A 72,089-nucleotide genomic window follows, 5' to 3' on the forward strand; every position below is an offset into this window, starting at 1 on the left:
AAATAAGGTGAGTCTGCCAGTCCAATAGTGTGAAGTCGCAGTCGTGTGGCATATTTTTTGTTGGCGATCTGATACCACTTCGAACGCACCATTGTAGTGCATCGTTTTCCACACTCTTGGCCAATGAACCATAGGGTACTTGTTTTCCACCACGTTATGGGGAACAGCTCGCAGAAGGTTGGTATAAAAATCTTTCGCCTTTGGTGGACGTTTTGCGGAGAGCTTCGAGCTGACATAGCTGTAATCAAGAATGAAGGTCGACACATGGGAGAGCTTAGGTACGACATGCGCAACCGACACCGGCGGGACGTTAGAGACTGGCATTAGAACCTGCAGTAAACGACCCGCGAGAGAGGTATGTAGACTTTTCCATCGTTTCCTCATGTGGCTCATGTAAAGGGCAGCTGCTCTCGCCCTGACGTTGACCAATCCCAGCCCCCCTTTGTGCACTGGGAGGGTAAGAGTGTCGTATCGTACTTCAAATATATGACCTGCGGAAACGTAGTAACTGAAGGCCGCCTGAAACCGGCAACCTATCTGCAGTGGTAGTGGGAGGACCTGCGCCACGTGGTTGAGCTTTGGTGCTACGTAGAGGTTCAGGTATTCAACACGTTGTAGCTGACTCAAGTCCCGGTGCAGGTTCTGTTGCACCATTGCGCGTATTGTCTGTAATAACCATCGGTAGTTTGCTGCAGCTGTTTTACGTACATCTTTCTTGAATGTGGTTCCCAAAAATCACAGATCAAGAACTGGTGGGAGGGGAGCGAGAGCTTCCGGTCCGAGACCACGCCCAATATCCAACGCCGCCGACTTGTTGATGTTCAGAAGACTGCCTGCGGCCTGTCCGTATCGCTCAATCCAAGTTAGTACGCTTTAAACTTCGTTACTGGAACGGACCAGCAGTAGCAGGTCGTCTGCGTATGTCCTATTGCGAAAGGTGACGTCCCGCAGCGTCATTCCAGATAGGCGGTGGTTAAGGCCCCCTAGGAATGGCTCGAGTGCGATTGCATAAAGGTAGGTACAAAGGGGACAACCCTGTCGTAGGGACCTCTTAATGGGTACTGGTCCTACGGTCCTTCCATTGACCTGGACGTGTAAGCTGGCTGCGGTCCAAAGACGCCGTAGGGTATCGGTGAGACCAGGGAGGAATTACATACGGTCAATGAGTCGTAGGAGGAAGTAGTGGTGCACTCTATCAAAGGCGCCGTAGAAATCGATGGAGGCGATCGCCGCTCTCAGACGGCAGGAAGAGGCGATCGCTATTAAGTCCCTGCAGTCACCGGTGGCCGTGTGTATGTTGGCTTCTCCCCCCTGCGACGTCTGCTCTGAAGTGAGAATCATCGGCAAAGTCGTCTTAATACGGCTCGCCATAATCCTGGCGAAAATCCTGTAATCGGCGTTCAGCATTGTAAGCGGCCGATAGTTGTTAATCGATCACCCTCCACATGGCTTGTGTACCGGTATGAGAAGTCCATCTATAAACGCTGGCGGCACAACACAGTCTGGAGACATAAGTTCGCGGAACATTATAACCCAGCGAGGCATCATGATGTCACGGAATATCCTGTAGAATTCGATGGGCAAGCCATTAGGTCCAGGCGTCTTTGACTTCTTCGAGTGAGATTTCCTCTGTTAGTGCATTCACGGTAGCCTCGTCGATAGTACGTGTTACCTGCTGTAACACTTCAGTAGTGGCCTCGTCATCGATGGCTGTTTCCTGGTAAAGATGACGAAAATGATCCTCCACCGCCTTTACTATGGTTGCTTGGGTCGTACATAAGCGACCGTCTTGTGTACTGCGTTGTGTGATTAAGTGTTGGCGTTGTCGGCCCTTATCCACCACAACGTGGTGCATAGTGGGTTAGTCTGCAACCGTTCGGTCGTGCCGTTGAGAGCGGACTACTGCACCCTCTATTCGGCGCTTCGTCAATGATAGTATGTGGGCCTTGATTCTGCTTTGGTCATGTTGTCTCTCCGGGGAAGGGGGTAAGGCGTCGAGGTCCCTGAGTGTCGCGTAGTAAAAATCGAGGGTCTGTCGATGCCACGCAGTCACGTCCTTGCCATATCATAAGTGTCCTACGGATTGCTGGTTTGGCACGGAGGAGCCACCACTCCAGGGTCGAGGTGTATCGTGGGTGGCGGCGTTCACAGTCAGTCCACGTTGCTGCAACTTGCCGACGGCAATCCAGGTCCTGGAGATATGTTGAGCTTCCAAAAGCCATTGCTGCGCCAGACTTGTTGGGGGCGTAGGTGTTTAGTGCAGATATAGGCACTATGATCGGAATAGGCCTGAGGCCATAGTTTGGCGGCCACCACACCTTGTGTGAGATCTTGTGACACATATATGCGATCAAGTCGGCTGGCCGAATGACTGGTAAGATGAGTGTGGCCAGAGCGGTTACCGTGGAGTTATTCCCACGTGTCGCACAAATGAAGTTCTTGGATCATCGCACCCAGTTCCGGACAGGGCATGTAATGTGGAATTTGGTCTTTGGGGTGAAGTACGTAATTAAAATCGCCGGCGAAGATGCTGTGGTCGTATCGTCCCAGGAAAAGGGGAGCGACATCCGTGGAGTAGAATCTGGCGCTGTCGTAACGTCTTGTGGTACCCGACGGCGCGTAAACATTAAAAAATCGGGCGTTGTGCGCCGTAAATGCTATCCCTCGCGCAGAGGGAAGATACGTGGCGTCGGTAACTTGAATACCATCACGCACTCATATTGCTACTCCGGTGTCTGCAGGGCTACCGGGCGTTACATATGTGGCGTAACCATAAAAGTTCAGGAGTGCAGTCCTTTTCACTTCTTGTAGGAAAGCAAAGTCAACTCCCATGGCTCGTACAGTTTCTTTCAAAAGTTGGATCTTGACAGGAGAACTTATCATGTTCATATTCATTGTCGCCAGGCGGTAAGCATGGCAACGCGTTGTTTGGGCGAGTTGTTTGACGCTGGAGAAAAGCGAACGTCGGAAGTGATGTCACCCCCCGCCGAACGCGGTCCTCCTTGTGCTGCTTATGCTGCACGGTCCGGCGGCGCCTTAGCTGGCCGCGGATCGGGATCTTGTGTCTCGACGTTCTCGCCCCACGAAGCGGGCTCGGATGTCTGTTCATGTTCCATAGCCTAGGAATGTTTGATAGTAAGGGACCGGGCGACTTCGCTGCCTGCACTGGTACCTTTCTGCTGCTCACTGGTTATGTCAATGGGCTGATAGTCGAAAGCTGCATGTTTTTCTGTCTGTTCTGCAAGGTTGGAGTCAGTGGAAACAGCCTCAGCTTCACGGTTGGCTTCTTGAGTGGTCAGTTGTTCTTCCCAGGCCGAATGCGCTGTTTCTGTACATGGCCTTCATTGTCAGAAGACGGCACTGACTCACGCCCCGCCGGGACAAACGCTTCGATCGGTACAATAAGGGAATCAATTGCCGTCTTGCTGTCGTCAATGTCTGTCGCGTTTGGTAGCTCCAGTGTCGTAGTACTATTTTTCACCACTGGCCAGGTCGGCGGATCATCCAGGTTTTTGTCCGTGGAAAGTGATTCCTGTTCCGCCGAATCGGTCGGCTGTGTCTGTTTTGTGGAAAAAGACGTGAGCGCCACTGCGTAAGTCACGGGGAGAATATTCGTCGCTGAAGGTGCAACGTCCTTCGGTGGTAGTTGTGTGATCTGACGCTGGAGGCACTCGGAACGAAGGTGACCTTCCTTGCCGCATCCGGAACACGTCTTCAGCTGGCCGTCATAAATAACTATGGCCCGGCACCCTCCTATCTGTAGATATGATGGCACGTGTCGTTGAGATCAATGCGCTCTTCGCATACTCCACTGAGTACTGGATACGTCTTAAACTGGGTCCATTTTTCAGCCAGGTGTTCGTGTACCGTGCAGTAGGGGCGGAGCGCCGCTACAACATCTGCCGCCGGGATTTCAAATGGAAGTTCGAATATCCCTATACTCCGCAGTCCCATTGCGGCATCACACCCTCGACGTTGCCAACATTTCCGTGTTCGTGGCAGAAGCGGAGTTCCTGTTTCATCTCACGAAGCATCTTGTCGCAGGTAGTTTCGTTTGTGAGCTTTAAATAGACTGTGCTACTGAAGATCGAAAAGTGAATGGCGACCATGTCGGCAGCCGGGATCTTGGCTTCCTCTTTTAAAAAGCTTTCGAGCGCCTTTAGTCGGGTACAGTCGTTCCAAAATGTGAATTTCAAGGTTGATGTTATGTATTGCTTTGCCATGGTCTTGTAGCGCTACAGCGTCGCGCTAGTGTCGGCCGAAGAAAGTAAACAAGGCGCGCGGGCCCTCGCTGACGGCCGAGAGCACACACCGCACGTCTGCTTCGCTCGGCTGAGAGAGCCGCACTGTTGAACATATCGGATTTGCAGATGACGTAATGACAATAATAATAATAATAATAATAATAATATCGTGTGGCCGATACGGGAAACCATCCACCATATGGGTGGTACCGATGAAATCAGATACTTGCGGTGAACCAAATACTAACACAATCCTGAACGGCTACTCAGTCCGTTGAACCCCAAATCTAGACACGTCTGAGTGAAAATCACTGCTATTCTGGTCACCGTCTGTTAGCTCAATGAGCTCGGCTGAAAATATTTGTTTCCGAAGGCTTTAACACCCTCTGGTCCTGTCCGGTCCTCGTATCACCCAAGCCAAACCATAGAAATACAAGCAAACATGAACTGTGCAAACAAAGTCAACTTTACCACAGGTGGTACACGACCCGCCTGTCGACATGCGGCAGCTGCATTTTTGGATTCTGGTGGAGTCCAGGTTAGCACGGCAGAGAATATCGAAGATCTCTGGTAAATTTTCCTACAAGCAGAAAACATGCATTTTAAAAGTAAAAATAGATACATTTTCGTGTAGAAAGAATCGCCTTGACGGTTGACGAGAGGGACAAAAGCTTGAGGTAGGACTTCCCTATCAATACAAGTGCCCGAGAGACAGCTTTCAAAAGTTCCATACATCATTATGTCCTTCTTGAAATAAACATTTTAGCGCCTGACCGCGGACCTGCGTGACTGCGTTGGTTTCCGTGCGCGGGAATACAGTTCATCAGGAAATAGTATAAGCCAAGGTATGATTTGTTCCTGGATCAGTCGTAGACAATACGACGAAATTTATCGTAACAAGCGGAACATGCACGGGAATACTGTTCATCCGGAAACAGCAGAAGCCTAGGTTTGATATGTTCCTGGGTCAGTTGTAGAAAATACGAAAACATTTGGCGCATCAAGGGCAATACGTCTTCTGCCGTACCTCATCTCAGAGTGTACTCATCCGTATCCGGTACTCCGCAGTCTGCACATTGAGCCGAGTTCACCATATTTATCTTGTGGAGGCCTGATCGGGTGATATGTTTACCGTTTTAAATTTACCATGTTGATCGGACGTCTATATCCTGTGTAACCACTTGCATCGTCCGCCACATCACCTTCCTATTAACATGAGGGTTTTTCCTGCCCTATGTTTGGTGGCGTCTCTGTTTTTAGGGTGCGATATATAACCCGCGCTGTCACCTGTTTCTTCTGTGGTACTGCGATACGGAAAGAACTGTGTTCCATGTAAAAGTGCGCGAAGTAGTGGAAAGCTGAGGAGTATGACTTGCGTCATCAGGAAGGACGGAGCTAAGGACTGCAGCATCAAAACCGTTGACCTCTACAAGTGGTGCCGCCACAGTTTGATGTCTGAACTGAGAAACATGGTCACCGCTCTGTCGTGGACATGGACTAGGCAAAGACCTCCTCTCCCTGGGGGGAAGGGTCGGCGACTCATAACTTAGGAGACTGCCTGTACTGATGCCGCTGATATACGTCCAGCCATCAGTAATGGTATTGCAAGGAACGCGCTATGTGTGGAAGGTGCTATGGGAGATGAACATTGACGAAGTGCCTCTCTTGAATAACATCGAGGGTCCGCAGACGGAGGTTGGAGATCTGGACCCGAATTCGTTGTAATAAGTGGCGATAATTAAGGGCAGCAGTACGCCATATGTCGATGTGAATCTCTGCTCCCAAACATTTGATAGTAGCACTAAGCTGTAGGGCGTCGACACACACACTGGGGTCAACCCGTCTCCTATGTCCCTTAGGACCGATTTGGTGACGTTGAGACAGCTGCCTGAAGCCACACCGTATGTGGCAGTTCATTCTAGTGCTCTGGTTACATCGTCGCGATTGCGGAGGACGAATGTCAGGTCGTGTATTGGTGAATTCCTAACGGACCAAACTGCTGAGCTCGTTGGTCCCTAGACTTACTCACAACGCAAACTGACTTAAACTAACCTATGCTGCGAACAACACACATACCCGTGGGAGGACTCGAACCATCGGTGGGAGAGACGGCGCAATGACATGGTGTCACTTCGCCCTTCAACCAGATTTCCTGCAAATTCAGTACAGCAAAATGTAACGTCACTTGAGGTGAGTCCGATGAGGCGTTGAGGACGCCATAGAGGAGCAGTTCCAATGCCAGAGCATAGAGTAAGGTCGACAGGGGGCAGCCCTGACGCACCGATCTGAATAACGGGAGGGACTGGGTGAGACGCCCGTTACCTTGGAGGTCGCCCCTCGTAGGAGGCGTATCACGACATCTGTGAATTGCTGTGGACGTCAGGTACACGTCATCAACTCGATCGAGAACGTGGCTAAAATCCAGTGATGCCATCCCATGCAATCGACACAGTGTTGTGTGGATGTTATCGATACTCCCTAGGGAAATTTGAGATGATGTGTGGCAGGATCGGTCGTATACCGTTTGCTAATAGTCTGGTGAAATCTTCATTGGCGATAATGACGTATTCGAGTGCCGCATTTCCGTTTGTGAACCGGTATAATCATTCCTTCTGCGAAGGCGGTGTGGATGTTATCGATACCCCCTAGGGAAATCTGAGATGATGTATGACAGGATCGGTCGTATATCGTTTGCTAATAGTCTGGTGAAATCTTCATTGGCGATAATGACGTATTCGTGTGCCGCATTTCCGTTTGTGAACCGGTATAATCATTCCTTCTGCGAAGGCGGTAGGGAGCGGCACAGCGGGGGACGTAAGCTCCCGACAGATGTCTGTCAACTTGGGAGCCAGTAAATATAGAAAATTTCTATAAAAGTGCACAGAAGGTCAGGGCCGGGAGTCATTTGTCGCTCCTTTACCTATGGCGTCAATAACTTCGACTTCCATAACGTTATTCAATAATTCAGTTTGTAATTCCTGTGGTACAGTTCCATAAACAAATCGTGAGATTCTTGTGACTGTCGTCGAAACATTGAGCAGAATAAAGTCGTGCTTAATGGTCGAAGAAGGCTGCACCAATTGAGCCATGCTGCGGCTCCCGTTGGCGCTGTTTGTAGGTTTCCGCTCTTTGTTGCAGGCCAGACGTTATAGTTAAGCTGGCAGGGGTGCGGTTGATTGTCTTTTTCTCGTTTTGACTGGCGCCAGTCGGTTCCGCAAGCGTTGTCTATCCGCTAGTGGCAGCAGCGGCGGTTATCGACGCGTGGTAAGTGTTACCCTATCTTTGGGGCGACGTCGTCGTTTTTCCGGGTAGTGTGAGTGATCCAGTTCGGTTGGGGACTCGGGAGGAGCCAGGTCCGCGCAGTGCTAGAACACTCCGGGACCGCTGCCAGCACGCAGGGACTGCCGGATGGAAGGGCTGTGGTCACGAGGGTACACGACCTCGCCGTAAACAGGATCCAGCAAGCTTTGAGATGAGTGCATTTCGGTCCAAGTAAACAAAGCTCCACAATTGTAATACCTCGCGATTCTCCAGTGACTTGAGTTCGTGTGGCTGCCCGTATTATTACCGAGGCGAAGAGCAGCGGGTGGACTGCCTGGAGAAGGCGTATCTAATTTGCTTTCCTCGACTTCTTATTACTACATACTGCGTTAAACATCTTATGATTTGTTAAGTTGAACCAGCGGTAATTTTTCTTGGCTGGTGGCCGCTAACGTCCCAGTTACCTGCCCTGGCGGTTAGTGGATGTAACAGCAGTGTACGTTTCCTCTGCTTGCCGCTGCTGTCCGGTAAGGCGTGTAGATTTGACAGCTCTCTTGATTGTAGGACGATTGGTGGTTCTTCTCCTCTGGTGGTAGTGGTTAATTTCTCGTCCCGGGGACGTAGTTCAGGCCGCTGGTTCCGGCTCTGGCATATCGTTCCGTCGTTTAATTCGGTTTATCGGACGTCAGGTAGTTTCAGCAAGATTTCCATTAGTCATTCGTTAGACTGCCACTAGTCTGAGTTACCATCTTGTGAAGTGAATGCATCTCTTGGCTGCCTATCTCATCGCACGCGAAAGTGTTTGTTGCCGGACCTTCTCAGAGGTCGATTCCTGGAGGACCGTCTGGATCAGTTGCTTGTTTTTTAATTAACTTTTGCTATTTTACTTGCTGTTTTAAGTAGGTTTCAATTGTTTTATATTATTGCCGTTCCTGGCATGTAAGGCCATGATTGTGGTCATTTGCTTTAAAATTCTAATTTGGTATTGGTATTTTAGCGGTAAGCCTTAAAACCTTATTTACTAGCATTCCTCGCGTCTGATGCCATCTGCTGTGACTTGTAAGTAGCAGCGAGTTTTAAACGATTCTTGATGTATTGCCATTCCTGGCATGCAAGGCCTTCTGCCCAGATCACTGTGGCTTCTTTTTAAAACATAAGCTGTAGTATCTAAATTTAGTGGTGATTTGCTAAATTGTAACTCACTGAAAACCCTATTATTTAGACTGTTGTTTATTCCTTCATTAATAACGTGTGGCATTTTCTGTTTATTATTAAGTCTGGAAGAACTGGTTTAAAATAAATGATGTGTAATTGTAGAAAGCAACCAATAGTAACTGATTACTCCCCCGCCCACATTCGTAACCGAATCCTGCCTTCCCTTGTCTACCACCATGTCTCACCGAAATCGCTTTTTGTGGTATGGCGACAACCTTCCGCAGTGCCTGTATCATCCTGCATCAGCGCCCGTTTTCGCAGTCCACGTTCTCCAATGACGTGGGACATGGTCGGTCGTTCCGTTGCGAGTCTGTCCCGTGTTCGCGCTCGAACGATTGTCCCTTCGAGGTGTCGGTGCATAGGGGCTACGATCTGTGCCTTCGCACGCTGTAATGCCATGTGTCGCTCCTGTGTGGGTGGCAGGGTGATACATTCGTGAAGACGATGAAACAAATGTCAAGTGTCTGCCACCTCCAAACAGCGGTCTCACGACCACACGTAGTGAAACTTCCCCATAGGCTCGACTTGGCGCAGTTTAACCACCAACTGACAGATGTAGGATATGTCGGGAGGTTGCGGACGCACGAACTCCACGTGTCCTCGACAGCGAGTGAAGCGAGATGAGCAAGCTTTAACTCCCAGGGATGTCGGCTGCGCCACACCCATTGGCCAAGAAAGGTTACGGCCCATACATAGGCCTCGTGATCAGAAAAGGGTCCTGGCCACACCTCCGCTTCACTCACTGGGGCTGCGAGTGAAGGGGAAACAGAAATCCTATCAATACGACTAGATGAATGACTCGGGAAATGAGTGAATCCTTGTCGATTTCCTTGGAAATGTTTCCATGTATTGTAGCAGCTGGAGATGGCTGATGGGTGTCACAAATGGTTCAAATGGCTCGGAACACTATGGGACTTAACATCTATGGTTATCAGTCCCCTAGAACCTCGAACTACTTAAACGTAACTAACCTAAGGACAACACACAACTTCCAGCCATCACGAGGCAGAGAAAATCCCTGACCCCGCCGGGAATCGAACCCGGGAACCCGGGCGCGGGAAGCGAGAACGCTACCGCAAGACCACGAGATGGGGGTGGGTGTCACAAGTTCGGATCACGATGAATGGCATGGCCTCTGATCTTTAGATGCTTTAAATCCCCCCTTAATACCAAGTCATCGTACCTGCCCAGAAAAAGCTGTGCTACTCCTTCCGCGAAGAAGAGCAATCGGTCGAGACTGCGATTCGTTCCGGGAGGGGCCTACGCACTGATAAACTGAACGCCTAGCACCGTTACGGTCATTCCTCTATTGTAGGGGAGATATCCGCCTCGAGGTCCTCCCTGAGGATGACTGTGACTCCACTGTTAGTTGGTAAAGCCTGGGATACGTGAGCCGTTTAACCATACATTCACGGCAAATCGTCGACGAAGACTTCTTGCTTCTTGAAGAAGGACGATTTCAACGTCTGCTCCATTGAGTATGTCTTGGAGCAGCAAGAACTTCGTACCTGTCTGATTGGTGTTAACGTTAATGTCCGCTAAGCGACATGTCTGTGTATCGTCTCCTGCAATGGGCACCGTCGTCAGCGTCGGCGTAAATGTTTTGGCCTGTAACTGCAGGCCGCGTCCGCGCGTCGTCTGCTGCTACTCGGGAGGGGCCGAGGTGTGGGAGAAGAGACCCCCCTCCTCATCCTCCACAGTGCACCCACAGTCGTCTAGAATGTCTTCCGTTCACGGTCCGTAAGTTAATCGTTGCTGCAGTCGGACGCTTGCGAGCTGAGTGACCGAGGGTGAACTCGGAGTGGTTTCTGGTTGTGTAGCAGTGGAGGGTCCAGTGCTTGCGATCTGTTTGCCCGAGAGAGCGGAAAGGGGTGTGTCGACAACAGCGAAAGAAACAGGTGACGGCGATCCTGTGTCATATATTTTGACCCGTCTCGCCAGCCGTCCAGTCGTCAGTTTGCAGAAGACGTCCACAGGAGGCTTTCATCTGTGTCCGACTTCACTCTTTATGTTTCCTCGGTGAACTCTGTTTGCGGACGTGAATTTCTGTGTGCGAAAGAATGTGTGGTTCCCGCAACGCATCCCCCTCAGGGAGAAATGCAGAGGTCGGCACACCAGTAGTGTAGAGTCCCAATCTTTCGTTTAAATCTTCATGTGGAGTCGCTGGGTGGCTTTCTGCAAACTCTGTGGACTCTGTAATTGTGTCGGTGAACCCAGGAATTTCGACGAGTGTGCGTTCTAAAGCTCCATGTCTTCCATGTGGTCGTTGTCTGCCAAGTCGGTCGACCGCATCACCCCTGCATAACTGAGGGGGAGCGCCGTTACTGTAGGAAGGGGTGCCGTGTAACCCGAAGTTGAATATATGCCGAGCGTACATGGCCCACCTGGCCGCAACCAGAATAAGTACGAGGCTGTCCATTGTACATTACGATTGCTCGACATCCACCTATTACTAAGTGGGATGGCAACTGTTTCTTTAATTTTGTTTTGACCTAGCGGACGCCGTTGAGGACCTGGTACATCTCGAAGGTCCACACCTCAGAGAAGCTCTTTCGCAGATGAGCTTCTGTGAAGTTTGGAAGGTAGGCGATGAGGTACTGGCGGAACTTTAAGGTGTGAGGGCGGGTCGTGAGTGGTGTCTAGGTAACTCAAATCGTAGAGCATGTGCCCGCGAAAGGCAAAGGTCCCGGGTTCAAGTCTCGGTTCGCCACAGAGTTTTAATCTGCCAGGAAGTTTCACAAAATTGGACTACTACGGCACTTTTTATACCCACGCGGACGACACAGGTACTTACTTACTGCCGAAGATAGTGGCCAAAGCATATTTTAATCGACGCTCCACGAAACATATGAAAACGTTTGGCGATATTCTAAACTTACAGAGTGACTTTGCAGAACTCGTTCTGTAGAACTCGCACTTTCAGACCGTCGTATGAAAAGAGAATGTAACATTCTGGTGATTTCATTGGATACACAATTTTCCTTACAGGCATATTCTTCATTGTTCTGTGAAGCTCCTTGTATTGATAACCATACGGATGTACCTTAGCGCACAGGATGCTTAAACTTTCTCATGTTGGCTTTAACGCAATGATACATCAGGCATATTTCAGAACCCTACCATATTCCAAAGGATAAAATGGCACGGCTTCTTCGTTTCTCCATCAAAGTCCAGGGAAGTAGCCAAACAGTGTAACTGTAGCATGACCACGGAAAGTAATTAGTAGAATGGAGCAGATCTCATCCACTTGAGCTTTGATGAGCAAAAGCCGACCTTAATTAACTGAAACGCTGAAAGGAGAACCGTGTCTGGAGAAATAAACAGAGAAACGTTGCAACTGAGAAAGGCCACTAGCCACTGAAAGACGTCTCTCTCTACCGAAAATGGCACAAACAGGGACACATGATCTGTATGATACTTCAAACTACATTAACGTACGGTACGAGGGAAGGAAAATGAAAAGTCTTCGTACGATGGGTAGTTTTTTGTCAAATATAAACCTACCATAGGAACAATTACAGCTCTGCGCGTAGCAGTGGAGGTACGAATTAAAAAGTAAAATTACTGATGGAGTGTACTATCTACAATTTTTTTCTTTAATTTATACGTCGGCCTTCCGTCTGGTATGATGCTAACCTCAAGGTATTCCATTCCTGTGCTAACTTCACCTCTTCATCACGGAATAGTACGTACGTGCTTAATTATTTGCTGGATGTATTCCAGTCTCTGTCTTTGTCTACAATCATTACCATCCACAGCTCCCCCTAGCAGCATGGAAGTTATTCCCTGATGACTTAACTGACTGCTACAATCCTGTCCCTGCTTCTTGACAGAATTTTTCGCATATTCCTTTCCTCACCTCGTAATTCCTTACCTTACAAGTCCACAGGAATGGGGGAAAGAAATACAGTAGAAGAAGAATGGGTAGCTTTGAGAGATGAAGTAGTGAAGGCAGCAGAGGATCAAGTAGGTAAAAAGACGAAGGCTAGTAGAAACCCTTGGGTAACAGAAGAAATATTGAATTTAATTGATGAAAGGAGAAAATATAATAATGCGGTAAATAAAGCAGGCAAAAAGGAATACAGGCGTCTCAAAAATGAGATCGACAGGCAGTGACAAATGGCTAAGCAGGGATAGCTAGAGGACAAATGTAAGGATGTAGAGGCTTATCTCACTAGAGGTAAGATAGACACTGCCTACAGGAAAATTAAAGAGACCTTTGGAGATAAGAGAACCACTTGTACGAACATCAAGAGCTCAGATGGAAACGCAGTTCTAAGCAGAGAAGGGAAAGACGAAAGGTGGAAGGAGTATGTAGAGGGTCCATACAAGAGCGATGTACTTGAGGACAATGTTATGAAACGGAAGAAGATGTAGATGAAGGTGAAATGGGAGATACGATACTGCGTGAAGAGTTTGACAAATCACTGAAAGACCTGAGTCGAAACAAGGCCCCCGGAGTAGACAACATTCCATTAGGACTACTGACGGCCTTGGGAGAGCCAGTCCTGACAAAACTCTACCATCTGGTGAGCAAGACGTATGAGACAGGCGAAATACCATCAGACTTCAAGAAGAATATAATAATTCCAATCCCAAAGAAAGCTGGTGTTGACAGATGTGAAAATTACCGAACTATCAGCTTAAGAAGTCACAGCTGCAAAATACTATCGTGAATTCTTTACAGACGAATGGAAAAACTAGTAGAAGCCGACCTCGGGGGAAAATCAGTTTGCATTCCGTAGAAATGTTGGAATAAGTGAGGCAATACTGACTCTACGAATTATCTTAGAAGCTAGATTAAGGAAGGGCAAACCTATGTTTCTAACATTAATAGACTTAGAGAAAGCTTTGGACAATGTTGACTGGAATACTCTCTTTCAGATTCTGAAGGTGGCAGGGGTAAAATCCAGGGAGCGAAAGGCTATTTACAATTTGCACAGAAACCAGGTGGCAGTTATAAGAGTCGATTGACATGAAAGGGAAGCAGTGGTTGGGAAGGGAGTGAGACAGGTTTGTAGTCTATCCCCGATGTTATTCAATTTGTATATTGAGCAAGCAGTGAAGGAAACAAAAGAGAAATTCAGAGTAGATATTAAAATCCATGGAGAAGAAATAAAAATTTTGAGGTTCCCGATGGCATCGTAATTCTGTCAGAAACAGCAAAGGACTTGGAAGAGCAGTAGAACAGAATGGATAGTTTCTTGAAAGGAGGATATAAGATGAACATCAACAAAAGCAAAACGAGGATAATGGAATGTAGACGAATTAATTCGGGTGATGCTGAGGGAATTCGATCAGGAAATAAGACACTTGAAGTAGTAAAGGAGTTTTGCTATTTGGGGAGCAAAATAACTGATGATGGTGGAAGTAGTTAGGATATAAAATGTAGACCTGCAATGGCAAGGAAAACGTTTGTTAACATCGAGTATAGATTTAAGTGTCAGGAAGTCATTTCTGAAAGTATTTGTATGGAAGTGAAACATGGACGATAAATACTTTGGACAAGAAGAGAATACAAGCTTTCGAAATGTTGTGCTACAGATGAATGCTGAAGATTAGATGGGTAGATCACATAACTAATGAGGAAGTATTGAATAAGATTGGGGAGAAGAGAAGTTTGTGGCAAAACTTGACCAGAAGAAGGGATCGTTTGGTAGGACATGTTCTGAGGCATCGAGGGATCACCAATTTAGTATTGGAGGGCAGCGTGGAGGGTAAAAATCGTAGAGGGAGACCAAGAGATGACTACACTAAGCAGATTCAGAAGGGGTATTTTGCACTAGGTACTTGGAGATGAAGAATCTTGCACAGGATAGAGTAGCATGGAGAGCTGCATCAATCCAGACCACAACAACATCACAAGTTCACTTAATTTTCAACATTCGTCTGTAGCATCATATATAAAGTTCTTCGAGCCTCTTCTTTTCCGGTTTTCCCACAATCATGAGACAAATCCTCCTTCTCATGGACGCCTGCATTGAAGTTTCTCCACCCATCCGTTCTCTCGTCTGCGTTTAACAGTGGTATCCCCAATGCGGTGTTTAACGTTACCACCACTGCTTTTAGTTTCAACGAAGGTTTTTTTGACTATCCTATCTGCTGAATGAGTCCTCCCACCAATCATTTCGTTTTAGATTTCTTCGCATTTGTCATTCCTAACTGATTCGAATTTCTGTATTCCCAAATTTCGGTTAGCACTTTTGTTCTTCCCTTTTTCCTCGATCGTCTAGAATAATAATGCAGAATTATGAATTTCAGGAGAATGGAATTATACACTCGGGTTACAAATATACACTACATCAAAGAATGTGACTGAGTTAGTGCGTGTACTGTAAAGGATCTCGAAAGGCATATTCTTTAGTCACCCCAGATTTAACAAACATGAAGACAACTTCATTGGATTTTTCGTCCTAGAAAGAGCATTTGTCGGTGCATAGTAGTGCAAAATATTTGACATCTTCAGAAGTATATCACTTATGGAGTGCGCCAAACGTGGCAGTATCTTTTGTTAGTAACAAGATTGGCACCTCTTTGAGTCACTGGAAAGTGATGGCATATGCTCCCTCTAGCGTAAAAGCCGAGATCTTGGCTCCAAGCTGGGTCGTGAAATAGGCCGATGGCCGAGCTCAGGGCGGTTAATAGCGGTGTGAACATGGCGACAGGCTTTAGTAATGGAGGCAGACCTGTGTTGCACAGAGCAGAGTACACACGGGGAGATATGAAACATGTGTCTTGCCGGTGTTGACTGAACATGTGGCGTAGAATCCTCACACTTTGCACGCAGTATGTTAGTGCGTGGCACAAAAGTAATTGTGATCAGCAAGTACGTAGAAATATTTTCGATCAGGCGCTGTAAGGAGAAGTGTTTGGTAATTCTGGCCTCGCTTAGCTAGAGTAATATAGCTATTTTAATTCGCTGGGAACTGTTGTACCCTGTTTGTTAAACGAACTAGCCATTTAGTAATTAGGCTGCAATGAATGAAGTCTTCGTCGCATATTAATGATTTCTGATATTCAGGCTCGGCTCCTGATTTAAATCGGATTATGAATGCGTTCCCAATGGCCTGTAGGTAGCACACTGGCTAAATACATTTTACAACAATCATTATGGCTTTGCCGGCCGGAGTGGCCGAGCGGTTGTAGGCGCTACAGTCTGGACCTGCGCGACCGCTACGGTAACAGGTTCAAATCCTGCCTTGGGCATGGATGTTTGTAGGGGTGGAAGACCACAGAAGTTGAGTCCCACAGTTCTCAGGGCCCATTATGACTTTGAAAAAGATCTGAAATATTTAAAGTACTAGCGACACAGGAGAGACGTTTATCAATTTGATGTTGTTAGCGTGTTATTTTGTCTTGTTTCTAATACTAAACTGTTTCGTGCAATCATTTGAGTAATGCCTAATTTAGACTTAAAGTTATAAGCATGGATGATGACTGATCGTTCAACCAAAACTATGATTTAATCGTTCTGTATGTGTAATGGAACCAGGTGGGCGTTTAATAACCGTTAGTCCTGAGCAAGATTGTCTAATATCCAAACCTGGAACCACTAAAAGTATATTATTGATATGAAGCTACATTTATTAAACGTTCGAATTGTAATTTTGTGATATATTTTTGTCAAACTCTGTGATCATCTCGAAGTTCTATTTTGAACTCTGGCTTTTACCAAATTGCTTGAGAGCCTTGTTTTACAGTTGATTCGTTTCATCTTTAGATATATTGTGGTACTACTGCAGATCTAATTTTTAAATGCAGAAGGTAGACTTTGCTTCTTTATTCATGTAGGTCTTTAAGCATATAGTTTCCACAGAGTTTAATTTAATTGATCCAGAAAAGGTGGAGCTAATTAGTCATTTTCTAACTCACAAAACCTTAAAGAACTTGTCACAATCGTGGTTATCGCTATTTTCTTTACTAAATTCATTAGCTGCTTTGCTGGGAATGCAACATCTCTTAATCAGTATTAGTTCAAATGACTCTGAGCACTATGGGACTTAACATCTGAAGTCATCAGTCCCATAGAAATAAGAACTACTTAAACCGAACTAACCTAATGACATCACAGACATCCATGCCCGAGGCAGGATTCGAACCTGCGGCCGTAGCGGTCTCCCGGTTCCAAAATAAAGCGCCTATAACCGCTCGGCAACACCGGCCGGTTTTAATCTCTTTGGGCTCCCCCAACGGGAAACCTCGTTCCTGGCATTGAGGGAAGTGTTCTAATCAGCACCTGTGTTAGACACATCGAACTTGAAAGTCAAACCTAAACGTTGAACGAATGGGATGGCATTGGGAAACGGAGCGTTATTGCCTCAGGGAAAACAAGGTAGTAAGAAGGCAGTTCTTTATACCTAAGTGGTACTGAATGATATACGGAAGAAAGGCTCCATTTTCGAGTTACAATCACTTTCGCTTTTATTTCGAATGGAGAAATTTCGCTACTGTTTAGAACATCAAAAATTTACCTTTCAGATGGACAAAATAGCTTTCAGCTGGGTACTAATTAGGCCACGAAGAGGTGAGTATAATGCCTGGTTTGTCAAGCTGCGTCCTAACTTTCAATGTTGAAGAGCATAGTGTGAAGAGTTGAGATAACTTTTGGCAGATTGCTTGAGCAACCGGTTCAATCACCGTGATGATAACCAAATAAACTATCAGGCCGTGGAAATCAAGCTGAGGTTTCTTTGGTAAGCCAGATTTTAAGGGAGATTCCTCAATTATTCCGTGAAATCATGGAATATCAAGATCAGCATAACAGAAGGAAGAAAGTTAAAGATAAATGTGAGACCGATGAGTAGGCGAAGCCTTGCTATTTAATAGAACAGCTTATATATTGTAATTCTCACACTTATAATAAATATAAAATATTTATTCCTAAACAGTTGGTTTCTTTGTTGTTTCGACCTTTTCACGCGTCGCTAGCAGTTGGATATTTTGGCATACATACTACTCTCGAAGAAATTATCGAGGAAATTATTCGGCAGGACATGGATAACAACAGCTGAATATTAGTGTACAACTGTAGTATTTGTACAAAGAGTCCTTCTTATGGGGCAGCCACAACTGTGTTGCTAGTGAGGCGGCCCAGAATACGATATTTAGCCGCTAAGCCATTTGAAATGACCTTTCAGCAGATTTATGCGGATTTTGTAGGTTCCTTGCTAAGATCAAACTCGTATGGCTATATTTTGGTTTCTGGCTACGTACATGCTACCTTCCATGTTTTTCGTCCAAAATAAAGACGAACGCATCCCGCAATAACAAAAGAAATAAGTAAATACATAAAATTAAAAAAATTAAAAAACTCGAAATGGCGAAGTGACAGAGATTCTTCACAATACTAAACTTGCATATATGTAGTGTTAATGTAGATACAGTGTCCATAAACCTAACACTTATTTGTGGGAGAAGAGGAAAAAATATCTAAGAACAAAAAACGTGAATAGCGACAAGAATTAATACTGAAAGCATGCAGACAGTTAATGATCCTAGGAAACAAAATTGTAAAAGAAAAGAACCCATGTTGTTACGGAGACTACTGAAGACGCTTTAGAATAAAGCGAAACGCGTTTGGTCTTAATAAGACTTTCATTAAAGTTACAAAAGACGATGCTTAACCTGCACAACTTGTGTCGACGTGTTTGTTTTCGTATGGCTGCCAGCTGTTGATTTTGCAACAGCTCAAGTGGTAGTACAAAATCTGAGAGGAATTTTTGAATCTCTCTGGCCACCTCATTCTTTGGTAACATAATGCTACAACTTCTATGGCCAATAATTTTAAACAAGTCTGATTAGGTACAGGAATCAACGTAAAACCATGCCTTACTAATCAAATCTCTCGTATGCGGAGCTGATTATTGTGAATACGAGGTCTGCCCCTTATGGCATACCATCACATGTATCAGATTGGCAGGAATCGATAGCTCTTGCGGTTAACCAGTGCATGTAATATTGCCTGTCGTGGAAGCTATCAATATATGCCTGCTAATTAGCTCTTGGCTAATCGAGTAGTTAGCCCCGTGTGTAACTTTTGGTCATATAATGACCTTTTTCTCGGAGACGAGTAACATGCAATACGTGTTTGTGCAATGGAAAAAGGCAAGAGGATCATTGGGAGCGCTTATCAAAAGGAAACTATATGCTACGAAATAGGTAGTGTACCTAGTGAGTTGGGGACAAAGTTTTCGCAACATTTAGACGCTTAGTAAAACCACTGAAAAAAATCAATAAAAAGCTTTTTCTCAGGTTCAGGTGTCGCTTACAAATTGCCAAATCACCAACACCAGTAAATGGTTAACTGACTGATCTTCATACTGGAGGCAAAGTAAGAGCTCAACTTTGGCAAATAAAGTCGGTTCCTCAGAATTAATCTGATTGTTTAGCACCATGTAAACAAATCGGAGGCAGGGATTATGTGGCGAGAGTGGCACTATTTTTTTGCTTATGCTGCTACGTTTCACTACACTGGATCAATGACTGTCTGGGTAGAGATTATGTATGTTATCTGTGGCTGTGCGGTGATGATTCGCGGCTTATAGCCGAGTCGTGGAAGTTAGCTGGAAGCCGAGGATAGGGTTGTTAACTATGACATTCATGAGATGATGGACATCGGCAGCAGACACACCCTCGGGTCATCTTGGGCAGAGTACACACAGTGCGTTTAGGAAAGCGTGGTCTGCTGGATCTAACATTTTGGGAACGGTATGTTAGTGGAAGAATCGTAAATAAATCTGATTAGCATGTGTCTGAAATTATCATGGATGTGCAAAGTAAGCTGTGGTTTTTGGGAAATCTGTTAACGATGTGGAGTAATTTAACTGTTTCAGTTCGCTGAAAACTTGATCGTTTATTACATCAACTTGCCATAGTGATTGAAGTACCGCAGTGAATGAAGTTATTGTTGCATGCTAATATGTGCAACTATTAAGAATCATTTCTAGATGAAATTGATTTGAACTAAATGACGGAAAGTGTTCCCAATGGCCTGTGGGTCCCCCTTTGCCCTACCGTGCCCTCTTCTAAACCGTGCTACTTTGGAAGAGGTTACACATATATTTTACGTATTTCCGACACAAGACACACATATGTTAATTTGATGTTGTTAATATGTTGTTGTGTCTAATACATAAATGTTCAAAGGCAAAGCTTCAGAAATGTCTAATTTTGATGAAAGTATTTGCACGGTTTATGATTGACTGTCCTGTCAAAATTTCGATGTAAACAGACCTCATGTATAATGGAACCTGGTGGATAATTAATAGCAGCCAGGTTTAAGAAACACTGTCTTCGATCCCGATCCGTAATCGTCGAAAACTCATCTCTTAATTGTTTGAGTAGCAAAGTTGTGTTGTATAATTGTTAACTCCCGTAATCATTCTGCAGTTCTGTTTTAATATTTTCTGTTACTAAACAGTTTGTATCATTGGTTTTACAGTTGGTGATGCTCATTTTCTAGGTTCTGTTTACGAGCCGTATTACTGCGTTTAAGCTGTTCGTTATTTGAGCTCAGGTCAAACGTCGAGACTAAGATGATCCAAGGAGCAATAAGTTCAAGTTATTGTAATTTGTTACGTATTTTAGAAATTTTTATTTAAATAAAAGCAAATTTGTAACTCAGCAAAGAGGACGCATCCTTCCGCCCTACAGCCCAGTACCGGCGCAGATGAGGCAGTTAATATAACCATGACTTGAACCTGAATGGGAGACCAAGAGTGATACTTTTGTATTTAGATGAGTGTAGGCATGGATGTCGTCTTTCTCGTCTACTTTTCAGTCTGCATGCCGAAAAAGTAATGATGGAGGGAAAAAATTCATGAAGTTACCTTGGAACTCAGGGTTAGAGCCCACGAGTGATAAGATCTACACTCCTGGAAATGGAAAAAAGAACACATTGACACCGGTGTGTCAGACCCACCATACTTGCTCCGGACACTGCGAGAGGGTTGTACAAGAAATTATCACACGCACGGCACAGCGGACACACCAGGAACCGCGGTGTTGGCCGCCGAATGGCGGTAGCTGCACAGCATTTGTGCACCGCCGCCGTTAGTGTCAGCCAATTTGCCGTGGCATACGGAGCTCCATCGCAGTCTTTAACACTGGTAGCATGCCGCGACAGCGTGGACGTGAACCGTATGTGCAGTTGACGGACTTTGAGCGAAGGCGTATAGTGGGCATGCGGGAGGCCGGGTGGACTTACCGCCGAATAGCTCAACACGTGGGGCGTGAGGTCTCCACAGTACATCGATGTTGTCGCCAGTGGTCGGCGGAAGGTGCACGTGCCCGTCGACCTGGGACCGGACCGCAGCGACGCACGGATGCACGCCAAGACCGTAGGATCCTACGCAGTGCCGTAGGGGACAGCACCGCCACTTCCCAGCAAATTAGGGACACTGTTGCTCCTGGGGTATCGGCGAGGACCATTCGCAACCGTCTCCATGAAGCTGGGCTACGGTCCCGCACACCGTTAGGCCGTCTTCCGCTCACGCCCCAACATCGTGCAGCCCGCCTCCAGTGGTGTCGCGACAGGCGTGAATGGAGGGACGAATGGAGGCGTGTCGTCTTCAGCGATGAGAGTCGCTTCTGCCTTGGTGCCAATGATGGTCGTATGTGTGTTTGGCGCCGTGCAGGTGAGCGCCACAATCAGGACTGCATACGACCGAAGCACACAGGGCCAACACCCGGCATCATAGTGTGGGGAGCGATCTCCTACACTGGCCGTACACCTCTGGTGATCGTCGAGGGGACACTGAATAGTGCACGGTATATCCAAACCGTCATCGAACCCATCGTTCTACCATTCCTAGACCGCCAAGGGAACTTGCTGTTCCAACAGGACAATGCACGTCCGCTTGTATACCGTGCCACCCAAAGTGCTCTAGAATGTGTAAGTCATCTACCCTGGCCAGCAAGATCTCCGGATCTGTCCCCCATTGAGCATGTTTGGGACTGGATGAAGCGTCGTCTCAAGCGGTCTGCACGTCCAGCACGAACGCTGGTCCAACTGAGGCGCCAGGTGGAAATGGCATGGCAAGCCGTTCCACAGGACTACATCCAGCATCTCTACGATCGTCTCCATGGGAGAATAGCAGCCTGCATTGCTGCGAAAGGTGGATATACACTGTACTAGTGCCGACATTGTGCATGCTCTGTTGCCTGTGTCTATGTGTCTGTGGTTATGTCAGTGTGATCATGTGATGTATCTGTCCCCAGGAATGTGTCAATAAAGTTTCCCCTTCCTGGGACAATGAATTCGCGGTGTTCGTATTTCAGTTTCCAGGAGTGTATACATGGCATTGCTCTCCTGCATGGAAATGATGAATTACGGGACACACTGAATGGAATCAACAGTCTACTAGCACTGGCTACGAACTTAGAATAAATCAAATGAAGCCACGCGTTCTGTGTAGCACCATGTGTAGAATTAGCGACCAAGATATCATAATTCGAGGATGTAGAAAATAAACATTTGTTAGACAAGTAATGTCGCTTTGGGGTGAAGCTTTTTCCTTGTGTCAAAGAAGACTGAAGATAATGAATCCGCGCGAAGTGGCCGCGCGTTTTGAGGCGCCATGTCACGGATTGCGCGGCCTCTCCCGCCGGAGGTTCCAGTCCTACGCATGGGTGCGTGTGTTGATGTTAGCAGAAGTTTGTTTAAGTATTGTGTAAGTCTAGGGACCGATGTCCTCAGCACTTTGGTCCCTTAGGAACTCACACACATTTGAACATTTGAAGATAATGAAGAAGACGATAACATTTGATTAAGAAAACAGAACTTCCTTTCCTTTCAGTGATAACAAAAGTTATAGAGCTTGTTATTACTTTATCCATTTTAATTGGAGAAAACCGCAAGTGTTTTAAAAAGTACGCTGTAGTAAATACTGCAACCAACAAAAAATTTTCTTGATATGCTTTTCTTGTACCATTACTACTTCCAAGCCTTTAAAATATACAGAAAACACACAACAACATATGTCACAATCAACAGCTCATCAAATCACCCGGAGAAACAGAAAGTGGCGTATTATATAACAATGTTCAACAGAATGGAAAAGAAATCCCTTTGGATACTACAAGAACTAAAAACAAACAAACAGCCCACAATACTGGTTACAACTCGGACACTATCACTAGGCTCCACAACAAAATTAATAACAAATATAATCAAAAAGATTGCTCTAATCTCAAAACAAACAACGCTTCAGCTCAAATAGTTCCACAAAACTCTGAAATATTTCTGCATACCAATCACTGCAAAGTGTCATATCAAACAGAAAAGCTATTCCGTGCCAAAAATATCAAAATTAGTCTTTCGACAAACAATAAAATAAAACGAAAGTGTTCTCAGTGGCAATTTAAAAATTTAAATTTAAACATTTACAAACAAAATTGTTCCTTGTGCCGCAAATTTTACATTGCCCAAACCGATAGATGTTTCAAAGTACGATTCCGTGAACACATGGATACTCTCAGACTCAACAACTTAAGTAAGTCAGCTTTTGCTACTCACTTGGCCTAACACGGAAACACAAACTTAAGCATCGAAGATAAATTTTAAATATTAGATTTTGCCTAAAAACGAGTACAGATGAATATGTTAGAGGAATTAGAAATAAGCAACCACACTCACAATAACCCTGACTGCATACTGAATGATCAAATTTAAAAACCGTATGTACCTCCAAAATGTCGTCTAACTCCTATGGTTTGAACCGATAGAAACAAATGACACAGAGAGAATTTTTCATTGGTCATTACCAGTAACCAGGAAACCTAAATTATTAAATGTCTTCCTGTATGAAATTATCAGTACTGTGTAGAAATATCTTTGAAGTAACTCCAGAAGTGAATCATATCTGTACACATATTATGTTCTTTGGCGTATCAAATCAGCAACCGAAGTAAATAAATATTTATTCATAGTGTTTTTAATTCCGTTCATTGATCAGTATGGATTGGCAAAGAAAATCCAACCTCTGTCCTATAATATGAGACAGTGGGCTTTTCAGAACTTAAATACATTGTGTAGAGCTTATGTATATGTAAATCTGCGTAATCACAAAAATTTTGTTAAATTTCTGGACGCAAATGTAAAAGTTTTGTAAACAACCGACCAAATAAAAAACTGGTATATTTTATCATACAAATGTGAAAGTAGTCAAAACTACCATCTGACAATGTACTCAGGCCCGAATCTAATAATCATGTAATAAAAGGATTTCAGGAATTATTGTGGCTAGTTGCAGTATTCCCTGTAGTGTAAAATGAACTGAGTTTAAAAAACGGAAGTAATCAAGTTCCTCCGTCACTGAGTTTACTTTCTTCCGAAATTTGCCGGAAATAATGGAATATAAAGTCTATCGGATGCGACAAAGATCCTGGCTGCAGTATTCACTATAATGTAAAATAAAAATGTTCCTCTGCTTAAAAAATGGAAGTAATCACGATTCTCAGTGGCTGAGCCTCATTTCTTCCGAAATTCGCCGGAAACAGTGGAAGATAAGACTGTGGCATGCGACAAGGATTCGTACGGACAACAAGTGTCAGGAGTGCTTCACGTGTTACTAATGCACAAATAAAATATATAAAGCAATAAGGGAGAGAGAAATGACGCCATCTCATGTGAGAAAGCCTATACTCATCGTACTTGTGTATCAAAAGAACTTTTATCTACTGTGATTTCTACTTTTGATACATGCCTTCTTTCGATGTTGACAAATACCCACTGATGTTTGCAGGACTCCTGAGGCTGCATAGTTATTGACCTATACGAATCATGGTTTGATACACTATATTTCAGTGCCGTGATAAAGTGGGCACACGTATCGCAATTTATTGCGTCTTCGGACCGTAATAAGGAGTCGTGCACATCTGTAGAACTGCTGCGTGAGGAACTAGACGTCGGTTCCCACAGAGCGCAGAAGTGAGCTGACGCAAGAACGATGACGCAGTGAAATCGTGACTAGCGGCCACTGAGGTGAGGCGTTAGCAATCACGAAGTCATATAGCAGTCTTACAGCGCATTTGACAGGCTACACCCACCCAAGAGCTGTTCGCCGTTTAGGTTTCGTACTCTGTCACGGTTAATTGTCCTCACTGAAACGTAGCCGACAATAGCTGCGTAATGGACGGCTGACGTTAGAATGGTCAGAGGCAGACGAGGCGACTGCTAGCGGGGGAAGCTGAAAATGGATAGTGACAGGTGGCCTTCTTTTTGCTGAATGCCAATGACACAGATCCTTCAGGGAACTACTTAACACTTTATTTGGCTGCTTAAAATCACTGAGAGATGTTATCTTAATTTCTTCTTCGTGTTAATTATGCTTGCGGAGAGGTTTTTTCGCAAGCATTTAGGTCACTCCAAAGGTTTCCAATGATTCATTAAGGATTCTCTAGAAATGGGAACTAACCGTGTGTGCCTCAAAATCTGCCTCCAGTTAAATTGGAAAATTTTTGGGGAAAGACGAAACAGAGACTGCGATTTATTTGCAGAACACGTAGAAGCTGCACAAACTCTAACCGGTTGGCTGTAATTACACGTTACCTATTTAACACGTGATAATATATACCAACACCAAACTAAGTAACATTAATGTCCAGAGTGAGTGATTTCCATGTGTCACAGTGCCACCGTCCAGTTCCAAACATGGCGACCAGTTGCCATGATCAGTCATCGTGATTCATAGTCTGACACACCTGACCAGTCGCAGTGCACTTGTTGACGTATGAACATGAGCCTGGACAAAAAGAGAAGGTAATTATTACTGAAGCTCTGTTGTCAAAGCAATAGTAATTCTGCAGCTGCACTTCGAGTATTTCGTCGGCTGAAAGGGTTACGGAAGGGTCCCCATTCTCCACCTGCTGCGCGGAGTATGATGAAGAAGTTAGAATCAACTGGAGAACTGGTCGTCGCTCCGGGAAGAGGCTGACGACCGGTTGCACCACACGTGGTTCATGAAATCGCTATTGCTATGGAAGACAACGCAATTTCCGATCGTCAGGCAGTGCGCGTTCTGTTTCACGACAGTTGATTATCACGTGGTCCACTGTACAGAAGGTACTTCGAACCATTCGCTAATGGTATCCATACAAAACGCATATCGTACATCAGCTACAATCACAGCACTCACAACGACGTGTTTACTTTGCTCTCCACTTCCTTGCAAAGATTGAAGTTGCCGACAGATGGCCCTGGCCCATCCTATGGGCACACGAAGCTCATTTTTCTCTGACATCTACATCTACATGATTACTCTGCAATTGACATTTGAGTTCTTGGCAGAGGGTTCATCGAACCACAATCGTACTATCTCTCTACTATTCTACTCCCGAACAGCGCGCGGGAAAAACGAACACCTAAAAATTTCTGTTCGAGCTCTGATTTCTCTTATTTTATTTTTGTGATCATTCCTGCCTATGTAGGTTGAGCTCAACACAATATTTTCGCATTCGGAAGAGAAAGTTGGTGACTGAAATTTCGTAAATGGATCTCTGACTGAAATTTCGTAAATTGACCTCGTCGCGACGAAAAACGTCTTTGCTTTAATGACTTCCATCCCAACTCGCGTATCATAACTGCCACACTCTCTCCCCTATTCGGTGATAGTACAAAACGAGCTGCCCTTTTTTACACCCTTTCCATGTCCTCCGTCAATCACACCTGGGAAGGATCCCAAACCGCGCAGCAATATTCTAACAGAGGACGAACGATTGTAGTGTAAGGTGTCTCTTAAGTGGACTTGTTGCATCTTCTAAGTGACCTGCCAATGAAAAGCAACCTTTGGCTCGCCTTCCCCACAATATTATCTATGTGGTGTTTCCAACTGAAGTTGTTCGTAATCTTAACACCCAGGTACTTAGTTGAATTGACAGCCTTGAGAATTGGACTTTTTATCGAGTAATCGAATTCCAACGGATTTCTTTTAGAACTCATGTGAATCACCTCACACATTTCGTTATTTAGCGTCAACTGCCACCTGCCACACCATACAGCAATCTTTTCTAAATCGCTTTGCAACTGATACTGGTCTTCGGATGACCTTACTGGACGGTAAATTACAGCATCATCTGCGAATAACCAAAAAGAACTGCTCAGATTGTCACCCAGTTCATTTATATAGATCAGGAACAGCAGACGCTTCCCTGGGCAACACCTGATATCACTTCAGTTGCACTCGATGATTTGCCGTCTATTACTACGAACATCGACCTTTCTGACAGGAAATCACGAATCCAGTCGCACAACTGAGACGATACCCCACAGGCCCCCAGCTTGATGAGAAGGAGCTTGTGAGGAACGGTGTCAAAAGCTTTCCGGAAATCTAGAATTACGGAATCAACCTGAGATCCCATGTCGGTAGCGGCCATTACTTCGTGCGAATAAAGAGTTGCGTTGCACAAGAACGATGTTTTCTGAAACCATGCTGATTACGTATCAATAGATCGTTCCCTTCGAGGTGATTCATAATGTTTGAATACAGTATAAGCTCCAAAACCCTACTGCAAACCGACAGATGAGGTGAACACAGGGAATTGCCAAATGCGGGGACCTTCACCTCCAGCCGCTGTGCATGGCGAACGTATCCGCGATTTTTGTGGCTTTACGGCTTAGTTCATCATTGACACGATATTTTTTGTGCAGGTTGGCGCTCAAGGACCAAAAACGTGCAGTGCGACATGCCAGCGTTACTGCGACGTGCTTCGCCAGCATGTCATACCTTCCCCCCCCCCCCACCCCCACCCCCCCATACAGGAGAGATACGCATTGAACATAACATTTCTCAAGGAAGATGGGGCTGCATCGCACATCGTTCACCTGCATATCCGAAACACTTGTGGAAACGTGAGAACCTCTAACAACACAGCGCGTGAGCAATCGTTGGTTAACATATTAAAAAACTAAAAACCCGCCTCGATTGCGAAAATAGCACCTAGAGTTAAGTGTTACCCCAGGATTCGGCGTAGATAACTACACCTTTTTCAGAACAACAATAAAACCCACAAGTGCCTGAGAAGACCTTTGTCAATGATTAAAAGAACACCATAGCAATACATTTATAAACGAAAAAGAAAAGGAAATGGTAAGCTGGACATATGTACAGAGTGAAAACCACTACCTAACTTAATGGTGTACGCTCCACCTCACAGCGGCCTATGTTCGATGGGCCATGGGCCGCAATAAACTGCAGCTACAAACGGTCGCTCACTTACAGGCCTGACCCTCTCTATGCATATGTGCAAGACAAGGGAAGTTACTTGAATGCGCATGCCCATACGAATACGAGAAAGTTTATACATGGCTCGAGGCTAAATAGCCCATATATTCCCAGCCGTGGATCATCGTATATCCAAAAATGAAATGGATAGAACAAGAGACAAGCTACATAGGAGATGAAACCTAAAAACTACAGTACACGGTTGCTTATGCCAGTAAAGAAACGTATATATGAAGCTGCCTATGACAACAGGAGGTACTCTTAAAAACTATACCTAAAGCCAGTAGTTAGCCTGGGGGGGGGGGGGGGGGGGGCTGAGGGGACGTAATCTAAAGACGTCGTGGCACTAAGATATAAGGATAAAACGTAAGGTGTTCAACGCGCTAAAGTCACCTTCAGCGTAAAAGGAAAATGATAAAAAGAAAGAAGATGAACAGCTTGACCAACCGCGCTCGCCAATCAGCGCGGGCATGTGATAACCCCAGTCATCAGATTTACAAGTATAAATAACAAAGTAATGACGCGAAACCTTAAAAGAAAATTTTCCATTTCTTATTAGGAGTTGGTCATTGAGGATATTGTCTTTAACAAATGGTTCAAATGGATTTGACCACTATGGGACTTGATATCTGAGGTCATCAGTCCCCTAGAACTTAGAACTACTTAAACCTAACTAACCTAAGGACAATACACACAACCACGTTCGAGCCAGGATGCGAACCTGCGACCGTTGCGGTCGCGTGGTTCCAAACCGAAGCACCTAGAACCGCCCGGCCACATCGGCCGGCAGTCTTTCACATGTTGCAGATGGCTAATGATCTGCATTTCACCAAAACATCCAGTTTTAAGCCCTCTAGTTAATACAGATTTACTTCACGCCGAGGTTAAGGGCTTAAAACTGGATGTTTAGGAAGAAATGCAGATCTTTAAGCAACTGCAACAAGTTAAAGACAATATTCTCAATGACCAACTCCTACTAAGATATAGAAATTTTTTAAGGGTTTCGCGCCTTTACTTTGTTCTTCATACTTGTAAATGTGATGTCTGGGATTATCACATGCGCGCGCTGATTGGCGAGCGCGGTTGCTCATGCTGTTCGTCTTATTTCTCTTTAACCTCATTTTCCTTTTACGATGAAGGTGATTTTAGCCCGTTGAACACCTCACGTTTTACCCCTATATCTTTATTACCACGACGTCTTTAGGTTATGTCCTCTCAGCCCCCCCCCCCCCACCCCCCAGGCTAACTACTGGCTTTAGGCATAGTTTTTAAGAGTTCCTCCTTTTGTCATAGGTAGCTTCATATGTAAGTTTCTTTACTGGCATAAGCATCCGTGTGCGGTTATTTTTAGGTTTCATCTCCTATTTAGCTCGTCTCTTGTTCTATCCATTTCATTTTTTGGTATACTTTGATCCATGGTTGGGAATATATGAGCTTTATAGCCTCGACCCATGTATAAACTTTCTCGTAGTGTATGAGCATGCGCATTCAAGTAACTTACCTTGTCTTGCGGATGTGCATATATAGCGGGTCAGGCTTGTAAGTGAGCGACCGTTTGTAGGTGCAGTTTATGGCTGGCCATGGCCCATTGAACATAAGCCTGTGTGAGTTGGAGCGTACACTATTAAGTTACGTAGTGGTTTGACTTTGTACATATGTACTGTTTGTGTTTTTCTTTCCTTTTTAGTTTCTAGTATATCTGTGGTGTTTCTTGAATCATTGACAAAGTTCTTCTTTGGCACTTGTGGGTTTTATTGTTGTTCTGAAGAAGGTACAGTTATCTACGCCGAAACCTGGGTTAACACTTAACACTAGGCGCTTTTTCGCAATCGGGGCGGGTTTTTAGTTTTTTAATCAACTTTTGGACACGATCGAATTATCAGCCGATCGTTTCTAAATATTTGGCCGGCACGATCACCTGATCTCGTGCCCTGTGATTTCTGGTTGTGCGGTTAGCTGAAGGACACGGTTCACCAGCGCAACATTCACATATGTGTTGATCTGAAACTCTACATATCAAGAGAGGTACCCAGCAGTCCTACGGACATGCTTCGTTCTGCTGTGAAGATTGCAATCTTGCGCTTTCTGACTCTTCGAATCACTGACGGACGTCTTATCGAACCCCTTTTTGGCGGTAATGATATCGGTACGTAACGGTATGACGTACAGTATCAGCACATTAAACTGTTTCAATTGAGTTTATTGTGCATTATTTCACTTCCCCATGTCCTTGACATTAATGCTACCGAGTTTGGTACTAGTACGGTAGTCAGTTTCCGTGCTATATCGTGTTAAATACGGAAAATTTAATTACAGCCACCCGGTAAGAATGTGACTGCCTACACTACGCGTGTCCTCCTTCTTTTGGAGTACTGCTGTGCGGTGTGGGATACTTAGCAGATAGGATAAACAGAGTGCATCGAGAAACTTTAAAGAAGAGCAGCAAGTTTTGTATTATCGAGAAATAATGGACAGCATGTCATGGACGTTGTACAGGATTTAGGGTGGACATTATTAAATCAGAGTCATTCCTCGTTGTGGTGAGATGTTTTCTCAAAATTTCAGTCACCAACTTTCTCCTTCGAACGTGGGAATATTTTGCTCATGATGGCTTACATAGGCAAAAATCATCATCACAATAAAGAAGGGAGACCAGAGAACGCACTAAAAGATATGGGTGACGGTTTTTCCCGCGCACTCTTCGGGAGTAGAATAACCGAGAATTATTGTAAAGGTGGTTCGATAAACCAGCCAGGCACTTAAGTATGGTTTGCAGAGTACCCATGCAGATGTAGAACCAAATAACAAGGTAAGTCGGAACCCGCCGCATATGTGCCACCTAGTGACAAAATTCCGCACTGTCAACATATGTGCTTGCCACGACCCGTAGGCAGTCGACGACTGAGAAGCAACCGTGAACATAAACAGCGTTTAGATTCTAAGGGCCCGTACAATTGTGATTTGAAATCAGAGTTCGTTGCGGGTAACATGGCGAATGAAACGGCGATAGACGCTGCCGTACAGGACGACTGTGCGCAAAAAAAGAAAAAAAAAAAGATCTGCGCGTTCCTGCACTTTCCGTTTCTAGTTCAGGAGCTTGGTTCAATTGGCTCTGAGCACTATGGGACTTAACATCTTAGGTCATCTGTCCCCTACAACTAAGAACTACTTAAACCTATCTAACCTAAGGGCATCACACACATCCATGCTCGAGGCGGAATTCGAACCTGCGACCGTAGCAGTCCTGCGGTTCCGGACTGAAGCGCCTACAACCGCACGGCTACCGCGGCCAGCAGTTCAGGAACTAATAAGGGACATTGCATTTCTGTCTGTACGATGCCTAGCCCTAACAAAGAGGAAGTGTCCAACTGAATTCAATGAAAGGTTTAGAAGTACTCGGCAAGAGAATGCTATATCACATAAAAGTTACAGGATGTGCAAAAGGATTTCCACCAGGGTCCCGACGCAGTTTCTCCACGGCATAATGGCAAACAGCGTACGTCTTCTATACGCTAGTCGCCTCCCCCTACATTACTCACCTTGTGTCCTCATCAGTGCAGCCGCCGAGGTGGGTGGATTTGGTTGTGCGTAGACGTACAACGAATTCACGACACGCTGTTGTTTGAAGAAAAAGTATAGACAATAAAGTGAGTGATCTATTATGCACTTTCATTCTAATTACAAAATTAAACCTCTTTTATAGTGCGTCCTTCTATCGTACCAACTGAGCGCAATTCAATGCTCAGCTGTCGTAAACATTCTGGCACTTTGTTTTCCTGAGTCGTTGTCTCGTGGCGGCCGGCCACGAATTTCTCCGCTGTGCCGACTTCTTCAGTTGAGTGTAGCACTTGCAGCGTGCGTCCTCAATTGTTTGTTGGGTGTCTTCCCCTACTATTTATACTCACTACAATTTCCTATAGTACCATGGAAATTGTGTCTTCAAGTCTTGACATGTGTCCTGTCATCGAGTCGCTTCTTGTAGACATTGTTTTCCGTTCTTTCCTTATTCCTCCAGAGAATTACGTAATTACTCATGTTATCAGTCCACCAACTTTTCAACATTCTTCTGTAGCACCACATCTCAGCTGCAAAGACTCTCTTCTTTTCTGGTTTTCCCACTATCCATTACTAACATACACAATGTGATCAAAACTATCCGGACACCAGGCTCAAACGATTTACAAGTTCGTGGCGCCATCCATCGTTAATTCTGGAATGAAATATGATGTTGGCCCACCCTTAGTCTTGCTGCAAGCTTCTTCTCTCGCAAGCATACGCTCACTCAGGTGCTGGAAGGTTTCTTGGGGAAAGGGCGGCCCATTCTTCACGGAGAGCTGCACTTAGGAGAGGTATGTACGTCGGTCGGTGAGGCCTGGCACGAAGTCGTTGTTCCAAAACATCCCAAAGCTGTTCTATAGGATTCAGTTCACGACTCAGTGCAGGCCAGTCCATTACAGGGATTTTATTGTCGTGTAACCACTCCGACACATGCCGTGCACGATGAACAGGTGCTCGATCGAGCTGAAAGATTCTCTGTAACAATGGGAAGCAGTAAGGTGCTTCAAACATCAATGTAGGCCTGTGATGGGAAAGTGCCACGCAAAACATCAAAGGATGCAAGCCCCTCGATGAAAAACACGACCACGCAGCAACATCACCGCCTCCGCATTTTACTGTTGGCACTACACACGCTGGCAAATGACGTTCACCGGGCATTCGCCATATCCACACCCTGCCATTGGATGACCACATTGTGTAATGTGATTTGTCACTACACACAATATTTTTCCACTGTTTAATCGTCCAGTGTTTTTTAGAAATTTTTGGTAAGGTATTATGGGACCAAACTGCTCAGACCGAGCGAGGTGGTGCAGTGGTTAGCACATTGGACTCGCATTCGGGAGGACGACGGTTCAATCCCGTCTCCGGCCATCCTGATTTAGGTTTTCCGTGATTTTCCTAAATCGCTTCAGGCAATTGCCGGGATGGTTCCTTTGAAAGGGCATTGCCGATTTCCTTCCCAATCATTCCCTCACCCGAGCTTGCGCTCCGTCTCTAATGACCTCGTTGTCAACGGGACGTTAAACACTAATCTCCTCCTCCTCCTCCTCCAAACTTCTGAGGTCATCGGTCCGTAAGCTTATACTTAATCTAACTTAAACTAACGTATGCTAAGGACAACACACACATCAAGCCTGAGGGAGGACTCGAACCTCCGACGGAGGAGCCGTGCCGACCCTGACAAGGCGCCTAAGACCGCTCGAATATCCCGCACGGCCGTCCAGTGTTTAATCTTGTCACACCAAGCGAGGCATCGTTTGGCATTTAACGTCGTGATGTATGGCTTATCAGCAGCCGCTCGACCATATAATATAAGTTTCCTTACCTCCCGCCTAACTGCCATTGTACGCTTGCACTGGATCCTGATGCAGTTTGGAGTTCCTGGGTGATAGTCTGGGTAGATGTCTGCTAATTACACACTACGACCCTCTTAAACCCTCGACGGTCTTTGTCAGGCAACAGACGAGGTCGGCCTGTACACTTTGATACTGTGCGTGTCCCTTTACGTTTCCATTTCAATATCACATTGGGAACACTGGACCTCGGGATATCTAAGAGTGTGGAAATACCGTGTACAGACGTAGGACACAAGTGACACCCAATCACCTGACCACTTTCAAAGTCCGTGAGTTCCGCGGAGCTCCCCATTCTGCTCTCTCACGATGCCTAATGACTACTGAGGTCGCTGATATAGAGTACCTGACATTAGGTAGCAGCCTAATGCACCTAACATGAAAAACGTATCTTTTTGCGTGTATCCGGATTCTTTTGATCAAATAGTGTGTAAAGCTGTGCTTGAAAAATTAGGTATGAGAAATTTCTTTCTCAAATTAAGCACATTGTCAAGAACTAATATACTTGTGCTATCAATCGCAATCATTTACAGCCACTGAATGTTTAACTGGTAAATAGCACACAATACCAGATATCACGGGTGGTACTCAGTTCGTGGATGAATGTCATGAATCATACCTTAAATTGGTTAAAATGTTCAGTGCAAAAGGTTCTAAAGTATAGGTAAAGTTGAACTACTCCAAGTCTTCATTGCAGAAATGTACCCAAGGGCTTATAGTATTTGACAGTTGTAGCATCGCGCTTTAGTGTTTACTTCGTAGATTCTTATTTAAATTGCGTGTGAGTTTCGTATAGGAGGTGCAATTTCGAGTTTTAGTTACTGTAATCGTAAATTCAGCAGATTGTATCGCAGTCGTTAGGCATTTGTACAGGTTAGTTGATACATTCTTTGCGTGTTCCGCTTGCGTTATCTAGGCACGGACTCGTGTTTCGGTAACTGTTGTTAACCATCGATTAGAATGGACAGGGACTGCGATTGCTGTGTTCGGATGAGGGCTGACTTGGCATCCCTTCGCTCACAGCTGCAATCGGCGCTGACTTCCGTCGCGCAGCTTGAGGCTGTGGCCAATGGGCACCACTGTGGGGAGCCGGACTCGGGTATCACGGGGATGTCAACCTCGTCCCGTCTGTCCCCAGATCGGTCTGCCGCTGTGGTTGCCCCGGTTGCTGCCCGCAGTGGGGCTGAGCCCTCGCCTGTGGTTGATTGGGAGGTCGTTCCAAGGCGTGGCAGGCAGCGAAAGGCGTCCCCGGAGGCTGATCAGAAAGCCTCCCCGGTGCGTCTGACAAACCGGTTTCAGGCACTGTCTCTGGCTGAGCCAGATGCAGCTGCCTGCCCTGTTTCAGAGGGTAATTCTCAGCCTTCAAGGTCCGGGCAATCGCAGAGGGTGGGCTTACTGGTAGTTGGGAGCTCCAATGTTAGGCGCGTAATGGGGCCCCTTAGGGATACGGCGGCTAAGGAGGGGAAGAAATCCAGTGTGCACTCCGTGTGCATTCCGGGAGGAGTCATTCCTGATGTGGAAAGGGTCCTTCCGGATGCCATGAAGAGCACAGGGTGCAGCCAGCTGCAGGTGGTGGCACATGTCGGCACTAATGACGTGTGTCGCTTTGGATCTGAGGAAATTCTCTCTGGATTCCAGCGGATATCTGATTTGGTGAAGGCTGCCGGTCTTGCTTACGAGATGGAGGCAGAGCTCACCATCTGCAGCATCGTTGACAGAACCGACTGCGGACCTTTGGTGCAGCGCCGGGTGGAGGGTCTGAATCAGAGGCTCAGACGGTTTTGCGACCGTATTGGCTGCAGATTCCTTGACTTGCGCCATAGGGTGGTGGGGTTTCGGGTTCCGCTGAATAGGTCAGGAGTTCACTACACTCAGCTGGCGGCTACACGGGTAGCGGAGGCTGTGTGGCGTGGACTGGGCGGTTTTTTAGGTTAGAAGGCCTCGGGGAAGTGCGGGATGGGCTGCAATGTCAAAGGGTGCTTGGCAATTACAGGACGTGCTTGGATCAAGGAACAGTCGGAATTATAGTTGTAAATTGTTGTAGTTGCGCTGGAAAAGTCCCTGAGCTTCAAGCGCTAATAGAAAGCACAGAAGCTGATATCGTTATAGGTACAGAAAGCTGGCTAAAGACTGAAATAAGTTCTGCAGAACTTTTTACGAAGTCTCAGACGGTGTTCAGGAAAGGTAGATTAGGCAGAATTGGTGGTGGAGTGTTTGTGTGTGTCAGTAGTGGTTTATCTTGTAGTGAAGTCGAAGTAGATTCTCCGTGCGAATTGGTGTGGGTGGAGGTTATACTTAACAGCCGAATTAAGTTAATAATTGGCTCCTTCTACCGACCCCCAGACTCCGATGATACAGTTGCGGAACAGTTCAGAGAAAGTTTGAGTCTCGTAACAAATAAATACCCCACTCATACGGTTATAGTTGGTGGGGACTTCAACCTACCCTCGGTATGTTGGCAACAATACTTGTTCAAAACCGGTGGTAGGCAGAAAACGTCTTCCGAGATTGTCCTAAATGCATTCTCCGAAAATTATTTCGAGAAGTTAGTCCACGAACCCACGCGAATTGTAAATGGTTGCGAAAACACACTTGACCTCTTGGCCACAAACAATCCAGAGCTGATAGAGAGCATCATGACTGTTACAGGGATTAGTGATCACAAGGTCATTGTAGCTAGGCTCAATACCATTTCTTCCAAATCCATCAGAAACAAACGCAAAATAATTTTATTTAAAAAAGCGGATAAAGTGCCACTAGAAGCCTTCCTAAAAGACAATTTCCATTCCTTCCGAACTGACAATGCGAATGTAGACGAGATGTGGCTCAAATTCAAAGATATAGTAGCAACAGCAATTGAGATATTCATACCTCATAAATTGGTAAGAGATGGAACGGATCCCCCGTGGTACACAAAAAAGGTCAGAAAACTGTTGCAGAGGCAACGGAAAAAGCATGCAAAGTTCAGAAGAACGCGAAATCCTAAAGATGGGCTAAAATTTACAGACGCGCGAAATTTGGCACGTACTTCGATGCGAGATGCGTTTAATAGGTTCCACAACGAAACATTGTCTCGAAATTTGATACAAAATCCGAAGAAATTCTGTTCGTACGTAAAGTACACAAGCGGCAAGACTCAGTCAATACCTTCGCTGCGCAGTGCCGATGGTACTGTTATCGACGACTGTGCCGCTAAAGCGGAGTTATTGAACGCAGTTTTCCGAAATTCCTTCACCAGGGAAGACGAATGGAATATTCCAGAATTTGAAACACGAACATCTGCTAGTATGAGTTTCTTAGAAGTAGATACCTTAGGGATTGCGAAGCAAGTCTTCAGGTCCAGATTGTATACCGATTAGGTTCCTTTCAGATTACGCTGATACTATAGCTCCCTACTTAGCACTCATAAACAACCGCTCGCTCACCGATAAATCTGTACCTACAGATTGGAAAATTGCGCAGGTCGCACCAGTGTTCAAGAAGGGTAGTAGGAGTAATCCATTTAACTACAGACCTATATCATTGACGTCGGTTTGCAGTAGGGTTTTGGAGCATATACTGTATTCAAACATCATGAATCACCTTGAAGGGAACTATCTATTGACACGTAATCAGCATGGCTTCAGAAAACATCGCTCTTGTGCAACGCAGCTAGCTCTTTATTCGCACGAAGTAATGGCTATCGACAGGGGATCTCAAGTTGATTCCGTATTTCTAGATTTCCGGAAAGCTTTTGACACCGTTCCTCACAAGCGACTTCTAATCAAGCTGCGGAGCTATGGGGTATCGTCTCAGTTGTGCGACTGGATTCGTGATTTCCTGTCAGGAAGGTCGCAGTTCGTAGACGGCAAATCATCGAGTAAAACTGAAGTGATATCAGGTGTTCCCCAGGGAAGCGTCCTGGGACCTCTACTGTTCCTGATCTATATAAATGACCTGGGTGACAATCTGAGCAGTTCTCTCAGACTGTTCGCAGATGATGCTGTAATTTACCGTCTAGTAAGGTCATCCGAAGACCAGTATCAGCTGCAAAGCGATTTAGAAAAGATTGCTGTATGGTGTGTCAGGTGGCAGTTGACGCTAAATAACGAAAAGTGTGAGATGATCCACATGAGTTCCAAAAGAAATCCGTTGGAATTCGATTACTCGATAAATAGTTCAATTCTCAAGGCTGTCAATTCAACTAAGTACCTGGGTGTTAAAATTACGAACAACTTCAGTTGGAAGGACCACATAGATAATATTGTCGGGAAGGCGAACCAAAGGTTGCGTTTCATTGGCAGGACACTTAGAAGATGCAACAAGTCCACTAAAGAGACAGCTTACACTACACTCGTTCGTCCTCTGTTAGAATATTGCTGCGCGGTGTGGGATCCTTACCAGGTGGGATTGACGGAGGACATCGAGAGGGTGTAAAGAAGGGCAGCTCGTTTTGTATTATCGCGTTATAGGGGAGAGAGTGTGGCAGATATGATACACGAGTTGGGATGGAAGTCATTACAGCATAGACGTTTTTCGTCGCGGCGAGACCTTTTTACGAAATTTCAGTCACCAACTTTCTCTTCCGAATGCGAAAATATTTTGTTGAGCCCAACCTACATAGGTAGGAATGATCATCAAAATAAAATAAGAGAAATCAGAGCTCGAACAGAAAGGTTTAGGTGTTCGTTTTTCCCGCTCGCTGTTCGGGAGTGGAATAGTAGAGAGATAGTATGATTGTGGTTCGATGAACCCTCTGCCAACCACTTAAATGTGAATTGCAGAGTAGTCATGTAGATGTAGATGTAGATGTAGATGCTTGGTATTAGATCCTATATGCTTTTAGTTGTACGTGAATGGAGTGTCTTCAGATTTGTCCTACTGAGAATACCACACGTAAGCTCATGCCCTGCAGTTGTCAAATTGCTCTGAGCAATATGGGAGCCATTTGTCCTGCAAGGGCTAAACCAACAAACCTGATGACAGGCATCTCGAGACAGACCTGTGTGCACTATCAAAATAGGCCCAGGATATAGAGATAAAGTCCAACCCATAAAAATTCTAAGCACTATTAGTTGATCATTCTAGGTTCATGAGGCTGAAATATTGGGAATCGCTACCGTCTTCAACCTAAAATGGGACAAATTTCCACTTTTCTCCTTCAGCAAAGACTCTAGGAGTAATAATAAATGAAAATCTAATTTCGGTTTAGTACGTAACCGCAATTTGGGGCCGGCCGGAGTGGCTGAGCGGTTCTACGCGCGACAGTCTGGAACCGTGCAACCGCTACCGTCGCAGGTTCGAATCCTGCCTAGGATAAGGATATGTGTGATGTCCTTAGGTTAGTTAGGTTTAAGTAGTTCTAAGTTCTAGGTGACTGATAACCTCAGAAGTTAAGTCCCATAGTCCTTAGAGCCATTTCAACCATTTTGCAATTTGGGAGAAGGCATCCGGACTCCTCCAATCTCGAGAAAAATATTAGTAGCTCTTCCCTTATGACCTGAAAAAGGAACTTGTACAAACACCTAAAACTTCCAATTATTGATTACTGCGAGGTTACCCTGTAAGGCCTTTCTCAGGAAAGCTCACGTCGGCTGGAATTGTTTATGCATACTTGTGTTCATTGTATCTGTAAAGTTCGACTATTTGATCGTATTTCAAGTTCATACGCACATCTGAACTGGCTGTGTGCGGAAATATCATTTGCTTTCTCTACTGTCTTATCAAAGAACTCTGTACGTCTTACCTCCCCTCCGTCTTAATGCTCTTGTGTAAACATCGTGGTGGAAACCCCGTTTCCAATTAGACCAAAATCCTTTCTTTCCCACTCCATCGTTCAACCACTTTCACGAAATCCTTCTCAGAGGCAGAATGCCTACTGTGGAATAACCTCCGGCTTTACGCTCGACAAAATAACATGTCGAGCTTCAGAAGACATTTACTAAACCAACAACAAGGATTACAGCGAGGGTGGCGAAAAGAGCGTCAGAGACTCTCATTATTCTATCCAGATCTCTCCAGCTTCCAGATCTGACTTCCAATGGCACAAATAATTTATACATGGCATCCCTTGCGGGGAACGTGTATTTAAAGAAGAGGCTACTAATCATGTTAAGAGCTACATGACGAGAAAGCTCCTAACATGGTGTGGCATTTTATGAGATTAAGTTTACTGATGAGGCCCTTGATACTATCAGGGGCCTTTGAATCTTTTTAGTACCACGTTGCTAATTATTCAGATATTCTCTAAATGGATTCTGTCCCAATCACTCAGTTCCTGTCCTGAATTAAACAAGCACTGAAAAATTTTGGGAATCGTCGTACAGTTTCTGTTAGTACTTACTCTGCAATATGTTATCATAGTTGATGAAATATGGTTCTACACAGTATAATTTAAAGATAGTTTTTTGATAGGTTTTTCATTTTCACTTGTTTCCGTTACTAAATTTTCACAAAATGTTCTAACATTTCCGTGAAGTTTTGCTTAATTGAGCATGTTCTATCCCATTTAATTTATCGTTTGTTCGCAATTCTCCCGTTATTTCTAATCACCGCCTGTTCGCTTTGCTTCATTGACCGTCCCTTTTCCTTGACCTTCACTATAATACCACGGTTTAATATTTCTGTGTATAAATCGTATTTTTGTTTTATGATGCCCCCTCCTTAGTTTCATGCTGTTCTTATTTGATTTAGGATCGAATCTTCTAATGTCGTTTTATGATTCTGCGGTGTGAATGTTGTTGGTGGCTGATAATATCGGTGTATAGTTGCTTCTCCGCGATAATCAGGTGCCTCATAGTGCATAATTTCACCAACATCAATTTATTTTGTGGTGCTATTGACCTGTCTATGAAGGATCTAGCAGAGACATCAGTTCATGAGTTATGAATGTGATAGATCACGTATATCTGATTTCTTGACACGTGTGTGGAACATGGGCACTATACGAAGATTTAATAACCAGTAAAGTGTGCGAATCTGATATCTATATAGGATATGGCCCTTATTCTAGGTCCTCTGCATGCGATGACGAAACTTTGGTGGTCTCAAGGGAACTGATTCCATCATAATTGTTAGTTCACCACATTTGATAATTCGTTTGGGTTTATTAAGAACATTGGGTATCATATTGCGTTTCACGGAGGCACAGCCGATGTTACAATTGTTTGTGTATTGAGCACTATTACTCAAATGATCATTGGGGCCATAACACACTTTTAAAGATACCTCTTATGATGTATCCAGTTTAGTAATGAACGATGCTGTACAGTGTTGAATGCCTTCCGAAAACGTAGAGGGATGGAGCCTACATCTTTACTCACATCTATTGTTTGCAATGTATCATATATTAACTACGCAAGCTGCGTTAACTCCAGCGACTTTCTTCCTGAAACCGTCATGATTCTTTGAGTGAATCTCTTTTTTTTTTTTTCTCAAGGACCGTCATGATTTTTGTGCTTATACTATGATCTACTATTCTGCAACATATGTAGGATGATTACCCTTTAGTACCGCATGCAGTGTGTTGATAAATGTGTATAACTCCTGGTAAATGAATGTAGTACTGTTTTAGAGAATTTATGATAAATATAAAAATTTTCGCCAAACCATGTCGTAACACAGTTTAGTGAGACAAGACAGTTCGCTTTGATGTGATGCAGAAGAGCTATCCGCGGTCACGAATTGAGCCCGGTATTGACGTACTCTGTCACTCCACACGAGTCGCTCGCACGTAAAATTTTTGGCTCCTGATTGCCGTTGGATGAATATTCATGCGCATCTACTAAGTTAGTTTAATGTCACATACAGAGCGCTGCCAATCATTCAGTGAACTTTAATGCAGTCCCGCAAAACCCTGTGACGTCCGAGGCTATGCCTTCGGCGTCAGCTCAGTGTGGCAACTCGTAAGACACACCTGTCGCTTTCTTGCAGTTGGATGACTCATCCCACCCTCATAAACCTCATGACGAATACTGTTAGACCAATTAAGGTGTTTTAGTTTCAAAAGATGTCTTAATGTCTACATCTCATGGGGTACGTATGTAGACCATACCCTGAGGAACAACTATTGGCAAAACAATGCTTGAATATAATGTTTTCTGAATAACAACTTGTAAAACTCTGATATGTATATCCATGCTACAAACATGAATGTCAACAACACTTCGCGTTTTTAGAACAATACGAACTATGAATCCTGTTAAAGGAAAGCATGTAGTAATCATACAACCCCGTGTCTGTGTGTGTAAAGTTTTGTGATGTTTAAGGCTGCACTTAAACTTAAGTCCTTGGCCCTCGAAAAAATTCTCTGCTTTGATTCCATAATGATCTACATCCACAACCACATCTTCAGCTACATGATTACCCTGCAATTTACAATTAAGTATCTGGGAGAGGGGTCATCGAACAGCCTTCAGGCTCTTTCTCCATCCCTACTCTATCGCACAGCGCCCAGGATAAGCGAACACTTCAATCGTTCCGTGTGAGCTCTGATTTCTCTTTTCTTATTATAATGATCGTTGCTCCTTATGAATGTGGGCACCAGCAAAATATTTTGGCACTTTAAGCAGGAAGTTGGTCACGGAACTTTCATGAGAAGATCCTGGCGCAACGAAAAACGCATTTGCTTTAATTATTGACACCCAAATTTGTGTATCATATCCGTGGCACTGCCCACCCTTTTTAGCGGTAATACAAACCGAGCTGCAGTTCTATCAACTTTTTCGACGATCTTCGTCAGCCCTGTTTGATGTGAATGCCACGCCGCCCCAGCAAGATCCGAGAAGAGAGCGGACAAGCATAGTGTAAGCAGTATCTTTAATAGGCCTGTGGCGTTTTCTAGGTGTTCTGCAAATAAATCGCGGTCTTTGTTTTTCTTTCCCCTCAATGTTATGTGTTATGTGTTTGACCGTTCAAATTTAAATTCTTTGTCATTTTAATCCCCAAGTAGTTTAGCTGAATTTATAGCCATTAGATTTATGTGATTTATCGCCTTACCGAAATTTAGAGGACGTGAGTGACTTCCCACTTTTCGTTCAACTACCATTCTTCGCACCATAGCGGTATATTTCCCAAATAATTTTACAATTGGTTTTGAATTTCAGATAATTTTACAAGACAATAAATGAAAGAGTCAGCCGAAAACAATTTAAGAGGGGTACTCAGATTCATTCATAATTCTTTTATGTAGACCAGGAGCAGGAGAGGCCTTATAACACTTCCTTGGAAACGCCTGATGACTTTACATCAGATACTGCAAACTGTGACCTTTCTGACAACAAATCAGCAAGTCAGTCGCTCAACTGAGATGACACTGCATAGCTACGCTATTCGAAGTCCCTTATGAGGAACAGTGTCAACAACCTCCTCGAAATCAGGAATGGAATCAGTTTCACTTCCCTCCTACAGCACTTATTAATTCATGACAACAAATCGCTATTTGAATCGATGTTGGCTGTGTTGTCAGTAAATCATTATCCCCGTGATAATTAATAATGTTTGAACGTAGTGTATGTTCCGAAATTCTACTGAAAGTCCGCATCACTGATATGGGTCCGTAACACATGTATGGACTACACCTATTTCCTTTCTTAAAATTGGTGCAACATGTGCATCTTTCCACTTATCGGGTACGCGTGTTTTGAGGAGTGAGCGGTTGTACTTGGCTGCCAAGTATGGAGCTATTGTATCAGCATACTCAGAAAGGAGCCTGACTGGTGTGCCATCTGGACCGGAGGTGTTGCTTTCATGAAGTATTTTAGGCTGCATCACTATACCAACGATATCTACTTCTAAGATACTCATGTTGGCAGTCGTTCTTGATTCAAATTCTGGAATATCTACTTCGTCTTGTTTGGTGAAGTGATCTCGGAAAACTGTGTAGAAACTCTGCCTTAATGGCACCGTCACATTAACATCACCTTTACTATTGCGCAGTGAAGATATTGATAGCACCTTGTCAGTAGCGTGTTTTGTATACAACAAGAATCTCTATGGCTTTCTAACAGATCTAGAGACACAATCTCGTTGTGAACACTGTTAAAAGCATCTCACATTGGAGTGCACGTAAATTTCGAGCTTCTATAGAACTTTTTGTGTTATTTTAAATTTGGCGTGCTTTTCTCGTCGCTCAGGTGTTCTCGCCTGTTCTCTCTACCACGGTGAATCAGTACCATCTCTTATAAATTTACTTGGTATAAATCACTCAGTGCCCGTCGATACTATGCCTCTGAATTTATACCACCTTTGGTCTATGCTTACATAGTCTGATTGGAAAGAGTGGAGACTGTTTTAGGAAAGAGTCAACGGAATTTTTATATGCTGCTTTAAACAGATGTATTTTGCGTTTATTTTTGGTGGGTTTGGATGTTAAGGTACCAGTCTCGCTATAGCGACCTCGTGGTCCTTAACTGCCGTATCCGCTATTGCTCGAAAGTATTTGTTGCTAAGAGATCAAGTATATTTTCACAACCATTTACACTTGCAGTGGGCTCCTGAACTAGTAGGTCAGAATAATTTTCTGGCAACGCATTGTGTTTTGGTGATAACCAGGGTTGAAACTAATAATCGTTCAGCCTGAAAAACAACTGGGAACGGTGCTACACTGGCAAGAAGCTCTGACGTTTCTGGTTACCATCTGTTGCTTAAGCTCGCAGTTTCGGTTAGAATTTTAGTTGCTTATCAACTACAGCTCAATCAGTCACTGTAGCTAACCTTTCAGTGTGTCCGTAACTCGGAGTATCCAGGTACAATTCATGCCACTTTTCGCTTTATGTAACGACTAGTATTGGATGTACTTGGGCAATTTCAGCGCTACTCGTTGAGAAGTAACGACATTACGGTCGAGAAAGGTGACAAGCTTTGGCATTTGGAGTGCCAACTACATGTCCATTCTTTCATCCTACGTGCCATAGATGAGAAATAAGCTCCGTATACCAGCTTTAAATTCGCCCGACTCCTGCGACATCATCTCTGAACTCGACGCCTCCATGCACCCCATAGACTCGTGAGTCTCCACCGCATTCCACTAGTCACGTGAGTCTGTTGTCGCGTGGACTAGACTCGCTCAGAAAGGAAAGCAAGGGCTCGAGTTGAGAAGTATAACGGCGTTCTCGCGGCGTTCCCTCTCCATATGCAACCGTTCTGAAAGAAATTCTGCCATTAAACTGTAAATTAGAATTAATTTATTTCTCACAATCACGATCTCGAACTGTTCTCAAATGGAAGTTGAAACACACAAAATGTACTGGTAGTTGCCAATAAGGACAAATATAAGTTGTATAATGGAATTATGAAATTGATTGTCTATTGAGGCCAGCGATCCGAATCCGATTTCCCGCTCATAGCGAGCGGCCGTCTTGTCATTAGGCTATCCGAACGCTACTTACGGCCAGACCCAAACTTACATATGTTGCCAACCGTACGTCAACAACCTGTACTAATTCATCCATTATATATATTCCCGTACAGGGAAGATATTTGACTTCAAAATCGCTTGCCCGGTGTCGGAGGATAAATACGATAACTGCAATGCCTGTATTATTCCAAATTACAATGCAATAATCCTGTTGTTTTCGTGAGTGCAGTAACTCGTCTACACATTTTCGATCATTTCATCTCTCATCGTTAAGGACTAGGCAAAAGGAAGTGGCAGTTCAATGATAAACCTCGGGAGGAATAAAAAAATTGGGAATTGTGTGATGACGGTAACGATGCACGTGTTCATTGCACACTATGTACTGTGGGATTTCCTGTTGCTTAAAAAGGAAAGTAATCATATGTGTAACCAGCTACCGGTTTTTTTTTTCTTTTTGAGTCATCAGTTCTCAGTTTGGTTGGATGCGGCCACCACAAAATCCTATTCTGTGATAATATTTTCATATCAGAGTGGCACTTGCAATGTGCGTTCTCAATCCTTTACTGCATGTATTCCCATCCATGTCTTCCTCAGCAGTTTATACGCTCTACAGTTCCCTCTGGCTCCACGGTAGTTAGCCTTGATATGTTAATAGATGTCCTATCATCCTGACCCTCCTTCTTGTCAGTGTTTTCAAAAATGCCGGAATGAGATTTTCACTCTGCAGCGGAGGGTGCGCTGATATGAAACTTGCTGGCAGGTTAAAACTGTGTGCCGGACCGACACTCGAACTCGGGACCTTTGCCATCCGCGGGAAAGTACTCTAACTTTTTTTATATACAAAGGATTTTTTAATTGTTTGTTTCCACTATTTTTTGCGTAAGACATCTCGGCTTTTTGACGCCACTCAACGCTCGTTTTCTCGAGGGTTGCCTATTATGGTATACCCCAAGCATATAGCTTGGTCTCGTTCCTTTTTCCCCGTTTGTATGTGATCTCCTATGTCGGCGTTGTCTTCTCTTAGCATGTGAGTGCCTAATTGCCGGACGCTACACACTGGTTGTGATGTGGGAAAAAAAAACACTTCCATCAACGTTATCAACAGTCGGACGCAGTGCATACATCTACTTCGTCGTGTCTTGTTCGTTTTTTTTCATCGTCTTGTCGGTCATAGTGTCGTTATTCTCAATGCTGGTATACAGTTCGCGACCTTTTGTCTGCATTTATCACCCTTCATCAGCAGTTCTGCTTGTGTGGCTAGATATACTCTGTAGCCCTGGTGAGATGGCGCATCTTCGGCTTGAATTAGGTAATGCAGAGTATGTCCTGTCAGCCACGTCCATATATTTCTCTTCGTGATGGGGTAGTAAGTGCCATCAGGTTGTAACACCGATGTGATGGAGATTGTCTGTCTAGCTGTCCTGCAGACAGAGGCAAGGTTCATTCCGCACCATTCCCAGATCAATTTATTTTCTCCGCAGACACATCTGTTGTCTACGAGGGCACACTCCCTACATCTGTCAGTTGCCGACAATCGTATTCTCTGTACTTTTTCTTTCGTAGGTATGGTCTCATTAACTACTTTATACCACGTTTATCTGATATTTGATCCGAGCACTTTGTTGTGGATCTTCTTCCAGATTTGAGCTCAATCCCGTAGGGTATATTTCGTTTCCAAGCGGTTTACTCTTCCACTAGTTTTCATTATCCGGTATAGTTGAACGGTTCTAAGGTCCTGTAATAGTGCTCTCAGTTTCTCTCGGAGATAACTAACTTCGAGCAGAAATATCCTGATGTGGTTGGCGTTGTAGTGGGTTTCCCCCAGGTTTATCGGTATTGCCATATTGGAAGGTGTATACATCAGTAGGGCCATAAGGAGCGCACTGTCTGGGTAGTCTTGAAACAGCTGAATAGTTCTCCGTACAAGAGCCTTGCACTTAATTTCAACATCTATTAGCCCTAGGCCCCCTTTCTCTGGTGGGAGAGTAATAACATTAATTACCACTTTGAATATTTCGCCCCTCCAAATATACCAACCAATTGGCGTCATTATTTGCTTGGAAATGCTGTTGACCACAGGGATTGTCTGCCTGACATACCATATTTTCGAAAGTATCATTTTATTGATAAACTGTACTCTTCGTATGAGGTCCTGTTCTCTGCCTTTATTTTTCTGTAGACAGCCTCTCGTCATAGCCAGAAGCTCTTGCCAGTTGTCCGTAGTAGTTTTCAGAGGGCAGCGACTCAATCGTATTCCCAACAGCTCGATACTCTCGTGTACTACATATTGACAGTTCTCATCGATTCTAACCCCTCTGCCGATCGGCATTAGTTTAGTTTTTGGATAGTTTAGCTTTGAGCATGAGGTTCGTTCATACTCCCGTACACTATTAGTGACTTCTTGCAGGTCTCGCTCCGAATTTACGATGACACCTACGTCACCCGCGTATGCCAAACATTTTACAGTCGTCGAATACAGGGTTAAGCCCTCAAGTGTACAGTTCAGCAAACGGAGAAGTGGCCCAATGTCAATGATAAAAAGAGGCATTCACATGGGGCACCCTTGTCGAACAGATCGCTCAATAGTTATTTACCGGGAGAGTTGCCCATTGATGACGATCCTAGACCAAGCAGAGGTGTACATATTTTTGACTATTGTAATAAAACCGTCACCAAAACCTAAAGGGTTAATAATTTGAAAAAGGTAGCTGTGCGTGATCCTGTCAAAGGCTTTGCATTGATCCAGAACTAAAATTGCAGCCTCCGGTTGGGTAATAGCACTAAAGGAGATGATCTCCCTATAATCTGCGAGACTTTTAAAGATCGTTCGACCAGGGACGGCTGCTGTCTGGTTATCATGTATGATTTTATGTAAAACATGTTTAATTCTCACTGATAGAATGCGGGCCACAATTTTGTAATCGAAGTTGAGGAGGGAAACATTACGAAATTTATCGACATCATCTGTTGGGTATTCTTTGGGGACGAGTACAATTAGACTATCACTGAATCCTGCTGGTAGTTGCCGACCCGCTTTAATTTCATTACATGCGTTCAGAAAGCAATGTTCGAGTATGTACCAGAATTGTTTGTAGAATTCAATGGGTAGTCCATCTTCCCCAGGCGATTTATTACCTTGAGCCTTCTTCAAAGCCTCCCGAATTTCTTCCTCAGTGACATCACTTAGTAATAGTTGTCTGTCCGTCTCGTCGAGGGTCGTTGTAAGGTAGTTTTTCATGGTCGTAATTGCCTCGTCATTCGTGGGCTCTGACATGTACAGCCGTCGGTAATAGTCGGTTATATATTCCTTTATCTCATTCTGGGTTTTGGTGACATTGCATCTTCTGTTTTTAACCTGTGAATCAATTTCAGTCTTGCTCCGCGTTTCTCTTTCGCAAGATGGAAGGAGGATGGGCTTTCGTCATAGGCGCTGTTACCATCGCGAGAACGTATTTTAATTCCTTCCAGTTGTCTTCGTTTCAATTGTCTTAGCTTCGCCTTAATCCTTTTGATCTGTACAAAGTTCTCCTGTGTAACATGAGGAGCAGAATACAGCTCACGGAGACATCGAAAATAAAATTATAAAAGGTCTTTCTGCTGCCGGATCCTTTCATAGGTGTAACCTTTCAAGCAATTAATAAGTTTGGGCTTTGCGTGACCGACGGGAAAGTTTGTTGGCGCAGTGAGCAGAGATCCCACACTTCCTGCACACGTTCTCTTAAACCTTGATCATTGAGTACTGAAACATTCGGCTTCCAACCTGCTCTGCCACGGTACGTTACCTGCCGTACCATTCGGATTGTACTGTGATATGTCTCGTGGTCTCAGAAGTACAACTGCCGGTCTCCGTTGCAGAGAGCTTGTCCCGCAGGCGTTTTCCTACATAAATTCTGTCTTTATTCGGCTGGCAGTTTGAGCGGTAAAATACGTAAACCACTGTCGGTCCCCGTGCAGGATTTCCCAGGTGTTTTGTAGGTCCATCAGTCGAACAGTTTTGGCAAGTGTCGCACAACCGTTAAAATTCGGCCATTGGTCTTTAGGCTTTAAAACACAATTAAAATCCCCGCCGACGATCACGTCCTCCTCATTCCTCCGTAAAAGATACAATAAGTCAGTAGCGTAAAAATGTGCTCTGGCACCTCTATTTTTATTCCCCGAGGGAGCGTAGATGTTTATCAATCGAACTCAATTAATAAGGCACAAGATTCCTCTGCCAGACTCTAGTCTTTCCACGTCCAAGATAATAATACCCACTTTGAATAACAGAGCTGTGTCTGAGGAGCTATCTGGGATGGTATTTATCAGTACGCCATAGGAAAGTCAGGTGGGAAATGGTGAGCCACCACTTGCAGCATTGCGATGTCTGCATCACAGCTATACAAATAATTGCGGAGGCTGTGTATCTTGTGCTCTGAAGTTATTTTGTTTATGTTTACAGTGACTACCTTATAGTCCTGAAAAGGAGGCATGAAGTTCTCTATGTTAAAAGTCGCTGACCAGACAGCACAAGCATGATGTCGGTGAGGAATTTAATACCTATCCGAATCATGACCTTTCCTCAGGTTCGTTGAAAGCTGTCGTGCCACAAGTAATTCCGCTCTCCCGGCTGGCATAGCCTCTTTGGTGGTTCAGACGTAGTCAGTCCTCGATCCACCGACATGTCCTCGATATCATCAGCCCAGCTTCCCGCATTTGACATGTCTGTCTTCCGATCTGAGCCCTTTCCCGTTGGACACTGTTCTCTTCGCCCCTCTCTCAGAAGCTGCTGAGATACCCGATCCTCGTCTGTTGCAACGTGATTTCCAACCCCGGAGTTCGGTGTGGTCACTGTTATCGCCTGGTCGTGGCTACTCGATTGCTTCGCATCTGTCCTGCCACGAGTTGCGTCCGTTAATTCGCGGGCAATTTGCGCACCTCTCTCACGCAGCAGTGGAGCTATTTTCTCAGCATCCTTGTCAGCGATCCGTCGCTTTTTGTGTTTTTTAGGAGATCGTCAGCCCTTTCTTTTGCGACAGTAACTGAGGGAGAGCTGCAGATTGGCAATCCGGTGTTGTCGTCGCTTCCCATTGATTTAGAATCCGCTCCTTTGTCGGTGCGTGGATCATTCTCAACATCTTGGGTTTTCTCGCAAACCTGGGCGCTAACCAAACACGTAGCCTACGGATCATTCAGTTTCATCGTCACGTCGGGGGTGGCGTCAGCGTTGCCCTCTGCGGTGGCAGTCTCCATTGGTGTCTGGTCAACTTCGGTCATGTTGACAGTTGTGGCCATGTGATTGACCTCCGTCGCTGCCATGGTGGAACGGACTGCCACCACATAAGTTAGAGGCATGACGACATCTTGTTACTAGGAACACTATCGCCTGGTGGCAACTGTGTCACTCGTCTCTGTACGCATTGTGCTCGAACATGATTAGTTTCACCACACCCAGAGCAAGTGCGAGGCTGTCCATTGTACACTCCTGGAAATTGAAATAAGAACACCGTGAATTCATTGTCCCACGAAGGGGAAACTTTATTGACACATTCCTGGGGTCAGATACATCACATGATCACACTGACAGAACCACAGGCACATAGACACAGGCAACAGAGCATGCACAATGTCGGCATTAGTACAGTGTATATCCACGTTTCGCAGCAATGCAGACTGCTATTCTCCCATGGAGACGATCGTAAAGATGCTGGATGTAGTCCTGTGGAACGGCTTGCCATGCCATTTCCACCTGGCGCCTCAGTTGGACCAGCGTTCGTGCTGGACGCGCAGACCGCGTGAGACGACGCTTCATCCAGTCCCAAACATGCTCAATGGGGGACAGATCCGGAGATCTTCCTGGCCATGGTAGTTGACTTACACCTTCTAGAGCACGTTGTGTGGCACGGGATACATGCGGACGTGCATTGTCCTGTTGGAACAGCAAGTTCCCTTGATGGTCTAGGAATGGTAGAAAGATGGGTTCGATGACGGTTTGGATGTACCGTGCACTATTCAGTGTCCCCTCGACGATCACCAGAGGTTTACGGCCAGTGTAGCAGATCGCTCCCCACACCATGATGCCTGGTGTTGGCCCTGTGTGCCTCGGTCGTATGCAGTCCTGATTGTGGCGCTCACCTGCACGGCGCCAAACACGCATACGACCATCATTGGCTCCAAGGCAGAAGCGACTCTCATCGCTGAAGACGACACTTCTTCATTCGTCCCTCCATTCACGCCTGTCGTGACACCACTGGAGGCGGGCTGCACGATGTTGGGACGTGAGCGGGACCGTAGCCCAGCTTCATGGAGACGGTTGCGAATGGTCCTCGCCGATACCCCAGGAGCAACAGTGTCCCTAATTTGCTGGGAAGTGGCGGTGCGGTCCCCTACGGCACTGCGTAGGATCCTACGGCCTTGGCGTGCATCCGTGCGTCGCTGCGGTTCGGTCCCAGGTCGACGGGCACGTGCACCTCCCGCCGACCACTGGCGACAACATCGATGTACTGTGGAGACCTCACGCCCCACGTGTTGAGCAATTCGGCGGTACGTCCACCCGGCCTCCCGCATGCCCACTATACGCCCTCGCTCAAAGTCCGTCAACTGCACATACGGTTCACGTCCACGCTGTCGCGGCATGCTACCAGTGTTAAAGACTGCTATGGAGCTCCGTATGCCACGGCAAACTGGCTGACACTGACTGCGGCGGTGCACAAATGCTGCGCAGCTAGCGCCATTCGACGGCCAACACCGCGGTTCCTGGTGTGTCCGCTGTGCCGTGCGTGTGATCATTGCTTGTACAGCCCTCTCGCAGTGTCCGGAGCAAGTATGGTGGGTCTGACCCACCGGTGTCAATGTGTTCTTTTTTCCAAGAGTGTATATAACAATGACCCTGTATCCACCGATCGTAATATATGATGGAATGTGTTTCTCCAGTTATATTTTCACCTGCCGAACACCGTTCAAAACAGGAACTTTGAAGGACATCCACTTTTCCGCAAAATTGCTGATAACCGTGCCATAATTTTTCAAAACTGCATTTATTTCGTCGGCAGGAACTACAAAAGGTAGTTCGAAACTTCTAACTGTGTGGACACTAGATACCTGAACTTGGCCAATATTACCATCGTTGTGAGTAAATTTAAGGATACCACCGCATGACTGAACAATCTGATCGCATATTTCAGCATTTTTAAACTTCATGTGCGCAGTACTGATAACGATCGAAAGATGTACACCAGTTATTTTATCAAAAGATCGTTTAAAAACATTCTCAATCCATGCTTCGAGTTCGTAAGCTTTAGGTCGTGCATATTTCGGATCGAACCTGAATTTCAAGGAATCTTTTCGTGCTAGTTCATTCATGGTCAATTCGTGAAATTTTTCACAGAATAAGCCTTAACTGTGCACGCTACAATAGCATCAACTCACCGTAAAGAGCGCTCAGCCGGCAGCAGCAGAGACGTAAGCACCAGCGCGCGTCCGCTCGCCACGGCCGCCGAGGACCGACCACTGAGCTACCCAAGCACGACTCACGCCCCATCCTCACAGCTTTACTGAAGCACTCCTGGTTCGCAGGAGAGCTTCTATAGTTTGGAAGGTAGGAGACGAGGTACTGGCAGAAGTAAATCTGTGAGGACGGGGCGAGAGTCGTGCTTAGGTGGCTCAGTTGGTAGAGCACTTGCCCGTGGAAGGCAAAGGTCCTGTGTTCGAGTCTCCGTCCGGCACACAGTTTTAATCTGCCAGGAAGTTTCATTTCCAAAAATGGTTCAAATGGCGTTGAGCACTATGGGACTTAACTTCTCAGGTCATCAGTCCCTTAGAACTTAGAACTACTTAAACCTAACTAATCTAAGGGCATCACACACATCCATGCCCGAGGCAGGATTCGAAGCTGCGACCGTAGCGGTCACGCGGTTCGAGACTGTAGCGCCTGGAACCACTCGGCCACTCCGGCTTGCTCAGTGTTTTCCATATCTCCCTTTTCTAGAGGATTCTGCGGAGAACCTCCTCTTACCTTAAGTTAGGAATCCACTTAATATTCAACATTCTTCTGTAGCATCACATCTCGAATGCTTCGAGTGTCTTATGTTCCATTTTCCCACAGCTCATGTTTCACTGTAACAGAATGTTGTGTTTCAAACGTACATTTTCAATAATTTCATCTTCAATATAAGGCTAATGTTTGATACTAGTAGACTTCTCTTGGCTAGCAGCGCCCATTTGACCTGTGCCACATTTCTTTTATGTCCTCCGTGACAGAGGTTATTTTGCTGCCTAGGTAGTACAATTCCTTAACTCCGTCTCTTTCGTGATCCCCAATTCTCATGTTAAATTTGTCTCTGTTGTCATCACTGCTACTTCTCATTACTTTCGTCTTTCTTCGGTTTACTCTCAGTCTACATTCTGCACTCAATAGACTGCTCGTTCCAGTCAAAACATCCTGTAACTCTGCTTCACCTTCACTGAAGAAAGCAATATCAGCAGTGCATGTTATCACTCTTATCCTTTCATCGTGATTTCAATCCCTCGCTTTAACCTTTCTTTTATTTCCATCATTGGTTTTTAGAAGTATCCATTGATCAGGGGTGAAAGGCAACATATCTCTCTTCCATCATTTTTAATCTGAGCACTTTGTTCTTCGCCTACCACTCTTATTGCTCCCTCTTGGCTCTTGTACACACATCTGTTACCTGTCATCCCTACAGCGTATCATTATTTTCTCAGTAATTCGAACATTTGCAATATTTCGTATTGTACAACGGATTTTCCAGGTCGACGAATCCTGTGAATGTGTAGCGATTATTCTTCATCCTTGCTTTTCTAAAGCTAAGCTAACAGTCGTCTGACAGATCATCAATTTTCTTTTCTTTTTTATGTTCAGAAAAACAGAACAACTAGAGACAGGGCGTTCACATCCACAGGACATGTACATTAGCATGTTCTGGAGAAGTGAGTAGCATTTTAACCCTGCTGGTCCTCGGGATCTAGGTCAACCACGTACCAGCGGAATGTGCGTACAACCCTCGTCGTCGCTTTAAACCGAATGTAATGAATGAGTGTGGCTTGAGCAGATGTGCAAGACGTCTCCCAGACGTATGCTCGAACCGTACGGTCAAAACAGAGAGTTTGAAAGGGGGCTCAATTTGGCATGAGAGAATGTGATGCATCCACGCGGGAAATATCTGCTCGTGTCGGACGAAGTGTTCGGGCAGTGCGACGCATGTATGCAAAATGGTTCACGGAACGCCATAGAACACGACGAGATGGCTCAGGTCGCACCACCCAGGCCACCCACAGATAAGATCGATACCTCATCCGAATGGCATTCATTGCAGATCTGCCTCCTCTACGGCTCTGTGGCAACAGTGGAACAGCGTAACAAATTCGTACACTATCAGAGGTGGCAGTCGGTCGCTGCTTATTATGACGTGGTTTACGTGCGCGTAGTCCACTTCTTCGCCGATCTTTGACAAATATGCAGAAACGTGGTAGACGGCATGTTAGACGCAGATGGGTGGAACGACGTCACTGGTGACAGGAATGACATCGGATAGTGTTTTAGGAAGAATCCAGATTCTGTTTGCTTGAAAATGGTGGCCACATTTTGGTTCGCCGCAGACAGTGGGAGCAGCATCGTAGTGACTGCGTTCGAGCTTAACATACAGCGCAAACTCAAAACTTCATGGTGCGGGGTGCGTGTCCAGGTTACTGTGAACAGTATGATCTACGTGAATGGTATCCTGCGGCCAGTAGCCGTACCCTCTCTGCACATCACTCCTGATGCAATTTTTCAGCAAGACACACAGGAGCTCAGCCCTTAGCCGTGGCCCGGCAGTTCACCAGTCTTGTCGACAATCGAATATGTGTGTGTGGGTTATTGTGAAGCGACGAGGATTGTGTGTGTGTGGGAGGGGGGGGGGGGGTGCTGTGTCCACCACAGATAAACTTTGCAACCAGGTGGTTGCAGCATGGATGGCTATACCACAGGTACCCATACGTGCCTCAAACGCATCGATGCCGCCACGTATACAGCAAGATATCAGGGTACATAGGTGAGTGAAATGCTAATCATTTCGCTGAACATTCTAATGTACGTGTCGTGTGGTTATGTAGGCCTTGTCTCTAGTCGTTCAAGGCCCTCTGTTTTCTCTTAACATGAGTGGATTAAGCTTGTCAGCAACCTGGATCTATGAGCTGTTAGTATTATTGTGAAATAATTGTCACACTTGTCGGCTCTTTCAGTCTTCTGAATAATGTGGATGACGTATTTCCGAATGTCTGATGGTGTACACCCCCCTCGTAGATTACTCTTCAACGTGAATAGTCGAGTTGTTGCGAAACTCCCGGATGATTTTAGAAATTCTGATGGCATGTTATTTATGTCTTCTGTATAATTTGATTGTAAGTCCTCTAAAGCTCTTCTATATTCTAATAGTGGGTACCCTGTGTTTTCACTGTCGACTCTGGTATTTTCTTCTGTAACGCCAACAGACAAGTCCTTCCGCTCATAGAGACCTCCAGTTAACTCTTTCCACCTCTCCTCTGAATTTAACAGTGGAATTCCCATTTCATTCTGAATGTTACCACACTTGCTTTTAATTTCATCAAAGGTGGTTTTGACTTTTCTGTTGCTAAGTCAGTCTTTCCGACAAACATCTCTTTCTCGATTTCTTCACATTTTTCATGTAGACATTACAGCTTAGTCTCCATGCACCTCATATTTATTTCATTTCAAATTGACTTGGATTGCTGGATTCATCAATTACCCTGTGCATTTTTGTATTTTTTTGTTTTGCCGAGCATCTGATTTATTTCTTCTGTTATTCACGGTGCCTTCGCGGTTAACGTCCTTGTACTTATGGTTCTCTTTCCAACTTCTGTGATTACCCTTTTTAGAGATGTCCATTTCTCTGCAATTGAACCGCTTAGTACGCTGTTCATTATAACAGTACCTGTGACCTCAGTGAACTTCAAGCTTATCTCTTCATTCCTTAGTACTTCAGTGTTCAGCTTCTTTTGCGAAATCACTCTTCCTTACTAGTTTCTAGCGCCTTAACCTACACTTTACTAAATTCTAATCTATGTCTATATCTGCTCCTGGGTACTACTGAGAATCCAATATCTGATTTCGGAATCTCTCCCTGCCAATTACGTAATCTCACTGAAATCATGCCGAATATCATACACCTCTTGCTCTTATGACTCTTGAACAGAGTAATCGCTCTTACTAGCTAAGCAAAGGAGTACTATTAACGCTCATGAACAGAGTAATCGGTCTTACTAGCTAAACATAGGAGTACTGTTAACGCTACTGTTTCAGGAAACAAAGACAGGAAATTTCAATGGATATCATTACGTTCGGAAATTGCCTGGCATGATTTAAAAGCGGCTATTTTGTGGTTTAAATTCTGATAAAGTAGCAGCTGCGTTGAAACCATGGGTAACAGAAGAAATATTTCATTTGATTGATGAAAGGAGAAAGTACAAACATGTTCCGGGAAAATCAGGAATACAGAAATACAAGTCGCTGAGGAATGAAATAAATAGGAAGTGCAGGGAAGCTAAGACGAAATGGCTGCAGGAAAAATGTGAAGACATCGAAGAAGATATGATTGTCGGAAGGACAGACTCAGAATACAGGAAAGTCAAAACAACCTTTGGTGACATTAAAAGCAACGGTGGTAACATTAAGAATGCAACGGGAATTCCACTGTTAAGTGCAGAGGAGAGAGCAGATAGGTGGAAAGAATACATTGAAAGCCTCTATGAGGGTGAAGATTTGTCTGATGTGATAGAAGAAGAAGCAGGAGTCGATTTAGAAGAGATAGGGGATCCAGCGTTAGAATCGGAATTTAAAAGAGCTTCGGAGGACTTACGGTCAAATAAGGCAGAATTGATAGACAACATTCCATCATAATTTCTAAAATCATTAGGGGAAGTGGCAACAAAACGACTATTCACGTTGGTGTGTAGAATATATGAGTCTGGCGACATACCATCTGACTTTCGGAAAAGCATCATCCACACAATTCCGAAGACGGCAAGAGCTGACAAGTGCGAGAATAATCGCACAATCACTTTAACAGCTTATGCATCGAAGCTGCTTACAAGAATAATATACAGAAGAATGAAAAATAAAATTGAGAATGCGCTAGGTGACGATCAGATTGACTTTAGGAAAAGTAAAGGCACGAGAGAGGCAATTCTGACTTTATGGCTAATAACGGAAGCAAGGCTAAAGAAAAATCAAGACACGTTCATAGGATTTGTCGACCTGGAAAAAGCGTTCGACAGTATAAAATGGTGCAAGCTGTTCGAGATTGTGAAAAAAGTAGAGGTAAGCTATAGGGAGAGACGGGTCATATACAATATGTGCAACAACCAAGAGGGAATAATAAGAGTCTACGATCAAGAACGAAGTGCTCGTATTAAGAAGGGAGTAAGACAAGGCTGTAGCCTTTCGCCCCTACTCTTCAATCTGTACATCGGGGAAGCAATGATGGAAATAAAAGAAAAGTTCAGGAGTGGAATTAAAATACAAGGTGAAAGGATATCAATGATACGATTCGCTCATGACATTGCTATCCAGAGTGAAAGTGAAGAAGAATTAAATGATCTGCTGAACGGAATGAACAGTGTAATGAGTACACAGTATGGTTTGAGAGTAAATCGGAGAAAGACGAAGGTAATGAGAAGTAGTAGAAATGAGAACAGCGAGAAACTTAACATCAGGATTGATGGTCACGAAGTCAGTGAAGTTAAGAAAGTCTGCTACCTAGGTCAGTAAAATAACCAATGACGGACGGAGCAAGGAGGACATCAAAAGCAGACTCGCTATGGCAAAAAAAGGCATTTCTGGCCAAGAGAAGTCTACTAATATCAAATACCGGCCTTAATTTGAGGAAGAAATTTCTGAGGATGTACGTCTGGAGTACAGCATTGTATGGTAATGAAACATGGACTATGGGAAAACCGGAACAGAAGCATTTGAGATGTGGTGCTATAGACGAATGTTGAAAATTAGGTGGACTGATACGCTAAGGAATGAGGAGGTTGTATGCAGAATCGGAGAGGAAAGGAATATGTGGAAAACACTGATAAGGAGAAGGGACAGGATGATAGGACATCTGGTAAGACATGAGGGAATGACTTCCATGGTACTAGAGGGAGCTGTAGAGGACAAAAACTGTAGAGGAAGACAGAGATTGGAATACGTCAAGCAAATAATTGAAGAGGTAGGTTGCAAGTGCTACTCTGAGATGAAGAGGTTAGCACAGGAGAGGAATTCGTGGCGGGCCGCATCAAACCAGTCAGGAGACTGATGATAAAGAAAAAAAAAAGTTGCATATTCTAATGAAGGGAAACGCAAAGAAATTTTTGATTTGTTTTATAAGACTGATATTTCATGTTGTAACATTTCGAAAATGGTTGAGTTTGCAATGTTTTCGCCCAGAACATTTGCTCCAGTTGAGAGAGTTTTTCAGTTAAGGGTAGGCTTTCAGTATCTACTGTTAAATAAGTACAACTGTTAAAATTAATGCGGATAATTCTTGTTGCAAATTTTATTATGCATTTAAAGCAAAGAAGCCACTTCTGAAAAAAGTCAGACTTACTGAAATATGAAACTGAATAAACAAAGCGTACTGTCTCAGTAAACTGTCAAGACTTGTAACTAATTTCTAAACTACGTCCTTGTTTTGCCCAGACGAATGTAGTACGCCTATCTAAACATCAGTTTGTGAACTGAAAATGTAACGTCTCATCACAAATCACAAGGCTGTTCTCGTATTGCAGTTATTGAAACGAGGAAAACTCGTCGCCTAGAAACGCAACTGGTATTAACAGCAACTTTAAATGTCAGAATTTTTGGAAAATGCCATAGCCTGTCCATTCTTGATATGCACGTCACTGATTTTTATCTTTCCGGCTGCATTTGTTCATTCAGTTTCATGGATTCTCAAAATACACTCCTGCAAATGGAAAAAAGAACACATTGACACCGGTGTGTCAGACCCACCATACTTGCTCCGGACACTGCGAGAGGGCTGTACAAGCAATGATCACACGCACGGCACAGTGGACACACCAGGAACCGCGGTGTTGGCCGTCGAATGGCGCTAGCTGCGCAGCATTTGTGCACCGCCGCCGTCAGTGTCAGCCAGTTTGCCGTGGCATACGGAGCTCCATCGCAGTCTTTAACACTGGTAGCATGCCGTGACAGCGTGGACGTGAACCGTCATCGAACCCATCTTTCTACCATTCCTAGACCATCAAGGGAACTTGCTGTTCCAACAGGACAATGCACGTCCGCATGTATCCCGTGCCACACAACGTGCTCTAGAAGGTGTAAGTCAACTACCATGGCCAGGAAGATCTCCGGATCTGTCCCCCATTGAGCATGTTTGGGACTGGATGAAGCGTCGTCTCACGCGGTCTGCGCGTCCAGCACGAACGCTGGTCCAACTGAGGCGCCAGGTGGAAATGGCATGGCAAGCCGTTCCACAGGACTACATCCAGCATCTCTACGATCGTCTCCATGGGAGAATAGCAGCCTGCATTGCTGCGAAAGGTGGATATACACTGTACTAGTGCCGACATTGTGCATGCTCTGTTGCCTGTGTCTATGTGCCTGTGGTTCTGTCAGTGTGATCATGTGATGTATCTGACCCCACGAATGTGTCAATAAAGTTTCCCCTTCCTGGGACAATGAATTCACGGTGTTCTTATTTCAATTTCCAGGAGTGTATCATCCTAGATATTACCTGTATCTACTTTTTCTCGCAGGTACTAATGATCGTCACATCAGCAGTGGCAAAGTAGCCGCCGTCTCATTCACTTTGATGCCTTAGACGGCCCTGTACTCTCTGGGAATACTGGTCGGCATTTATTGAAGACTACTACCCATACTTATGTCATCAGCCCAGGATACAAATTTGTTTCCATGCTTTTTGTAGCCAGGATACGTTTTACCATGTTAACTGACTAATTGCTTCACCTCCATGTCCTATTTACCATCATACACCACCAAGCATTTGTACTTGCATATCTGTGCAAACCCGCTTTATTCACTGTCTAATGTAAGTAATTAATCGTAGCTAGTTCGGCAGCACGTATGCCAAGACACGTAATGGTCAATAGTTCTTCTACGATGTGCACATGTAATGTCTTCATATTCGCAGATCGTAGACACTGATCTTCCACAAAACTGTATTGGTATATTTAAAAGCTCGTTTAGAAGCTCTTTGCATTCTCAACATTTTCACTATCATTTTGATGTTTAAACTGTGTTTCGTATTTCCTTTGAGTACATGCAGAACGGTCGGCTTGGACTTTCAGTGTTACGCAAACAGACGCATATATTCTGACCGAGAGAATGAGGAAGAAGTAGCACTCGGACATGCGTGAATGGACAAGCTGGCATGGCACGATATCTCGCCACAAAATGCTGAGCTCAGATTAGTTGGGCCACGAATGGGTATATCATACAACAAACAGCTTGGTTTATGAAAGTTGTTTCAATGTCCGCCCCACCCACACACATTCTTCTTCCAGTCCGGAAAGGGCTTTTCTAAATATCTCTGAACCATATTAGGATATTTTGATTTCCCAGAGGACCACATTGATTGGAATTCTGCTCAGGAGAAGAATGAGAAAAGTAAGGGGAAGCAAAAGGAAGCGGCAGTGAGAAAGAGTGCTTTGGTTAGGAGACAGGACATTTCTTAGAAGGGAGGACGGATGAAAACGATGACACCGTATGCACAAGGATTGTCCGTGTAGGTTGCTACTATCTTATTATTTATTGTTCACACCTAAGAGTGCTTGGAGTCATTCTTCCAAAACGATATGAGAAGTAGACGTTATGTAAAGAACTTTCATAGGAAACAGAGTACATGGCAGTATAATTGATAGTTCAGTAGGGACCGGGTGCTACGAAAAATGATGTGAAGATGGGAGACACTGCCTGAAACCACTCAGTTTGAAGTTATAACAGTAGCATCCACAGACGAAAAATACGTATTTGGTCTGAAAATAAGAATCATTGGTATCAGAGCGTGACAAATATGTACGGCTCAGAAGAACTTTTGAAGAGGTGGAGGATTCACTTTGGTGCATGGAAGAAGGCACCTCACGTCATTGTCTAGTCATGAGAGCAGGACAGGCTGTTGTAAACTTCATTCCTTTCAACTAGATATTCGTACTATGTGCTAATTGGAGAAAGACGAAAGACAGTTCTGACTGCGAATATTGGAGAGAGATTTCTAGTCCCGAAATTAAGCTGATATTCAAGGCAAATCACCTAGAAACAGTTTCGAAAACGTGGGTTGAGGATAGATTTAACATTTATTCCTAGGACCCTGTTATGTAGTATTCCACTCAGAGAGAGAGAGAGAGAGAGAGAGAGAGAGAGAGAGAGAGAGAGAGAGAGAGAAAGAGAGAGAGAGAAGAGCATCGGCATTTGCATTTGTACTTTGTCAACTATTGTGTTGTGCTTGGCACAGATTACTGCCTAACAAGCGTGTTGTTAGGGTATTCATGTATGATACGCGCGAAGAATATTTACTTAATGCCTCCGTAATGAGCCTAATCTTGTTTTCACGAACCCTATGGTAGTAATACGTAAGGATTGATAGTACGCATGCAAATATCTGGCAAAAAGCGTACAGGGATTTGAATTGTGCACATAAAATGGTGTTTCATAGTTCCTGGATTCAAGCTTTCTAGACACATTCAGAGAGACTTTTCCTAAAATGTAATCCTGCACCATTTACTGAGATCTCTAGATGCTGGGTCGACAATAAGGTGAAGATGAGAGGAGACGTTATTCTTGTTTTTTATGCGCTATGTCACGTGCTGTTTGTCTTATAGTGTTTAGAACCAGCCATAATTGATGGTGATGGATAATAAGCGATGTACCATTGAATAAAAGGCAGCACATACACGTGTCTGTGTGTGGTGGGAGATGGCAACTGTTATAACGAATGTGGTTGTAAGTTTCCTATAAATCATGAAAGTATGAACGTGATCACTGATACTTATGGTTAGATCGAAATAATATGTGGTATTATCGCCAAATTTCCCTACGAATTGCATACTGTTTTGTTTAGAATTTAGCTGCTTGAGGAATGTCTCAATTTGTCTGGTAGTATCTGGCCTTAAACTCAGCCATCATCAACCTGGGTTATTGCCTGTTTTTCAAAACTGTCTATACATATTTCAGCAAGGAATGGACATGTGCATGATCCAATAGCTGAAACAAAAGTGTATTTTTGAAGCTTACCACTAAATCGGAAATAACTTTATGTTAGGCATTTTGACTTACGGCTTAGATTCACTTGCATGTCTCAGCTGTTTGTAGCTCTGGCCCTGTGAAAGAAAAAATTATTTTATTCAGCCACTCGCTTGGCCATTGTCACCAATGTTTATTGTTCAATTTATTTTCTTCTGAGAACTATTGTTGTAAATCCCTACACAGTTAATTGTTAACTTCTCACATTTTTTATTAAGATAAATAACCTTTTCTCCTATTTTCACTTAAAGAGTATCCCTCGTCTTAGTCCTAAATCAAATATTCACAAATATCTTTGGAACTCTGTAAATACACAGGTTTAAAATCTTTGATTGTAAAAACATTTCACAGTCACAAGAATTTATTTTTGCACCTGATGATGGTACAAGAGTCAAAAATCGGTTTGTAAACAAAAATAGCTATTACTGTGGCATATTACGCCAGTGTCGTGTGTGTTTGCATTGATAGTGTACAAAATATTCTATCAGGAGCCGCCGGAAAAGTCAGTCCACTACACTTTTGTTTTTGGCGTACAGGGATTAAACAAACAGAAGCAAGGGTCCCATAGTACCACAGCTGCAAACCATGGCTCTCAGTAAGATAACTGTAGCATTACGTTGCTGTCTGCTACTGCTGTTCCCTGAATGCACTCCATCTGTGACTCTAGGCAGCTTGTGAGTGCGGTCTTAGGCACATATCGCAAGCCCCGAGAAACGATGAGATATAAAACCGAAGAGAATATTTTTTTATAGTCTAAATCACGATATCTATATCCGACACCCAAGTAAATTCAAAACAGGGACATTAAAGGTTTAAATTACTCTTTACGCTTATCTTCTATTTTCCTATGATGATATTTCTGTTGTTAATCAGTAGGAATGTTTATAGCGCATGCTAAATTCCCATACTACATAGTTTCCTTTAAACCCCTTTACACGAGTACTTTAGTAAGTGTTATGGTAGTTACATTCAACGTTTTGTAACTATATCCATCATCGTAGTTATGATTCAATAATTATACCGTCAGCCTCCTCACAAACCCTGATTAACTGAGTTTGATGACTAGGAAATAGTACCACAGTTGTCACAGAAGTGACCATGTCGTTGGATTCTTTCAATCTCACGACTGTATACAGTAACTAAACACCAGTCATGCTTGCCGTGCACTCAGCTTTGAAATTGCACTTGTCCTTATTTTAGTGTGAATGTCTCTTAAATTAATAACGTCTTTGATTTCATTTACCTGTAAATACCCCATTTGTTAACTTCATGATGTACCAGCACTTTTATTTGTAGTAATGAACACGTACTATCCGCCATAAAACGCACAGCAGTGTAAATCGACGTACGTAATCAGAACCTGGAAATTCTTGCCCACGATATCTACTGACAGTTCAACAAATACAGCAAATATTCAATCATCCCGACGCCCAGAGCCGTGTAAATCGTACTCCGTAACCAAAAACTAGAAATCGTGTCGCATGAGATGTCCTAACAGTCCAGTGAATACGACAAATATAGAATGGAGCGAATAACACAGCAGTGAGAGAATCTAACCATTATTATTCATTATGTAGAACAGAACACAGCAGCTTCAACATGTGCACATTATATTTAAGGTCTGCGTGCTTCAATGAACAGCAAAGGTAATTTATCGGTCCTCAGAGTGATATGTTAAAATTGGCTGTCGCAGAGGTAATAGGAATTCTCTTATGATACCTTGACATTCTTTCGTAGGATATGAGTTAGCGAAGATAGCCTGTCAGGTCATGATGCTATGCGAATCACCGTTGTTCAGAAATTGTTTTTACATTATGTGCAATAACTCACAGGTAAGCTTTGTTCCAAGTATTTACCTTTTGTGAAGCCATCATACAACTGTTTCATGAATCGGTACTGACAATCATACTCATCACTTGTCAGCACTTTTTTACTACAACATTTTTTAGGAACTGCGTTATACCATTATGAAGAGCTATAAAACGAGGAAAGAAATCAACACCTCGCTAAATTGCGCATAATGAAAACGATGTAAATATGTATACCGTCCCGTAATGCAATACATCTTGAAGGTTCTAGGCTACTCGGCATTGTCAAAAGCAAAACCCCAGCAGGAAGCATACATTGTGAAACACAAAAATCTTCATAGAACATCTGTTAGAGTGTTATACTGTCAAAGTTCAGCTGTAAACGTAGGGGAGCAGCTTTCACCTTAGGCTGCAATGCTAATTCCGCAAGGCCAACAAAACGAAAAAAAAAATCCACAGAAATATAAGTCCTGCTATATTAGAGGGTTATTTCATACAAATTGGTGACATTATTTAACAACAATCGATTAAAAATTGCTTTCTGGACTAACAATTATCTGGAGCAGTGGCTGAAGCATAAGATTGGCACAGTGAAGAACTTAATGGTAAAAATGGGAATTCATAAAATAATGAGTCAGGACTGTGAAATGAACTATGTGGAACAAACGGGAAAAGACCTTTAAAGTAGTGTTTAAAGGGAACTGCAGTCAAGAGAATGGCCTATCGGTAGTCGCGAAGTCTCTCAAGAATGACCATTATTCGTAAGGTAATATCACAGACACCATAGGGTACTGCACTTGGAGGAGAAAAAGTGCACTATGTGACGATTGTAAACACTCATGGGAAGCCTACCATTTGTCGCCATAATATTAGGCGCCGAAAGCTTATGACTGCTATATGAGACATCAAGCACAATTACTTTGATTTGTTTCAACGCAGTTACTGACAAAACAAATGACAAACGTATGTTTATCTCCCGCTTCCAGTCCTTTCTGAAGTAAAAGTCAGCTATCGATATTTGGCACAAAAGTGCCTTGTTCTAAAACACGAACCTTCTCAATCCACTCCCAGGCTGTAAAATATTTTCAGTAGGTTGCTACATGGAATATCCTATCTGTGTTCGTTTGGAACAAAACTGGATATCCCAGTGTGGCACTACAAAAGCATACCCATGGGTGGCCCTTTCCACTCCCTCAGTAGGCTTTTTGCTAGTTGGCTCCGAAGGTGAAGGCCGACTCTGCTGCCCCTGGTGACTAAGGAGATTCTTCCACCATTCAGAATGCACTCTCTCATTTCTAGAGTCTATGGATATTTGAGTCAAGAGTGGAAGAAGCGTGAGGTTGTCTTAGTCTGTCAACGATAACTACTAGTACAGCTCTTTGTCATATTCCTCGGCGCAAGTTGAATATTCCGATGAAATGGGTCTTCCAAAATGAATTTGATTTCTTCACACGACTCTTTCTGGGGAAATGGTCACATAACATCGTCCCTTTCTCCTAGTTTTTAAATTTATGTTAATGCAATTGTGCTCAAAACATGTTAAAGTACAAGTGCATCAAAGAAATTTTGGTCCTATGTAGCATCAGGATTTCATATTCCATTTAGAAACAGTTGAGTATGTTGATAATGTGAGGGTAACGTGTTTCATATTACATTACTTAAATTCCACTTAAGATGTCAAACCATTCTTCATTCATCGATGATTTTTGATGGTGAAATGTATTTGTTCTTTAGGTTATTGTTCCGGCTTATACTCACTCGTGCGTCTTCAAATTTTATTTTACAACTGATTCTCCGTTGATCCAGATTTGCACCAAAAGACATTATAAGTCATATGGCATCATGTTATCTACACACTCACGCAGGGATGGTTTGAAGTACCCATTGACAGATCCCATCTATATAGACAATGATAGTTGTCCAATCTAACGCCAAAAAATTCAGTATTTTCTCCATTCAAATTCTGGCAAAACCGATAATTTCTGATACCAAGCTTTAAAACAAGACGTAAGAAAACACATACCCATCCCGACATAAAAATATCAGAACTAGAATAAAAAAAAAGATCTTAACGTAAATCAACATAGATACTTTACAATATTAAAGAGGTGTATAAGATAATACTTGCACACAGTAAAATTTTAAACCGAACAGCAAATCGTGAAATGTGTTCATTCAAGCTTAAAACGAAATTGTAGCTCCATCTGGAACCTACACTTCCCTCATTGATTCATATCCAGTCTACAAATCTAAATACAATTTGAATTAATAGGTATATTTTTATTTATGATTCGTGATGCTTCGTGTATTCAGAGTCTAGTTCTCCACAGAAAAATTGCAACCGTCCAGTTAAAATTATAACAAAACTGAAGAATCACAACTAACATTATCGTCCCTGAAAAATCGTCCCACAAAAGATAAAAAAAAAGAAATAGCGTTGGTTCGTGGTGTAAATAGTTCATCACACGAGAGGTAGAATGTGAAAGTCTGTGTACCAGAGGTACACATTTTAGGTCGGTAAATAACTGCACACTGAAAGTCTGTTTATTTTGTTGCAGCACATGGGTCTCAGATGGACTTACGGCAACCTGTTTGCTATAAAATTTTCGTCCACAGCGTAATTTTTTTCCCTTAGTCTGTTGCGTACACGCATATGCTACTGAAACTTCAACTGTTCTCAGCATGGTTGACCTAGATCTCGTTATGTAAGTTCAACTCTGTGATGCAATCATAGCTGGGTACAACGAAATTTGCAGCAGCAGACATTGAATAAATTAAATAGTGTCTTTTAATATCGAATTATGTAACGTCTTTTAATAGAGAGAGTTTGGTGTCTTTCTGCAGTTTCTGTAACGGGCTCTGACCAGTGTTGAGGCAACGAAAGTCGTCAGGCATCTGTTTTCAAACAGCAACAATTTATAAGTTCATTGGTGTGACATTACAGATTCGTATCGCCCTTGAAGCGTGAAATAGTCTCTCGTGGTTTATGAAATATTCAGTGAAAACTCAACAAACTACCTAAAGTTACTCTTGCCGTTGTAAACAGTGTGTTTGTGAATAAAACTTTCGCCGCTTGTGTGGTGGCGAAGAGGCAAGGATCCCTGCGATGATCTCAGTAGCCAAGTGCCACAGTTGTGTAGCCTACTGGCACAGTTACGGTGTGTGTGTGTGTGTGAAACGAACATCTGTGAGTACTAGACCCATTGGATCTACACATTCAGTAAGGGCCAGAGATGCGATTTAGTATGACAGCAGGAGCACTGCTCGTGGTTATGCCACACACCCTGTCGGCAAACCTTACGTCAATCTGATGATTAGATCTGTTAAGCTGTCTTTCGCACACAGAATTCGAAAGGGTGATTTCTAACAGGATACCGCTCGCCCTTATGCCACTGTTGCAATCCTACATACTCTAAGTGTGTCGACACGTGGACGTGGCTTGTCTACGATCGAGGCCATATGGGACTCATCGTACGACAGCTAAAGCATCATCCACAACCAGGATTTACCGTTTCTATATTGACTGATCACGTGCAACAAGTGTGGAACTCCATACCCAAACTGACAACCGGTATCCGACAACACAATGCACGGAAGTTTTCATGCTTGCATTCAACATTCTGACGGCTACACGCGTTGCTAACGTACCAGAATTTTACATTTACAAAGCCTAATCTTGCGCTTAAATTAACCTCTGATCCTCAGATGTTAATCACTTAAATACATTACCTAGACAACTGTATTCCATAAATTACTCTTCATCAAGAGTTTTTCTTTCTATAAATTTTTTTGTTTACTTTTTTTTTCTTTGGTGTACCAATCTCCCTGAGAGGTAGAGGGAGTGCCGTCTCATGGCAGAGCTGGTGGATGTGTCGCTTAAAGATTTATATTGGTAATGTTCTATTATGTGTAATGAGGATAGAGAATGGTTTGATATCATTGTGTAAAGGGGCGCCTAATTTAAAAACAGGTTATCTGCAATGCATTCACCTCACTGCAAGCGCTAATTTTGTAATTACTGCAGTATTAAGATTTCTGGGAGCTTAACAATATCTTCCTGTTGGTAACCAGCAAAAATTGTAAGTCACAGATTCAGTATTATAGTTAGTTTTCCCCTCCGAGATTAACTCACAGATATTTCACTAGAAATGTAAAAGGGTGAATTATTCGTAATTTATAAATGTGACTATTAATTCATTACGATGAATGACAATATCGAGGAAGACAATTTTGAGAAAGAGTAATAGCTGGTGTTCATTTGAATTGTTTATGTGTTATTAGAAGGTTTCAGTTTAATTTCAAAACAAACTCTTACTTATTTATGAAACATATCACTAACCTTATCCTCACAGGTTAAATGAAAAATGTGTTTGATAACAAGTGGCACTGACACGCCATTGCGTGAATACTGATCGGTATTTTTGAAAGAAGACATAAGAGCCATTTGCTATAGCATCTTAACTAACAAGATAAAAATACGAACTGCTTAGTCATTTACTTCAGATCATTATTTTCTCAATGCGGACAGAACAGAGCCGAGTAATCAGTTGGACAGGCAACAGTCTATTTTAGGGCTAAAACGAACGCCTGAGAAAAATTAGAAGTAATTTTGATTTACCAAAACTTCATTTAAATACACCAGCAAGGTACAGTTTTCGTTGCGTCACAGTTACCCATCCTGTGTGACTGCTGCATGAGAAAATCATTCGGTTACTGATAACTATTCTTTATTTTCAATTTCATTTACAAATAAATGTGATTCAGATTAAAGGGTATGACACAAATGAAAAGTATTTCGCACAATTATGTCCGTGTTTAAAAGGACCGTTCAAAAGGTGGTCTAGATCTGGATATAACTGATATTCAAAAGTGCTCGCTTTCAAATTGATACTGAGAGCTTTTGAGACATATATAAGTGAAAGAACACTGTGGATGCCCTGATGACTTAATAGTTTATACAAGGAATTAACCACGTTTCGAGCAGACACCTAAACGAATTTAGCATACAGTAATTTCTCAGAAACATTATGATTCCGGAAACTTTGTTTATGATGGGTTTCGAGCAATCAGCAGAAAAATGTGGCCAAAATTAACACAAAGAAAAGCTTACATGTCAATAGTACAAGATCAATTTGGCATCAGGAACGTAAGTACACGGTGAGTATAAGTACTTACAACATACTTAGGAAAGCTCATACAAGCGAGCAATACAAGAAATATGTGCACTCTTACGGACAACTGTCATTAATCGCAGATTCAGAAGAGTTTGATTTGACATGTTACATGACAGACTGGAGCAGTATACTCAAGAACGATATTACTTCAGCTTGGCACAAGATGGAATTAATCTCCAAGACCTAAACATACCAGGACACAGCACCTACAACATACTACACTTTGTAAATATCTCTTATGACATTACATCTGTTTTTCTCAGTAAATATCATATGATCAGTGAAAAAACTGTAATAACATAGGATAGGTTATGTGACTCCTCCTCCTTTTTGTAGTCTTTCGTGGGTGCAAAAATTTTATTTTATTAAGTTAGCGGTTGACGATATCTCCAGGGTGGTGTTCAGTTTATTTTTATTTAAAGCTGGGAGGGCGAGTCACAAACTTCATTAAAATCGCTTGAAACAATAACAGCGGATGCAACATAGCTTGCCATCGTCGTTAATTGTTTATTCACAAGCCCTGTTACTGAGCAAGGTCAGTGTAATTTGGTGAACAAACATTATTTGTTTTCAATTAGAATTACTTTCAAGCACTGAGAATAGAAAATTAAGGTTTTAACACCTTTTATTCGTCACAATTAAGTTTACATGTCTAATTACACACTGAAAGTCAGAGAGGTTGCAGCAATGTAGTCGGTGAAATTCTTCAAGTAAATGACAGTCAGCCAATCGCTCTGTGCTGCGATCGGAAGTTAACTTTTTCATGAAAATTGCTTAGCTGCTGTTGAATTGAGACTGATTTCAAAATTATAGTAAGTTGTAAAAGCGTAACATTTCAATAACTGAACATATTAAAATCCATAAAGAACGAAACTGAACCAGAGATTACTTTTGATTCTGTTTATTTGTAACTCGTACGAAACGAAAGTTTCACAAATAAGACTTTTCAACAACTAACATAAATGTTACTGAGACAGAGTTAACAGAACAGAAGATATCGCTATGGTCTAAAACATATAAAACAAAAGCAAAGCATTGATCAATGTAACACCTACTTGTTATTCTGAAGCCTTTAGCTTTATTGAAAAATCTAAATTATTAAATTACATTAATAGACTTATAAATTTCAAACAAAAATTGAAATAATAACCATCTACATAACTCAAATCAAATAAAATTAAATATTTCAATTAGTATACTACGACAGAGTGGCTTCAGTTATTAATAAAACCTCTCACTGGACCTATAGGAGGAACGTACGGCATACTGGCCACAGCTTCCCAATATTCCGCCGAGAGACAGCAATGTAAATTTCATGATTATAAAGGAAGACGTATACATATTTTAACGGGTTTTCAAACTTGCAAGCTGCTGCCAAAATATTGAAACCACAGACAAGCAACGTCAAAACAAACAAAATCTAATCATAAATAACAAATTTTGTAACTCTGTTAGGATGGACGGGATGGATACAGATAAGAAAGTGGGGGGCGGAACACACTTAGGGCAGGTAAGGGGCAGATGGGGCACTAGTAGGGTATTGTTGAAACTGACAAGATATGTGGAAGGTTAGTAGGAAAATAGGCAAGTCTGATACTTGCAAGACAAGAACTTTAATTTTTAAAACGGCTGAAGGCCGATTACTTAAAACAACTAAAATAATTATCAGGAGGCAGGAGGGACAAAGCTTAATCCTTAAACAATATTTTACCACTGACAATAGACAAGCAAATTCCAACCGAACAAAAGTTCATCATAAATAACAAATTTTCTGTTAGGATGGACAGGATAGATACAAATAGGGGAGTGGGGGTTGGAACACACTTAGAGCAGGTAAGGGGCAGATGAGGAACTAGTAGTGTATTGTTGAAACTGACAAGATATGGGGGAGGTTAGTAGGGAAATAGGCTAGGGGTGGTGGAAGGGGCACTTTTTATTGTACAAATTTCGAACATGTTCCACCATTTTACATCTACATCTACATCTACATCCATACTACGCAAGCCACCTGACGGTGTGTGGCGGAGGGTACCCTGAGTACCTCTCTATCGGTTCTCCCTTCTATTCCAGTCTCGTATTGTACGTGGAAAGAAGGATTGTCGGTATGCTTCTGTGTGGGCTCTGATCTCTCTGATTTTATCCTCATGGTCTTCTTCGCGAGATATACGTAGGAGGGAGCAATATACTGCTTGACTCTTCGGTGAAGGTATGTTCTCGAAACTTTAACAAAAGCCCGTACCGAGCTACTGAGCGTCTCTCCTGCAGAATCTTCCACTGGAGTTTATCTATCATCTCCGTAACGCTTTCGCAATTACTAAATGATCCTGTAACGAAGCGTGCTGCTCTCCGTTGGATCTTCTCTATCTCTTCTATCAACCCTACCTGGTGCGGATCCCACACTGCTGAGCAGTATTCAAGCATTGGGCGAACAAGCGTACTGTAACATACTTCCTTTGTTGTCGGATTGCATTTCCTTAGGATTCTTCCAATGAATCTCAGTCTGGCATTTGCTTTACCGACGATCAACTTTATATGATCATTCCATTTTAAATCACTCCTAATGCGTACTCCCAGATAATTTATGGAATTGGCTTCCAGTTGTTGACTTGCTATTTTGTAGCTGAATGATAAGGGACCTATCTTTCCATGTATTCGCATCACATTACACTTGTCTACATTGAGATTCAATTGCCATTCCGTGCACCATGCGTCAATTCGCTGCAGATCCTCCTGCATTTCAGTACAATTTTCCATTGTTGCAACCTCTCGATACACCACAGCATCATCTGCAAAGAGCCTCAGTGAACTTCCGATGTCATCCAGCAGGTCATTTATGTATATTGTGAATAGCAACGGTCCTATGACACTCCCCTGCGGCACACCTGAAATCACTCTTACTTCGGAAGACTTCTCTCCATTGAGAATGACATGCTGCGTTCTGTTATCTAGGAACTCCTCAATCCAATCACACAATTGATCTGATAGTCCGTATTCTCTTATTTTGTTCATTAAACGACTGTGGGGAACTGTGTCAAACGCCTTGCGGAAGTCAAGAAACACGGCATCTACCTGTGAAACCGTGTCTAAGGCCCTCTGAGTCTCGTGGACGAATAGCGCGAGCTGGGTTTCACACGACCGTCTTTTTCGAAACCCAT

This window comes from Schistocerca gregaria, chromosome 4, assembly GCF_023897955.1.
Source record: "Schistocerca gregaria isolate iqSchGreg1 chromosome 4, iqSchGreg1.2, whole genome shotgun sequence".
In the NCBI taxonomy this organism is placed as follows: domain Eukaryota; kingdom Metazoa; phylum Arthropoda; class Insecta; order Orthoptera; family Acrididae; genus Schistocerca; species Schistocerca gregaria.